At 35.7% G+C, this 72,089-nt stretch overlaps 5 protein-coding genes and 1 pseudogene across 6 annotated transcripts; 3 read left to right on the forward strand and 3 right to left on the reverse strand.

Annotated features, from left to right (window-relative positions):
• Window positions 1-7,361: 7,361 nt before the first annotated feature.
• On the reverse strand, window positions 7,362-9,073 carry LOC116126592 (annotated as a pseudogene).
• Window positions 9,074-16,035: 6,962 nt separating this feature from the next.
• Window positions 16,036-19,585, reverse strand: LOC116126598 (ultraviolet-B receptor UVR8-like). Of its 2 annotated transcripts, none has more exons than XM_031412278.1 (7): window positions 19,381-19,585; window positions 19,055-19,097; window positions 18,639-18,919; window positions 18,190-18,539; window positions 17,685-18,086; window positions 16,816-17,203; window positions 16,036-16,666 (listed from the first exon to the last, which is right to left on the reverse strand). In XM_031412278.1, the coding sequence occupies exons 3-7, from the start codon at window positions 18,861-18,863 to the stop codon at window positions 16,424-16,426; spliced, it is 1,608 nt and encodes a 535-aa protein (XP_031268138.1). In that variant the 5' UTR covers window positions 18,864-18,919; window positions 19,055-19,097; window positions 19,381-19,585; the 3' UTR covers window positions 16,036-16,423. The 2 variants fall into 2 exon arrangements, with proteins under 2 accessions (XP_031268138.1, XP_031268137.1); XM_031412277.1 differs by lacking the exon at window positions 19,381-19,585 and adding an exon at window positions 19,300-19,318.
• A 3,855-nt stretch (window positions 19,586-23,440) lies between these two features.
• Window positions 23,441-25,939, forward strand: LOC116126601 (DNA-directed RNA polymerase V subunit 7-like). The gene is made up of 2 exons (XM_031412279.1): window positions 23,441-23,775; window positions 25,151-25,939. Exons 1-2 carry the CDS (start codon window positions 23,668-23,670, stop codon window positions 25,730-25,732), a joined length of 690 nt encoding a protein of 229 aa, XP_031268139.1. The 5' UTR covers window positions 23,441-23,667; the 3' UTR covers window positions 25,733-25,939.
• A 2,932-nt stretch (window positions 25,940-28,871) lies between these two features.
• LOC116126504 (PRA1 family protein D-like) lies at window positions 28,872-29,618 on the forward strand. Its single transcript, XM_031412175.1, has one exon. The coding sequence runs from the start codon at window positions 28,883-28,885 to the stop codon at window positions 29,435-29,437; it is 555 nt and encodes a 184-aa protein (XP_031268035.1). The 5' UTR covers window positions 28,872-28,882; the 3' UTR covers window positions 29,438-29,618.
• Window positions 29,619-33,440: 3,822 nt separating this feature from the next.
• Window positions 33,441-34,491, forward strand: LOC116126531 (NADPH-dependent aldo-keto reductase, chloroplastic-like). Its single transcript, XM_031412216.1, has 2 exons — window positions 33,441-33,458; window positions 34,084-34,491. The coding sequence occupies exons 1-2, from the start codon at window positions 33,441-33,443 to the stop codon at window positions 34,489-34,491; spliced, it is 426 nt and encodes a 141-aa protein (XP_031268076.1).
• A 2,332-nt stretch (window positions 34,492-36,823) lies between these two features.
• LOC116126597 lies at window positions 36,824-45,736 on the reverse strand. The gene is made up of 16 exons (XM_031412276.1): window positions 45,468-45,736; window positions 45,285-45,368; window positions 45,049-45,122; window positions 44,924-44,957; window positions 44,657-44,715; window positions 43,940-44,054; window positions 43,781-43,818; window positions 43,195-43,292; window positions 43,007-43,062; window positions 41,738-42,035; window positions 41,476-41,591; window positions 40,637-40,693; window positions 39,666-39,731; window positions 38,535-38,609; window positions 37,520-37,614; window positions 36,824-37,271 (listed from the first exon to the last, which is right to left on the reverse strand). Exons 1-15 carry the CDS (start codon window positions 45,636-45,638, stop codon window positions 37,552-37,554), a joined length of 1,404 nt encoding a protein of 467 aa, XP_031268136.1. The 5' UTR covers window positions 45,639-45,736; the 3' UTR covers window positions 36,824-37,271; window positions 37,520-37,551.
• Window positions 45,737-72,089: the final 26,353 nt, after the last annotated feature.

Here is a 72,089-nt window from a genome sequence, read left to right on the forward strand (position 1 = left end):
ACATATCCAAAATTCAACTTCAAACAAAAACCCAAAACATACAGACAATTTTCGGAGTTCCAGATGGTCAGATTTCTGTACAGTAAACCCTTACATCAAAAATCATATATTTAACCTATTTTTGTTTAGAAACAACCTCTATGTTCTACCCACACCAAATTATTAAAATCAATCTCCCTATTTTAGTTTTGTTTTCATGAATTTATACCAAATCATAGACAAAACAATCCAAAGAGAGTTCTGAATCATAAATCACCAAAAAGAGGAAGTATCAAGCTTTACTCACCTCCCATTTGCTCAATCTCCCTTTGCTCTTTCCGATCACCGGAATTTGCTTGCCAGCGGCCACTTTTCCATCCACTTCCGTCGTTCTCTTCTCTCCCCTCTCTCTCTATTGCCACTTCTGTCGTTCTCTTCTCTCCTCTCTCTCTCTATTATTGGTTCCATCTTCCTCTCCCTTCTTTCTTTTCTTCTTCCTTTCCTTCTTTTTTTCTTCTTTCTCTCTTTTCTTTCTCTCCTTTTCCTTCTATCTCTTCCTCTCTTTTTCTTTTCTTCTTCTTCTTCCCTGTTTTTCATTTCATTGAATGGTCACTGTTCATCAAAATATTTGAAAAATTTTAATTTAGTCCTCACTTATTTCGGCTATTGCATTGTACTCCCTAAAACTTTCAAATTATTACACTTTACCCCTAGAGTCACAAAATAAAATTTAATAAAACTCCATAAAAAAAAAAATACGGGGTATTACATTCTTCCCCCTTAAAAAATTTCGTCCTTGAAATTTACTAACATGAAGAATATGTGGGTACCGACTCTTCTAATAAGTCTTGCATCTTCATCACTCCTTTAATCATATGCCTATTCCATGATAATCTCACCCATGTCACACAACTGCCCCTTTAAAATCATTCGATTTAAAATACTCCTGCACATTTTCACATAGTCACTATTTTGCCTTTGTTTCCTTGAGATCATATTCCTTTCTCTTTATATCGTCTTGCTCTTAATACCTTGTTCTCTAACACATCTAACCAATCTTTATATAAATAAATATATTGCCTTACTGGAAGAAGGATACTTAAAGTTTCTCATCCACTTCATTCAAGTATCATGTCACTTTATAATACTCTCACAACTTCTTTCGCCATATAAGATTTTCACAAATTAACGCTTCCTTCTATTAACTCAATTAATACGATTTCATCTTATAATTCCACTCACCATAAGTATCTCTCATAGGTCACTCATTAGCTTAGAAAACTTTAATACAATTCTTCCCCCTCTACACTTGACATGAGGCTTATGGATTCTGCAATCATTTAAATCAGAAATTTTCATGATCACTTTTATTTCATTCTCATCTCGTGCTTATGTACGGAACCTTTGTGACACCATTTATAAAAGATTCAACCTAACATTAACTCTAGCATACCCAATTCTATGATCTTTATTCTAATACACGCTCTTAGGAGCAATGAACCTTAAGTGGTGGGGAATCCTTTATTTTACACTCCAAGGGTCCTAGTGGAATTAGAGGCCTTTGCCTCACCACAAATTACTCTTACAGGGCTTTGTTCATACTTGCTAGTTAGCAAGACAGGGTTCCTTTGGTCAAACCCTTTGATCTTTTTATCATTTCCCTCAATCGGTCTCATTTCTTCCTTGACCCTTATAAATCATTACATTTAGATTATCCAAGTATCACAATAACTCCAAGATACTACAATACTTGTAGCAGGGACCTTTCTTTTATGCTTGACATAATCAATACCACCCTGAATTAGGCAATGAAACCAATAATATTAAGCTCTATTCTATAATGAAACTCATCACCACTTCAACTCCAAGAACAGACCCAATGATTTTATTGCCGTCATTCATAAGGAAAACTTTCTCATTCCAAATAACTAATGAAACCATAGTTGTACCTGCCTGTCCAACTGATGATAACTTCTTACTGAGTGGCCCTCTAGAGCTCTCTGCTTCATTCTTTCTCTTGGAAGCAGATTCATGAACTGACATCATCTCATACTTCTTACTTTGCTTCTACCAGTAGCAATAGCGTTTTCACTAATAATAATAACACAAGGACAAGTGAAAGTACTCTTTTTCCGATCTCAAATAACAATTTTTGAGAATGTCATAAGACCGTGCACCATAACCCACTTCGATGCAACCAGTGAATAATCAAGGTCTTCCTTTGTGAATAAATAACCCACATCCAAATAATTCTAAACAATTCCCACCAAATTGTTTATCCTCTATATGAACCATAATATCTTTCACCGAATTTCCTCCAAAACCCTAACATCTCTGTCATTAAATTTTGAATCAGTCTTATGGTCAAACCCATATTTTTCAGTCCCTTGAGCATGGGGAATGTTATTCCAACACCTTTCTTTGCAACCTTCATATGCTCTTAGACGAAGTTCCAAACTCATCATTTTTCTTTATTCCCACAGTTGCATATTCTTTAAGATCGAGGAGATCTTGATCCCAGATGATTCTAGAAATATCACCATCCAACTTACTGTTGTATGCATATCCATGATAACCATCCTCCTCCATTAGTTTCACATTAGTCTTCGCACTCTCAGGACATTTCCGTTGTGACAAAATTCTCTTCCTCTAATTTAAATGATCTTTTAATTAAATACAATACACTTCCAATCTTCAAATCAAGCAAATCAATCCCACCAATTGGCTAGATGTTTTCTATTGCACCAACCAAGTTCATTACACATTACACATTACACATTACCCATGATATCCTTTCACCCCACAAGCAATCTAGATATTCATTCAAACTAATCCAACACAATGTTCATACCGTGTACCAACATTACACTTCCAAGTTCATGTTTGCCCAATCTCCTATTAGAAAGCGTTCATATTCATATCAATCAAAACATAGCAAATCATATGTTCCACATTCAACCACATGGATAGTCACATTACTAATCACCCTCAATTATCAGTCTCTAAAACATAATGCTTATACTAATTTCTATAAAACTTATCGATTAAGGCACAAAATTTCACAAACTCAACATTACCAATGTTCAACCAAGTTTGGAAAAAGGAGTTGATTTAATTCCACATAACACACTGTAACGTCTCAACTTAACATCACACTAAGATACTTCAAACTCAATAACATACCAACATGTATCATACATTAGTCGCACCTTCTACAACAAGGTTGAACTATATAATACTAGAAAGGTTGTACCACAAGCAAAAGTAACTCAAAAGGCTTCAAGAACATACACTTCCTCACAAGTGAAATACATCATACATGCTATTAAAATCTCCATCACACTTCAAATCAAAATTTTGGCTAACCCCTTACTATTCCTTCTGCCTAAGTTATCAAGACAACACACCTATACCAATCGAACCCATACCTTACATTTATAATTTCTCCTGTGGCACATAATAAATTTCAACTATTCTTGCCCACTTGAAAATTTTCTAAGACCATTTGATGGTCCCATCCAAACCTTTCCCTATTAACTATTACGACAAATGCCTAAAATCACAATTCTGAGTGATACTACAGATCTCTCTACCATTTCATCACTAGGCTTATTTCCCCTTCCTCATGTTTGGGGAACTATTAATTTTACCACAGGTATCGTGCGAGGTTGGCCACATCGACTCATGCTCATCCAATTAAACTTTATTTCTTAAAGATAAAAACTTAATGTATGCATTATAAAAACATTCGAAGAATCTAAAACCTTTGCTTTGATACCAAGTTGACATGACCCATCCCGACCCTCCCGATCTCATAAGCTCTGGACGCACCCATAAGACTCGGGTGACCGAGACATGCCATGTGGTAAAACGATGAAAACCTGTTTATGAATTAAAACATCATAAAACTTTTCCAGCTAAAACATTTGTAAACACTTCTTTTTGTTTCTCATAATTAAATATAACATTATTTGCAAATAAACAAATGCAATTGAATTTTCTTTTACAAAATGAACATATGGTATCAGATTTTTCCATATCTTTTACAACCCAAAACATGAAATAAATACATGATGAAGAAACATAAACTTTGCAGCGGAAAATGACACACAACCATAGAATATATGATGAAATGAAGTCGTGTGACCCAACCTTGAGTGGAATTCACTCCTCAAGAAGTCTACAACAACATATCTAAAATTCAACTTTAAACAAAAACCCAAAACATACGGACAATTTTCGGAGTTCCAGATGGTCAAATTTCTGTACAGTAAACCTTTACATCAAAAATCATATGTTCAACCCATTTTTGTTTAGAAACAACCTCTATGTTCTACCCACACCAAATTATTAAAATCAATCTCCCTATTTTAGTTTTGTTTTCATGAATTTATACCAAATCATAGACAAAACAATCCAAAGAGAGTTCTTAATCATAAATCACCAAAAAGAAGAAGTATCAAGATTTACTCACCTCCCATTTGCTCAATCTCCCTTTGCTCTTTCCGATCACCAGAATTTGCTTGCCAGCGGCCACTTTTCCAGCCACTTCCGTCGTTCTCTTCTCTCCCCTCTCTCTCTATTATTGGTTCCATCTTCCTCTCCCTTCTTTCTTTTCTTCTTCCTTTCCTTCTCTTCTTCTTCTTTCTCTCTTTTCTCTCTTTTCTTTCTCTCATTTTCCTTCTATCTTTTCCTCTCTTTTTCTTTTCTTCTTCTTCTTCCTTGTTTTTCATTTCATTGAATGGTCACTGTTCATCAAAATATCTGAAAAAATTTCAATTTATACCTCACTTATTTCGGCTATTGCATTGTACTCTCTAAAACTTTCAAATTATTACACTTTACCCCCAGAGTCACAAAATAAAATTTAATAAAACTCCATAAAAAAAAGCACGGGGTATTACAAACATACTCCTTCACATTCTCAGATTCTTGCATCCTCAACATCTCAAACTCCCTTCTTCGATTCAGCACCTGCATATTCCTTGTAGTGTCACTTCCCATGAATTCCTCTCGCAACTTGTCCCAAGCCTCTTTTGCAGTTTCACATGTCATTATCCTTGTGAAAACAAGGTCTGTTATAGCAGCATGGATGTGGGGCAAAGCTTTCGGAGCCTTAGCAGCTTCTTCATAAATTCGGATCTGATTCAAAGTTGGATTTGGTCTTCGTTGTGTTGGTTGCCTATTCTCTTCTACATACTGCCACAACCCTTGGCCCCGGAGGAAAGCCTTCATTTTGATAGCCCACATGTGGTATTGTTTACTATTAAAGACTGGATGTTTACTATTAAAGACTGGAGGTGACATCAAGGCTGATTGAGCAGCCATCGGTTTAGGTAAGAAGTTTGAAGCAGAAGATGTATAAAGTCTGGAACAGAGGAGTTCTTGAGATGAGATGAAGGATTGAACGTGGGAGGGAGAGATTTCATGTTTTCTAGTATGGCTCTGATACCATTTGTAGTTGTTTTGGCTGGAGAATTCTAAGGAAAAGAAAGAAAAACATGTTCTGAGAGAAAGTTCTGCAATTTCATTCATTTCACTATAGATTTATACAACAAAACATCAGTCCAAAATATCCACTGTTACACCAACTTTGCAGGGATATTTACAAATTTGAAATTTAAACTAAAGTTTACAACTAAGACCATCTCCAACCACAAACACCGAATTGGTGCAAGTTTCACACTAAATTGGTGTGATTTTTAGTGTATTTCACTATTGTATCTCCAACCCATTGCACCAAATATTACACCAAAAAGAATATTCCTTAGAATATTCTCTTTCTTTTTCTTTCTATTAATAATCAACAATTAATCTATTTCACTAATTATTTTTGTATGTATTAATTAAATATTGGGAATGATATTTTTATTAAATAATAATAACTTTGAAAATTATACTAATTTAATAAAATTAAGCATTTATTTAATCACATAAACATTACATTTAATATTTAAAAAAATTACATCTAATATAAAATACCACCCAAAAAATAAGACAACAACAACACAAAAGTAAAATTTCATATTGATAGTAATTTTATTTTCTGAATTAGTATATTCTTCCCACAAATAATCAATTAATGCATTTTGAAGAGCATGGTGAGCCTCTGTATCCTTGATATGTCTATGTCGAGCAAGAAAATTTTGAAATCGGATTTCAATTCCATAACCGATCCAAGCTTGCGTGAGTTTTTTCAAAATGAGCAATCAAGAATTATGCAAAAAAGAGCTCAACAACAAGGTCAAAGATTTCAAAATAGCTTTAGTTCTTACCAATATTTTGATGAACTTAGAGGATCCGGAACTAATCTATCGGAATACTAAATTGTCATTTTAGTTTATGTTGCATTTTCTTTTAATTTTAGTGTTTTTAAATTAGTGTTAATTTTTATTTTGAGTTATTGTTGTTTAATAGTTGCATTGAATAAAGTTTTGTTTTTAATTTTTCATCATTTTTTGAATTATATAATTATTATGAATTTATTATTATAAATAATAATCAAATTAACATAAATAAGAAAATAAATATATTTTATAATAGATGAATAGTATCACACCAAATTGGTGTGGATGAATAATGTTACCCCAAATTTGACGTGGATGAATAATGTTACACAAAATTTGGTGTGATACTGTTCACTTACACCAATTTGGTGTAATTAATGACGTTGAGTTGAAGATGCCCTAACATAAGCCTTAATCATAGCTGAGGACACCTAAACACATCAACTGCAGCAGCTCACACAGGACAGAATGCAAGTAAAAAACAAAGAATTCTTTGGCGCCAAAAAGTTTTTCAAAACCAAACTGAATTTCAGTTGCATTTTCAGCAAAATATCACTGTTTCAACAATTTATAAGGGATATGTAATATTAGTTTGGTCCAATAAGAAAAGCTGACTTACACATGGCATGCTGAAAACTTGTGCAGTGAAACTATAATTGGGATCAAATAATTGAAAAAAAAAAATGGAAAAAGAGAACGGAAAAAGAAGGAAAACTGCGGCCCATTAATAGATGAGATGGTGGTAGCTTTAAGATGATGAGACTGGTGGTGCCATTTATGGGAGCTGGAGTTGTCAGGGCCACGAGCTTTTTATAGTTGAAGAATTGGTTGTTTATGAATTATGATATTGATGAATAGTAGGCGGAGAATTAACCCTTACAACATCTTGTGTAAACGCTCAAATAACATTGTCAAATAAACACACATGTAGTTATGATTAGACCAGAAAAGAAAATGCTTCATAAATAGCTACCAAAAGCCACTTTATTTCAACTTCAGTTCAATTTTGTACTCTGGAATTACGTAGAATGCTTCATTTCATTGAACACTCACTTCATACACCAACATTTCTGCTCTTGTTTCTTGTAACCCCCATCAGAATTTGTGATAGAATCACAAAATAATGGTGGTGGTGGGTTTTATAGAAACAGGCTAATCTTGTATATACACTTCAATATAAAGAAAAAAAGGACAAAGACCAATACTTTACAAGAATATATGACGAATCCTACTTCCTTGTAGTATACAATTGGCCTTCTTCTTCTTCTCCTTCCATTTCCCAAATATCTAACTTCTGACTTTTATTACAAGTCCAGGTTTGGGTTTCCAACTAGCACCGCTTGCCCTTCCTGCAATTAAGTGAACCAGCTCCGGATGTGAGTGAACTTACTAGATTAGATGGTCTGGCTCCTAAACTTGATGCCTTGGCGTAACTGGAAGACGTTGCGCCCCCAGACGGTGTGAAGAAAGCTCCATTTAACATCAAGTCTCCTTCTGACCTCCAATTCAAGTTCTTCCAGTCACTCTGTGGCGCATCCTCATGCTTAGTGATCTGAAAGAATGTTATGTATACTTGTTTTAGTGTTTCAATTGTCCACAGTTAATAAAAAATAATAGATCATTTTGTAGACTGATCTACCTCTTGCTGTCTATGTTATCAGGAGCAGAAATCTATTGCCTTGGCTGTTAATTGTAGGAAGAAGCACTGCCCCAAGCGCATACATTTCCAATGGGTGTAGTCATTGTTCACTAATGAAAAACCATGTCGACATCTGCAATTAAATATCGTTGAAAAAGTTAAGATCCAAAGCCCATCAAATTAAAAATGATTAGGCCTCAAATTTATAATTGAAAAAGATTTTACCTTGGCATTCTTTGAACAAGCCCCTCTCCAAAATGATTAAATGCAATGGTGACTGCATGTTCTTGTCCTTGAGTATAGGTATCACTGTGGCCCAAGAGCATGACCTTGTTATGGTGGGTCATGTAATTGTTAGAGATTGTAATAGCCGTGGCATGAATAGCATCAATCAAGCCGTCATTACAATTAGACAGAGAGCAATGACCACCCAAACATGGCTTCCTCCAAAATTGACACCCCATCACCGTCCGATATAGTCCTCCACCCATAATGGCTTGGAGAATCCGCCACATTCGCATTTCACCTTGCTTACATCGTGTATATTCAGCCATGAATTAATATAGTCACATACTGTATAGTATGATGCGACCCCCTGCAATGTGCACGCTAGCACCTCGACCGTCGATGGTCTTGAAGGAATTCATGATCAACTTTCTTCAATCTGATCACCATGTCACTTGCAAAAATGATCCATAAAGGCTCTTTTGAAAACAGCATGCCTAAGAGGTACCTGGTTCGGGTTCACAGGGTCATAGTCACCTGCGTCTGTGAACAACATATATTTACCATCCCTGCCGCCAATGGCATGTTGCCAAACCCAATGCGCAATCGGCTAGCGCTGGCGGTTCTTTTCCAGTTGGGGTCACACGCAGCAGTCGTCGATCGGATTGCCAGTTCCGCAAGAGAGAAAGCCAACTTCTCCTAGAGGCATTGAGTGCTCCTGCAACAGATACATGCACACGATTAATCAAAAACAATGAATACATGTGACACATTGCTAGCTAGCATTAATTATAGCCAAATACATATAGTTTCACTGATGTATAATATTTTCATACTTGTGTACTTTTCTACCACAAGTTCAGGATCTGAACCGGAGAAGAGAAATGAAGGTTGGAACAATCAGGAGGCACAAAAGCAATGAAAGAGAGAGTGGAATTGTCATCGTTCTATCTTTTTTTCGTTCGTAAAGAGAAGTAAGTAGAGAAGAAAAAAAGGAAAGAATTTGTGAGAATGGGTGAGAGTAGGGGGGGTTTATAAAGGAATAAAGTATGTAATTGATGTTGATCTAATTAATATAAAAATTGGCCATTCGGGGCCACCTGCTACTTCATTCTTGTTTTAAATGTCCAGAGTGAGTAGTTCATTCGGGTCGTTAGCTCCTCCTCAGTCGTCCCTCTCAGAACAGTAAATTAATACCCGTATACCATTGATACACGCCAAGGATTAAGAGTGTGCATAAATATTAGCCGGTGCATGTCATTAGCTAAAGATTATTAGCAACAACAAAATATCATTATAGATGGGAGTGCTGGTGTTGAATAGTGAGAAAAATGTCTGTGAGCATTTAAATACACCGACACTTTCCATAAAGAGATGAGAATGACATATATGTCGGGTTATGTGAAGTAGAAAACAAAAATGAAAAACCCTTTTTTCTTTCTCCATCAAAACTCCTTTACATGCAATTTCGTCTTTGAAAATGTAAAATGTTTTAAATACTTGAAAATGGCTTTGGTTTTTCATTCAAGATTACTTGATCCTGATGTGGTTTGCCATTTCTACTAATGATCATTGAAGCACCGAAATCTGCAATCCCACTAGTGCCCAAAGCAGAGAGTCTCAGTTGGAAACCCACTTCAGACGACAATTCTGATCCAAGGGATTTAGTTTTTTTTGTTTTATCTCAATCAGGAAGTCCTAATTCTTTTAGATTTGGATTCGAACCATTTCTCAATCTATTACATTTTAGAAGCTGATGAATAAGGATGGCCATCTGCCAGAAATAATGATTTTAGACCATGTATATCATGTTCTACTGATCTATCTCACCATTAAAACTTATTCAAACTCTTCTTTTTCTTACGAACCATTAAAAGAATCAATATTTATTCACTGTGCTCACTTCACTTTTCAAGTACCTAATTGTGTTACTCTAACAGTTAGATTCATAAAAGGTATATACTTATACTATATAATATATATATATATATATATTATATATATACTGTATATGAAACAGACGTAGCAGATCTCGCTCGCGGAACTTGAACCCAGAGAAAAACAGAATGCAGGACGTGGAGCTATGCCGATTTCTCAATTCTATTGTTATTACACCTATTAACATAATTTTTTCTTTTGAAAATCTGGAACTTGTAGAAGCTTTAGATTGAATGCCACATGGGAAGTCGGTTCCGTGCGCTAGATTGATGACGTGGAGATTTTTATCTTGGAATGCACTTCTCCCATGTGAGTTTGTTCCCTTAGAGTCTTGCCTAAATAGGACCTACAAAATTGCCCTCAATGCCTCATCTGAGGATTCTAAGCCCGTGATCTTGGAATTCATCAAATTCAATAGAAACCAGTCGACCATGGAGTTTCATTCTCAGCAATAGTTTGATATGATAGACCTTAATTTGCAGAAGCAGAAGCTACATGGTCATGCCTGCAAAATCATAACATAACATGCACCACGCCAATGCGTTGCAGCATTTATTGTCTACTAACTGGTGGATAAGACGATCCTCTCTATTCATCATATACATATAATTCTTTCTTGCCCTTTGCTTACCCAGGAATTTTGGCATGCTTTGGAAGAATTGGACGTTTCTAAAATTATAGTACACCTTACTAATACTTCTTATAAGGGCCATAGTCAAATTAAAATTAATGATCGATAAGCAACAACTATCACGACATTCTCTGCAACACCATATCAGTATCATTTAATTGATTCTGAGGTCACTCGTACAGTGTGAATATATGATAACGTTGTGGATTTCAGAGGCGCGGCCGCAGAAAGGGAAATGGGGGAAAATTTGTAAATATACGAGTGATGTAATTTGAGGGAGGGCAAATGTCGTGATCAGGTATATCCCAATTAATTTCAAAACCTAATGCTTTTATCGTTGAGCTTTATCCCGCTATATCTTACCATATCAGAAACATGTTTATAGAGTTCTAACCCCTAAGCCATGTCTTAGTGTACCCCACCCAATCAGCCCCCCTTTCCCAGAACACCTCTCCTCAACCAACATTTAAATTTCAGTTGGGTGGGGCAGACATTTTTATAAAAATTGTAATGATCCAAATCTCAGTATTGAACCAATATGAATGATGAAACTGGTACTGGTAATTGATTCATTCCACCTTTCGGAATCATTGAACAAAGTTGAGTGCGGGAAATGGTGATGTCGTTACGGTTCAGATAATTAGCTTATCTCAATAGAGCGGAAAGGTTTTTTTTTTTTTTTTTTTTTTTTTTTTTTTTTTTTTTTTTTTTTTTTTTTTTTTTTATTTTCATTTTTTTTTTTTTTTTTTTTTTTTTTTTTTTTTTTTTTTTTCCCTCTTTTTTTAGAGAAGGAGGGGAAAACATGCTAGTTAGTTCAAATTGAAGTTAATACCATAAATATAAATTTGTGAAACAATTAATATTTGTCTAGTACGATACCACAAATACAGGCAGGCAAATTAATAAGCAAGGAAGTCTGATAATTTAGAGACAAGGGGAGGTAAAAAAAACATCACATATGGGGGCTGAGAAAGCCATGTGGTTTGCTAAAATTTGATGCTGACTGATCCTCCATCTCATTTTCTGCGTATTCATTCATTCTCATCCATCAACAAATCAACTTCCCCTTTACTGCCATGATCAGCGGGCGCCATTGAAATGAGAAACTTTGTAAGGGCGCCAGCGCCATGTTCTTTTCTGAGTTAAAGTGGGCTCCTCCTCCCAACTTTTTAATCTTCTTTTCTGATCCGATCATGCTACCAACGTCGTTTGTTTTTACTTGATTATGAAAGAGAGAATCCAGGTCTGATATGGCGAATGATGATGAAAAATTTCACTTAATGATCCATCCAATGAAGACAGTTCACAACAAAAATCCAAGAAAAATGATAACGGCATCATTTATTTATCCACGACAAAAAGAAGAGAGTTGAAACTTGAAACAGACTGTGAAGTATGCGATGACCGCTCATCACAAAATCTTCATACATAGGTTTGATATTCAGCTTTTCTTTACTTCATTGGTAGCATGCAGCAGCAGGAATCCACTAAGAATTTGTAACACATCATTTTAATCATGAAGAGATATAAAGAGAAATCGACTCATTCAATGATTGGATCATGTGCTAGGTTTCCTCTGTTCTTCTCTTTCATTATTATTTGGTAAAGTAATGGAATTTTATATATAATTAAAATCCTCAAACTCGCATTATGATATTGTGGATGTGGACTCATTTATGATTACCCTCTTAATGTTGCCTCATAATTCAATCTGGATTTCTCACTTGGAAGATAATATAATCTAAAATAGTAATCTCACTTTCTCATTATATTGTTTTTTATTGGTAATTTTTGACATTTTATTCAAAGATAAAACTCAGTAATCTAAAGTAAACGAGATGTAAGGTTGAACAATACTATCTAAGACGGAAATGATTTTGATTAGACTAAAGAAACGATCGTTCTCTTTTAAGGAATGATGGTAGAAGAAGAAGAAGAAGAAGACGTGACAGTGTTAATCTGTTGACACGTTAGGGTTATAAAAGAGGTTTGTGAAAATGAGTTGTTGACCTAATATTACTCTATTAGGTTTATACGAAAAGCATTTGCTTATATAAATTTAATGCCTACAAAATTTTTTTTTTAATAAGCAAAGGTGTTTAGGCTAGCTTATGCGTATCTCAAGTCCTCAACTAATATCCCGGGATTTTAAAACCCTAGTTAGTAAATAAGGGTACGACAAAAAAAGGGTACAAGAATTTTACGGGTATGATACGGTAAATGGTAAAAAATACTTTTGTAAAAATTTAGTCATAAAATTCAGATACGAAAAAAATATGGTATGGATATATATGGATTTAATATGCTATATTATCAATAATACGTTTTAAAAAATATAACAATATTAATCCTGATTTTATAATTTTTATGATCACTGAATTAATCCTTCTTTGTTTTTGATTATAGGTGTATAATTTATATCTTTTTTAATTATAATATTTTAGTTTATAAAAAAAATATTATTTGATTCGTAATTAATTACTATAAATATTGTAAAAATAGACTAATTATTAAATAAATCAAATAATTTTATTTGTCGTTAAGTTAGAAGAAGAAGAGACGAAGAGTGATTCTTGTGGAAGAATAGTTGAAAAAGAAGAGGTATAGGCGCCAAAAAAGAGAAGGAGAGTGGAAGAGGGTGCAGAAAAGAGAAGAAAAGAGGAAGAGGCCGCCTAAATGAGACTGACGTAGAGACTAAGCCTAAAACTATACCGTTTTGACCAAATTTCACTTAAAACATCATTTTGTGTCGGTAAATAACATAATTTTATTTTAAATATAATTCACGTATAATTTGATTGTATTTATAAAATATAAAAATTTATATTTTATATATAAATTATATGATTGAATATATAATTTATGTATAAAATATAAATTTATTAACTAAACTTAAAGCTATCAGTTAGATAAAAACTTTGATAATTATTTCTATTAACATTTAAAGAGAGGTTAAAACTAAACACTCCGAGTAAAGTGTCCATCGTTCTCTAATCGGAATGTAATTAAGTTTAGAGTCGTAATCGGCATTAATGGGTCAAAAAGTGCCGACATAGTAAAGCTAAACTTGGCCAAGGGTTAAACGGCTTTTAAAAATGAAAGCAGGCCCAGTATCATGTCTTTGAGTATTTCAACATATGACGTGCAAAACAAAACTTACCCAATACGATGAAAACGTGTATGAGAAGGTAAGGTAAGGTAACGATGAAGACGAAATGAAGAGAGTTTGGTATTGGTAATTATTTATTCTTTTATTTTGTACACTTCACATCAGCTAATTAAAGACAAAGGCATGCACATGCATTAATGTCCATATGTCTTAAACCAGTTTAATTCATTAATTGATTTTTGGTTATGCTCTTTCCCCACTCCAAAGGAATGAAATAGCTTTTCTTATATCTATAGCAAGCTACCCTGAATAATTTTTCATACTTTTATTTAACTTCACTGAATCAGGGAAGAGAATGCAAACTGAAAGACGAGGTGGAAATGCCTGTGCTCATGTCATGTAGGGCCGAGTACGTATCATCTCAGCTATCTTTTCATTTTCAACACTTAATAACTTAAAGCTTTTTGTTTATCAAGATAATTTAAATAAATTTATATCAGATGCAGAAATATGGGCCATTATGTTATATGACGTACCCGCTTCCGCTCTTTTTTCTTTCTTTCTTTCGAGTGATGGTAAAATTTCATCCTTGACATCATTGATCATAATTTCTGTCAATTTTCTTGTTTACCAGTTGAAGAGTTCCTCGTTGGAAAATGTTTGTATATACGTAAATCTTTCCTAATCTGACAAAAGTTTTTCCTAACTTTGGCTTGCATAGTAATTGAAAGCTAAATTTCAAATGTTCTTATAATTATTTAATATTTTTAACTTCTTTTATTTAAATAATTTATGCGTTAGATTTAAGCATGAATTCAGTGTTCATACTACAACACAAGGAAAAAGTTTGGTCATTTGTGCCTTAATTTCAAAGCAGTTTCATCCAGTGTAAGTAAGGCTTATTTCTTGCATGTTGATAAAAGAGTACACGTACTAGTTTGTGATATTCTTCCTTTTCTTTCGAGGTTTAATCTGAGTGGTTAATATTCTTGAATGGTGATGTAATTTAAATTAATTTGAATGCAGTTTGATAACTTATATATGGACGACGGTACTCCCTCCCTGATAGGATAATGAGGGAAACGGCAGTTGTTTGTGGTTAAGAAGATGTGGTCAAGGGCTGTACCACTGCTCTCAAACGTTTCGTGCAGGTGCTTTAGTTGGAGATTGATCCCATTTTTGCTCTCCAGGCCTTATATGTAATAGGGCATTCCTGTCTTAACATTTGACGATGCTGTCACCGAAGGAGACATAACCATTGACTCCTCATGGAAAAGATGAAGAACAATGCCATTGGTAGTAACATTAGCCATTTTGAAAATGAAATTATCATACAAGGTCTTGACAAGTACCCAGGCATTGAGAGGATCAATATTAAGCCCAGGACGAACAAATGGATCTTCCCAGAAGTAAACACTGGCCTCATTGTTCTTGCTGAGGGCCGCCCAGCTTATTAACTTGGGTTGTGTCACAGGCCACCACCCTAGATTTGCCATGTCAATGTCCTTGTGAATGTTTTCATGGAGCAGTGGAAGGAGAAGTACAGAGACAAGTATGAGAAGAAGGTTTATATTCATAAAATTAAGCTTGGCATATTCTAGGCTCTATGTATGCCTATATATGAAGTCAGCTTTTTTTCAGATATTATTAAGAGAATTCTATTTGTGGTTTGCTAGTTTTGGATTATGCTAGATTATTTTGCAATTTCTATTGACGTCATGACGTGATAGGATTTATCATTTATATAATGTTGTTTTCATGGTGTACAACTCTTTCCTAATGAAACCGTGACTAGAACTTTAAAATACTAGGCAATGAGAGTGTCCTGTCAGTGTATGTTAACGTATTTTTTCTATTGTTTTGCTGTTTTGATTTCAGAGAGTGCTGAGAAAGGGTAAGGGCACTTGGAATTTGGCCGGGACCTAAATTGTATGATTCAATGCTCATCCATCAACATCTAATGTACGTATTTAGATTCAGTGTTGCTTCTATTACAGAAAAGAGAAGAAAGAGGTAAGAAAAACATTACATTTCTGCATGTTTCTAAATCAATCTTACTAATTGGTACGGACAACTCAGAGGAGGTAATTCCAACATTGCTGAAGGGAGAGGCAAGACTCAGGAGGCAAACGCAGAGGCAACTTAGAGACAACAATGTCATGAACGGTTTAAGTTTTTGAGCATCTATTAACGGGAACTACCAAAGCCTCCAAGGTAAAATACTGGCTGAAACATGAAAGGTATTAAACCTGAAAACATCAGGTCCACATATATTCCAATGGTAGGCCAAATAATTGGCCTCACGTGGATAATGGTCCACACCAATGGAACAAATAAGACCACTTAATCCATGAATGAAATTTAACATAAATAAGTTATCAATGCAACTTAACAAATGTTTCAACTATTAACAGCTTGAGGCCTATTTGCTAACCATATATAATTAGTATCAACCATGTAGCATTTGCTTGGGCCCCTGCTACCTAAACTTAAATCTTACCTTTGTTTTTATGTACAAAATAGACAAAGAAATCTAAACACCAAATGCAATGTGTGTAATCATAAATTAGCGGATGGCATGGTGTAAAATACGGTAGGGGACACCCATTGGATTGCTAACTGAGATCAATTTCAACCTGCTCTGGGTTCACCCTTTCGGTTTGATTGTTAACTAGTTCTGCGCCTAGCTGCCCCTTGTCTCCTGCACCAAATGCGTATAGCTTCCCTGATTCTGTGAGTGCAAAGGTGTGGGCATTCCAGTATATAGAATTGGTAAGGCTAATCTGTACTACCCGCTCATTCATTTGCTTCAATGACGTTACTAACTCTGGGGTCAATACATTTGCATGTCTATTTCCCTGCACAAAGAAAAGATAGCCATAACAACAATTAGTAACTTCACCAACTAACTCCCTTTCACACACCAGCACAAACGACAGTTACAATATCAGTTCTGGAAAGCATAAATAGTAAATACAGATATAAAGAGGAAGAGGAGGAAACAGACCTGTCCTTCTGCTGCTAAAGCATTGTGTCCAAGACTTGCGGATTCACCACAACCAAATGAATGTACATCGCCATCATCAGAGACCACAAAGGTTGTGTAGTCCCCTGTGGCAACATGAACTGCTTTGACCTGATTCAATGCTTCCACCACCTTAGGAACTGATTCGCATTCTTCATTTCCATGACCCAAGCATCCATAACGTCCCCAACCCCATGTGCAAACACGTCCATCCCGACCTACCACAGCGGCGTGCCAGGCACCAGCTGCAACCACCATTGGTTGCAAATTCAAATGCTGAAACTGTTCTATAATTCGAGGATGCTTCTCATCAGTTCTTGAACCATGTCCAAGCTTCCCACCCAAGCCACACCCAACAGAGTACACTGACCTGTCATATTTCCAGAAGAAGAGGATAGATGAATAGTTATTTTAATACCAGAGTCCATTCATAATAAGAATAATAATAATAATAATAATTCGGTGTCAGTATTCAGGAATAACTAATGGAAAAAAACCAGAATTCAGCAATTTTGGAGATGTTTCAAAGCAACGGCAAAAAAAAAAAAAAGGTTTTACAAAAGTAATTTCCATTAAAATTCTTAAATTGAATTGAATGAGATAGAAGAAAGACATTCCAGAAAAAAAAAATTAAACAGAAGCAGCATGTTGTTAAAGCAAAAATGTTTCATCCTTATTGAGCAAATATCAGATTAAAAGCAACATCATCACAGTCTACATATTGTTTAGATATCATGATATCACAATATGAACTATATTTAGCATGCAAAATTTCAAAATCACTACAAAATTGACTGACTTTTCTTTAGTTACATAAATATTTCTCAATAAAAAGAAATGAAGGAACTCACATGCCACTTGGTTGACAAGCCAGAGCAAGAAGGTAGCAGTACCCAGCTGCAATTTGAATGACTGGTATGTTCTCGAGTGCTCCCAACAAAGGATGAGGCTCCAAATCGGTTGGCTCAGTCTGGTGACCGAGTCTTGCATCATTTCCCCAAGAGAATGTATAAACCCTTCCTTCTCTTGACAATACAGCTGTGAAGAAGTTTCCAATTGCAGCTTGAACCACAAATATATTTTTTAATGACTCGACCAACTGTGGAGTCGCAACCATTTTGGTTCCTTGGGTCCCGTACTCAGCTTCACCAAAGGAGTCCTTTCCAAAAGCATAAACTTGCCCAGCATCACTAATCAGCATTGTCCGGCCAGCCCCAGCAGCCGCTTGGATAATTCGAATGCCTTGCAGAGATCTGTAACACAACGTAGTTCCATTAACTTCTCTACCCAACAAATTCTCTTTCCATTTCTTGCATTTACAATACCAGTTCAATGGATTGATGAAAAGTGCGCAACCTGATTGGCCGAGGCCGGCATTCTTCCTCGGTGGAGCCATGGCCTAGCTGTCCAGAGCTATTAGAGCCAAATGTGTAAACTACTCCCTTGGATGTTACAGCAATACTGTGACCAGGCCCTGCTATTGCCTGCGACTTCTCCCTCCTGCAACATGCTTCTCCAGCCAGCAAAAACCTCAGCACCAGTTTCCATGAGCCCCCGCATCTTTGCTTCAACTCTTGACGTTCTTCTTCATTCATTGGCTTGAATATAGCTCTCTTTTGGCACATGTCCAGAGCAGCAAGCTCCGATATGGACAATTCATAGTCAGGGGCAAAGTTTGCTGGCTGCCTAAAGAATGAGCCTGTTGCCTGCAACACACACATTTGAAAATCAAGTCAGCAGCATTATCAATTCTATTATATACAAAGAGCTTCATTATAAAAAAGATAAAGGAAATTGCAACTTGCCTCTAGTGTTGCAAGGTCTTGAGGATCTAAATTACAGGCCGTCAGGACATGAAGCACAATGGAGGGATTGGCAGCCAAGGGAAATTCTCCGGGAGTGGAGTCCCCAAAGCAATGCCGTTGATTTCTTTGAAATGTTGGTACAGGAGCAACCACAATAGCAGTAATCGGCTGATCAGGAATGTTATGGTATTGAATACTTGGAGTGCCACTCGTTGTAGCGTCCATGGGCACTGCCAGCTTTTGCAGTGCCCAAGATTTGCAGAAAGGGAAGATTTAAATAGCTGGAACATAAAATGTTTACATAAAAGTCAATTTTATTACTTTTCACCATTGATCCAAAATAGCACTTATAATATGAACTTTAATTTGATACCAAACTTGTTTTGCCGACTGAGAATCTTAAACAAAATATCTACCTTAGGTAGGTTTTGTATGATCAGCAGACTTCAAGCCTCAAACCTACAAGTAAAACACATCCCGCATACTCAGTGATCAGAAAAAAAAATAACTTGATCATGTCATGAAATGATAAACTGAATTACAACATGAAGAAAAGGGAAGCTTTTTGATCCGATCATCAAAACTAGTTTTAGCCGAAGAGAAGACAGTCAAACTAGATCAGCTCAAAAACAGAGGAACAGAAATGGACAAACAAAAAAACCTGAAACCTGAAGACATTCAGAGAACTGGCAGATACATCAAAACAAGAATCAAATACAGATATTTAAAACATAAGGCACACCAGAAAAATGAAACTTTGAAGAGAAGAATACTATTCTTCTGTTGAAGGATATTCCACTCCCAAAAGAAAACCAAGAAAGAAAAGAATTCTCATATCAAAAGAGACACACCTATTCACGTAAACTCATTATAACACACATAAATAAAGATAAAAGAAAGTCAAATAGACCCGATCAATTTGAACCAAACAAGCAAAATCAACCTCCACCGTTTAAGACCAAAACAGGGATGTAATAATTAACACTCTTTGTCCAGAATTACCCAATAGAAANTTACCATTGATCCTGATGTGGTTTGCCCATTCTTTGCTTAATAATGAATCATTGAAAGCACCCGAATCTGCCAATTCCCACTAGTGCCCAAAATGCAGAGAGTCTCAGTTGAAACCACTTCATGGAGCAGACAATTCTGATCCAAGATTTGTTTATATTCAATTCAGGAAAGTCCTTAAAATTCTTTTAGATTTGGATTCGAACCACTTTCTCAACTTATTAAATTTTACAGCTGATGAATAAGGATGGCCAATCTGCCAGAAATAATTGATTGTAGACATGTATATCATGTTCTACTGATCTATCTCACCATTAAAACCTTATTCAAAACTCTTCTTTTCTTACGAACCATTAAAAGAATCAACATTTATTCACTGTGCCTCACTTCACTTTTCAAGTAACTAATTGTGTTACTCTAACAGTAAGATTCATTAAAAGGCTTATATATATATATATATATATATATATATATATATACACTGTATATGAAAAGCACGTATGCAGATCTCGCGGGAACTTGAACCCAGAAAAACAGAATGCAGGACGTGGAGCTATGCCGATTTCTCAATTCTCATGGTTACACCTATTAACATTAATTTTTTCTTTTGAAAATCTGAGAACTTGTAGAAGCTTTAAGATTGAATGCCCACATGGGAAGTCGGTACTGTGCGCTAGATTGATGACGTGGAGATTTTTATCTTGGAATGGCACGTTCTCCCATGTGAGTTTTGTTCCCTTAGAGTCTTGCCTAATAGGCCCTACAAAATTGACCCTCAATGCCCTCATCTGAGAATTCTGAGCCGGTGATCTCTGGAATTCATCAAATTCAATTAAACCCAGTCGACCATGGTGAGTTCATTTTCAGCCAATAGTTTGATAATGTATATGAGCCATTAATTTGACAGAAGCTACATGGTCATGCCTGCAAATCATAACATAACATGCACCACGCCAAATGCTGTTGCAGCATTATTATTTGTCTAACTTGGTGGATAAGACGATCATCATCATCATCATCATATACAATTAAGTTCTTTCTTGACCTTTGCTTACCCAGAATTTCTTGCATGTTTTGTGGAAATTGGGCCGTTTCTAAATTAAGTACACCTCTACCAACTGTTCATAAGGGACATTAGTCAAATTAAAACTTAATGATCGATCAAGCAACAACTCTCACCGACACTTCTCTGCAACCAAGTAGTATATATTAATTAGACTTCTGAGTTCATCAGTACAGTGTGACATTTATGATAAAGCATGTGATTCAGAGGGGCGCAGAAAGGGCAATGGGGAAAATTTGTAAACGATAGTGATTGTAATTTAAGAGGGCAATGTGTGATCAGGTGCATATTCACCAATAATTAATCAAAACCCTAAATAGGGTATATAGTTGAGCTTATCCAGCATACATATCAGTAAACATTATGGATAGTGATTGTGTAGCCACCAGACCAGTATCTAGTGAATACCCCAAAATAAGACATCAGAACTTCTCCTCCAACCAACATAAATTATCAGTTGGTTGGGCAGACAGTTTTATAAAATTGTTAAGTGATCAACTCATTGAAACAATAATTGAATGAAACTGTTAGTGGTTAATTGTTCATTCCACTTTCGGAATCATTGAACAAAGTTGAGGGAAATGTGATTGTGTTAGGTTCCAGATTAAGCTTATCCTCAATAGAGAAAACATTGCTTAATGTTTTTTAAATTTGAAGTTAATACCATAAATATAAATTTGTGAAACAATTAATATTTGTCTAGTACGATACCACAAATACAGGCAGGCAAATTAATAAGCAAGGAAGTCTGATAATTTAGAGACAAGGGGAGGTAAAAAAAACATCACATATGGGGGCTGAGAAAGCCATGTGGTTTGCTAAAATTTGATGCTGACTGATCCTCCATCTCATTTTCTGCGTATTCATTCATTCTCATCCATCAACAAATCAACTTCCCCTTTACTGCCATGATCAGCGGGCGCCATTGAAATGAGAAACTTTGTAAGGGCGCCAGCGCCATGTTCTTTTCTGAGTTAAAGTGGGCTCCTCCTCCCAACTTTTTAATCTTCTTTTCTGATCCGATCATGCTACCAACGTCGTTTGTTTTTACTTGATTATGAAAGAGAGAATCCAGGTCTGATATGGCGAATGATGATGAAAAATTTCACTTAATGATCCATCCAATGAAGACAGTTCACAACAAAAATCCAAGAAAAATGATAACGGCATCATTTATTTATCCACGACAAAAAGAAGAGAGTTGAAACTTGAAACAGACTGTGAAGTATGCGATGACCGCTCATCACAAAATCTTCATACATAGGTTTGATATTCAGCTTTTCTTTACTTCATTGGTAGCATGCAGCAGCAGGAATCCACTAAGAATTTGTAACACATCATTTTAATCATGAAGAGATATAAAGAGAAATCGACTCATTCAATGATTGGATCATGTGCTAGGTTTCCTCTGTTCTTCTCTTTCATTATTATTTGGTAAAGTAATGGAATTTTATATATAATTAAAATCCTCAAACTCGCATTATGATATTGTGGATGTGGACTCATTTATGATTACCCTCTTAATGTTGCCTCATAATTCAATCTGGATTTCTCACTTGGAAGATAATATAATCTAAAATAGTAATCTCACTTTCTCATTATATTGTTTTTTATTGGTAATTTTTGACATTTTATTCAAAGATAAAACTCAGTAATCTAAAGTAAACGAGATGTAAGGTTGAACAATACTATCTAAGACGGAAATGATTTTGATTAGACTAAAGAAACGATCGTTCTCTTTTAAGGAATGATGGTAGAAGAAGAAGAAGAAGAAGACGTGACAGTGTTAATCTGTTGACACGTTAGGGTTATAAAAGAGGTTTGTGAAAATGAGTTGTTGACCTAATATTACTCTATTAGGTTTATACGAAAAGCATTTGCTTATATAAATTTAATGCCTACAAAATTTTTTTTTTAATAAGCAAAGGTGTTTAGGCTAGCTTATGCGTATCTCAAGTCCTCAACTAATATCCCGGGATTTTAAAACCCTAGTTAGTAAATAAGGGTACGACAAAAAAAGGGTACAAGAATTTTACGGGTATGATACGGTAAATGGTAAAAAATACTTTTGTAAAAATTTAGTCATAAAATTCAGATACGAAAAAAATATGGTATGGATATATATGGATTTAATATGCTATATTATCAATAATACGTTTTAAAAAATATAACAATATTAATCCTGATTTTATAATTTTTATGATCACTGAATTAATCCTTCTTTGTTTTTGATTATAGGTGTATAATTTATATCTTTTTTAATTATAATATTTTAGTTTATAAAAAAAAATATTATTTGATTCGTAATTAATTACTATAAATATTGTAAAAATAGACTAATTATTAAATAAATCAAATAATTTTATTTGTCGTTAAGTTAAATTAAAAGAGGAATGTGAAAGATTTGTATTGAATACATTAATTGAATGCATGTGAATAATCTCTATTATAGCAAGCCAAATAAACAGCAAACACATGGACCAATTAACGATATCCTATATGATGATCATATATCAATCCTACGTGACGTCACAAGAAGCAGTATGCTTCAATATTATATAAATATTAAAAAAAGAATGTGAAAGATCTCAAATTAAAAGAAGAATATTAAAAATTTGTATTGAATAAATTAATTGAATGCATGTGAATAATTTCTATTATAACAAGCATAATAAATAGCAAACACATGGATCAATTAACGATATCCTACCTGATGATTATATACCAATCTTACGTGACATCAGAAAAAGCAATATGCTTCATCATTATATAAATATCTAGATTAGGAATTATTTTATAGTTTATTTATTTATTTTATTCAAAAAAGCCCTTAAACCCTGCTGACTTATAAACTTTAAAAAACCGTCGAAAGATATCATATGAAGACAAAACTCTACATGCAAGATTGCCATTTTTGTTAATGTGATTCAGACACGTAGAGAAAATGGAGTGAAGATGTCAGTAACGCTTCCTTTTATTCTTTCGGATCCACTGCAGATCTCTCTCATCAAAACCCCCACTCTACTCACCCTTCTTCTCTGCGGTGCTGCTTCAAGTTTTCAGGTTCAATTCTTATGCCTTTTTATGATTCTACTCTTTTCTATTATTGATCTGATTACAGGTTTTACACTGTAAGCTGTAATGGATTTATGAATTTGCTCTGATGACATCTGTTGTTCAGAAGTTGAGTTTTTAGTTGTTCAGTTCGTATTTTTTATTTTTTTATTTAGTTGTTGAAAGTTTGGATTTGCTGTGTTATTTGGTTTCACTCATCCAATTAGATTTGTAACTAAAGAATTTCAAGCCAACGCTTTTTTGTTTCTGGGTGTATACTGTTGTGCTAGATGCTGCATGAAAAGGGCATTTGAAATAAATCTGTTTAATGACCATAGTCATAAAAGTTATGTTGATAGAATTAATCATTCCTTTCAAAATCATTTGATATGCAGGCTTGGTTAATGTTCCAATGTTTTCGAGAGTGACTCATACACATGCCTTTTCTCCCTTGTCTTTCTGTAAACTTTGTGGAATTTGGATTTGATAAGTAAGAATATCTTGACTACTGTTTGGTTGGCATGAAAATACTTTCCTTGCTACTTATAAGAAAATTACTTCAACCGGTAAGAAAAGAACTTTCGAAATGCTAATTGATCTCGCCTTAGATATATGTTAAATTACCGGCTAAATCAGATGAATTTTGTCAAACAAAACTCTTTTTCGATTCCGTATCCTTATTCGATGCGTAACAGATAGCAAATTTCCCCAAAAAAAACCTTTAGATCATATTTCTGTCATACCCTTTCCTAAAGAATGTTCAATATACAATAATAGTTCCGATGTTTTGTGATTCAAAACAATTTTTTTTTTCTCGATAAGGTCATTTACAGTAATTACAAGCAATATTGTGGTCGTAGCCTTCACAGGATTTAGTTTATTATCTATTTGATTGGAAGATTTAGTTTATTACCTGGAGTAGTTTTCTTATAGCCAGGTTCTGTTATTATTACTATTTAATTATTTTAATTTATATATAGAATTGCTCTAAGTATCATGCTTTAAGCCAAGTTCTTTTTCCCAGTTAATTCTGTATCTTGTGTAGCATATTTGTATTGACTTTTTAAGCCTGTCATTAGTGAATCACATATGTGATGCGTATACGAATCTTGCTTTAGTGGAAGAAAGAAGTAGCGGCAGGGTTGGTCAGGCTAGCAAAGTTGTCATAGTTTAATCCAGATTAGTCTTAGGTTCTTCCTTTATGTTTTAAGTTTTTTTAAGCACGATTATAAAACAAGACTTCAAATATTTTATAATTTAAATTATTTAAGAAGAGTTATAATAATTAGATGCCATGAGCCGCATACAATCTAAGAGAATTGTGATTGATTAATTTCGCAAACTCTTCTTTTTAATCCTATTTATTCTGGCAAGTTTGATGTAGATCACAGATATGATTTCTGAAGTTGAATTGCAAAGGAATGTGATTGCATGTCCTGCAAATTCAGATGGAGAACTATTGGTTTGTCCGAGGTATCTTATAACACAACTGATGGAGGACTTGTTGAATGAAAAGGCCAGCAAGGAGCATGGATACTTTCTTGCAGTAACTAGCTTGAAGAACATTGACAAAGGACAAGTATTGGACGAGTCAGGGTATGCATCCTTCCCTGTAACATTTAAATGTCGCACCTTTAAGCCTGTCATCGGAGATTTCCTACAGGGAGTCGTTCACTACACATCTCGAGAAGGGGTCTTCTTACGAATTGGGCCTCTGAAATATGCTTTTCTTCCAGTTTTGAAGATGCCAGGTTACTCCTATGTTTCTGAAGAAAATCCATATTTCTTAAATGGCAACACACATGCAAAGATAAATAATGGTATAGTGGTCTACTTCGTGGTGCTTGGAGTGAGTTGGATTGAGAAAACGGGGACTGTCGAGAGGGAATTTGCACTCATTGCTAGCATAGAAGGTGAAATCCTTGGACCAGTTTCACTTCCTGGGACTTATGAACTCGACTTGTGAATGGTGAATGGTTTTATACATGCCAGCGTCAATAAAATTACTGACATGCTTGCTGTGAACATGGATCTTATGCATTTGGAACCTCAAGAACACCTTTTGCTGTTTTGCTTTATATTTGCTTTGCTCATGCTGCCTGTAAAAACCTGAATGATGAGACAATGCTTATCCTTTCCAATATAAACATACATAAGTTTCTTCTCCAATTGACAAGGAATTGAAGGTAAAGTCATTCAAAATCTTGGTTTAAATATTATATTTTTGAATTTTGCAATCACATTTACATGTATTAAACTGGTCATCATCATAAAGGTGGTATTCATTAAGTCAACTTTAGTCAAACGTCGAATCCGACGGGTGACCGTTCGAATCTCCCTATTCACTCTGCCTCCCAAGTTCCACACCATGCTAGAGAGTTAAAGCACGAAAAATCGAGTCACAGGCTCAATGAGTCAGAAAGGGTTATCATCCTGAGATGAATTCTAGAAATTCTTATTGAGAGATAAGATCGGATCCTGGTACATTGCCACTGTCAATCAAAAGCTCTTCCTTCCCATTATCTTAAAGAGTGTGATCAGAGCCATGGAGGCCAGAAGCATTGTTGATCTTCCAGACGTTATCAATCACCAGATCCTCTCCTATCAGGACATGAAATACACTGTTCAATTTAGTACTTTTCACGAAATTGCAGAGACTTATGTGCATCGTTTTTTGACGTGTACATTAATTCTGAGGTATTGGCCCTGCTGGGAGATGATTTCAGGAAAAGGCATAAGTTGGCCAAATAAGATAGGCGTGCCAAACTTTTTTCTTTCTTGGGTTCCGAATCAAGACAATCGAGTATACTTTACCGAAAATAACTGTATTAAGGGATGGGTAATTAAAGCAATATGGTCCAAGTTCTAATCACAAATGGAGTGATGGCTGAAATTTCTTAAAAACAGAACCATCTTTAGCAGAAATCTATCTGTCGAAGTTCCATTTTTAGTCGTTTTTATATGTTGATCAATATGTGTACTCAGTTCTAACCAATGTTCATTGTGTTTTCTGGTTTTCCAGTTTCTGTTCAGAAAGAATTTTCGGTCTGTCTTAATGTAAACGACTTATATCTACATGTTAGCAGTTTAAAGGACTGCCAACTTCAGATAGTCTCCTCTTTCCTGAGGAAATTTACCAGTCTGAATTTTTTATTTAATGCAAGATATTTCAAATGCGATGTTGGATTTGATGATGTATGTTCATTATACGTTTTTTATTCAGTTTCAGTCTTTTCAAATTCATTATTACTAAGTCATTCATGTTTGTTATTAATTTTTTTCCAGTTTTCAGCATTTGGAAGACTTTGATCACAAAGTTGAATACTGGGAAGCTCAAAACTTGTTATTAAGAGTTCGATTCATCAAATGAAAGAAGTGTAGATGGAGATTCATAGAGGAAATAATGAATTATAGCTTGTCAAATATTTGGTAAAGCATGCAAGAGCACTTGAGAAACTGACCATCTATTATTCACCAGAGAAAATTCAACAGCCATGAATATTATACATTTCTCGAGAAAATTAGGCCATCTGCTGAAAAGCTGAAGACATATATCCGATCAAGGTTTCAATAGGACGAGAGCAGTAAGGAGTTGTGGAAGTGAAGGTTTGATTGCAGCATATCACAACTCTGCTAACGGAAATTCTTTCCTGTTGTATTTCATTACTTAAATCTGATTGTTTAAGTCCTTTCCGTGTAGTTGGAAGTTTCTAATTATTGTTGTTGATGCGTGATTTTGATACCAATGAATCGCATGTGCAAAATGTTAAGCTGTTCTTAGAAATTACACGTGAATGATTATGATCAGATGCAAAGACTGAATAATAAATGAGATATATGATTTTTAAAGTGATTCGGATGCCTAAAACGAATCATATGTCCACTGTTTCCTTTATATATGAGAGATTACAAGAGGTCACGTATAACGAACAACGAGCAGAGATACAACAACTGAGTGGGTAGGTGCCGTACAAGTCTTTTTTTACCTCTCATTGGTTGATAACTTAAGAAATATCCTCAAATTACCTGAGGCTTGAATGTGTGTGGCCCTTAATTACTCATAGACAAACCCTGAATCTGTCAAGTTGATGACAACCATATTCCTTTTGTCATGGAGTGACGTGACAACTCCTGGGCAACGCAAAGCCTTCTTAAACTCTGATTGGTGCTCGCTGACATAGGCTAACGTCAACCCTGATTTTTTAGGCATAACAATTGTTTTTTCTTTCGTAATGTTGTCGAGGTCATTTGATAAATTACTAGCATTGGAGGTAAGCCTGCATATTTGGTCTTGCTACATGATAAATGTTGAGGTATTATGGAAGAAACCATTAGATGTGAATTATTTTGAAATTTCTTAATCTCTCTAATATGCTTATGTTTTGTGCATAACACGAGCATATCTTTCATTGTATCTTAAAGAGATTCGTAGGTTTTATTTATACTTATAAAAAGGCGAAATTTTCTTTGGAAAAGTGAAATTGTTACACCTTGAAGTTGGTAGTATGTTTCCTAGATCTAACATAAGTTGTTTTGTCTTTTAAGAGGTTTTTAGTTTTTAGTTTTTACATTGTCATGAACTTAGAAACTATGGTTTAGGGATATAATATGATTTTTCACCTGTTTGTAGTTAAGTTTAACAGACTTTCACCGTTAAGTGTCTCTAAGTTGATCAATTTGAAACTTCTGTCATTTATCAAATATTTTGAGAAAAATATTGGACTTAAATGATAGATTGTATATTATTGACTTGTAAATATAATTTGATTTTGAATTTTTTACTATTAATTAATAATGACTAAAATTTTTGTATTGCATATTCTACATTTTGGAGGAGGTGGTAGAATTTAGATAAATTTTATTGTAGGAATTCAATAGTGTATAATTTAGGGATTTTTGGTTATTTTTACCAATAATAATTTTTTTATCCATTAATTTATTCTCGTGATTGGATTATTTATCCAAAGCCCGCCCAATTTGGCCCACGTCAGCCCACACCCTCAAAACTTCACAATCCACGAAGCATTCTCATTGAGAAACGAGACCGGTTGAAGAAATAGCTGTTGACTCGATTCTCTCATAAGTCAGATCGGCCTCCCACTGTACCCTTACCAAAATGTCTGCCCCAACCACCGACGGCGACTTCCTCTCTCGAGTCAAGAAAACCACCCATTCACTCACCGCTAGGCGTCGCCCTTGGGCTGACTTCCTTGACCTCTCCGCATTCAGTCTCCCTCTTTCACTCTCTGACGCCACCACGCGCATTACCCAAAACCTCACTCATTTTCGCGTTAATTACACTATAATCCTCTTATTGATCCTCTTCTTAAGCCTAATCTACCACCCCATCTCACTAATCGTCTTTCTACTGTTGCTTGTCGCGTGGTTCTTCTTCTACTTCGCGCGCAACGACGCGCTGACGGTCTTCGGGTTCGTTGTCGACGATCGTGTCGTGGTGGGTGCGCTTTTTGCGGTGACGGTAACGGGTTTAGTTTTGACGCACGTGTGGGTGAATGTGCTGGTTTCCATGTTGATTGGCGTTGCTTTGGTAATTTTACATGCGGGATTCAGGAATACGGACGATCTTGTTATGGATGACCAAGAGTCGCCTTATGGGGTTTTGCTTGATGATCTTGATGATAGCCCACATGGGGCTTACACTGGTTTTTGATTTTTCTAAATATTGTCTAGTGAACACTGAACACGTTGCTATTCATAAAAGAATTAATTTTACATTGTTTCCTGCTTAATTGATTCCGTGTATGTTATACTAGGCTTGAATTTGTAGTTCTTTAGATTATCAGTTTGTATGCAGAAATCTTTAATGTCATCCTGGCTTCTTTAGTTGGTAATTGAAGTTTGTACATAGAAGTGGGTTCATTGTTAGCTTGCGCAAATGCATTTTCTTTGTTATATAGCCAATTATTGGATTCATGCTTCTCTGTTGAGGGATGAGAATAGGCTTGATGAAGAATGAAGATTTTGGTCTTTCCCATTGAAGGGTAGTAGTAAGATTTGGCATTTGTGATAAATGGCATTAACTTATGGAAGTTCATGTTACTATCATATCATATGTTTGCATCTATTAGAAGTTGGTTGATCTAATTTATGACCAACTTTTGGCTTGCATTCAAGGGTTTAGAGTCTATTATTGATTGTGATTGTTATCCAGAGTTGTATCTTTAGCTACCATGTTTCAGTTTTCTTTTGCCTTGTCATAGTGGTTCAAGAATATGCTTAATCTGGTACCGTGTCTTGTTTTGGTAGTTGGGAGGTTATGATACTGAGTGATCAGTTGTTCTTGAGAATCAGCATCATTGTGATAGATATTATCACAGTATCCACTACCCTTTGGGGTGGTTTTAACAAATATTGGTGTAGTTTATGTTTTATAAGATTTGGGATTAGAGAGTCAAAAAGCAATGATGGGTTTAATTTGTGGGGAGTGTTACTTGGGATGATCCCTTCATCCCGAATTTTTGGTAAATTATCAACTTTTCGATGTGCAACTCATTATTGTGGAAGTAAAGCAAATCAAATATCAGAATCTTCTTATGTTTCCACCAAAGTTGAGCGCATCTTGAATCTTGAGACTTGAGTATAAAATTTCAAGTACAGTTGCATCTTGCATGTGAAGACTCGGTCACTTTACATAGGGCTGTATCATTATCTGAGCGTCCTCTTGTATGTCTTTTTGTTGCTGTGCACAATGGATGCTGATGTCTTTACTCTACCACGATACGATTCACCACACCAAACTTGACCTCACATAAGCAATGACTGTATTATTTTTTCATATGTTGTATGTTAACTATTAACCTGCTTGGAATCCTAGATGACTGTTCAACTGTATCATCATGATAGGTGGGTGTCCAGTTTTCACCGCAATGCATGAATTATGACATTGTTAATGCTAGAAATCAAGAACCTGAAGCAAGGTTGAGAAAGTGTATATTTTTTTCTGTGAGTTCGGTATGTATTTATCATAATCTAGCACCTTTCCCCTTAAATATTTTGCTACGTTACAAGCAAGTTGAACATAACAAGGAAATCCGAGATGGTAAAAACTGAGGTCAAATCATATATGCTTCAAAATGAAAAGGCATGCTTGGAAAAATGTTGCTCCTCAGACCTCCAAACCCCTATTACTGCTGTAAACATTTTTGTAACATGTTTATGGGGGTTGAGCTTTCCGGCCATAAGACAGAACCATCACAAAATCTTTGGCTGAGCTGCCTACCGATGTCTGTATTCTTTCTGATGTTGAGGCTGTCTGCACCCACCAGTTCACTAAGTTGTTCAGCTGCAGTGTAGAAAGCACTGGCTGACCCCGCAATGAGATCTCCACCTGTATAATTATCAGCAGCAGGTCAGTTCAGTGTTGATGCAGCTTCTTGTGAAAACTGNAACCCCCATCTATTGGAACCACCCCCAAGTCTAAACCAGTCTTTGCAGTTGCTCTTGAATCAATTAAACCAGTTGACTTTCTTTGTAATATTTTAAAGGGAATGAGAGAAGAAGGGTGTAGTATACGTACACAAGTAATTATACGGAAAAGTGTCAAGATTATAAGAACATGCAATAATCAAAACCCCCATCTATTGGAACCACCCCCAAGTCTAAACCAGTCTTTGCAGTTGCTCTTGAATCAATTAAACTAGTTGACTTTCTTTGTAATATTTTAAAGGGAATGAGAGAAGAAGGGTGTAGTATACGTACACAAGTAATTATACGGAAAAGTGTCAAGATTATAAGAACATGCAATAATCAAAGGCTTCACATGGCTTTTGATTTCATTTTTCAGATCTCGACATCATCTACTGTGGCGGTGCACTATTTGACAAGACATCTATTCTGGCGTTTGTTTCCCAAATCCACCCATGTTTTTTCTTTTCTTTGTTTTTTATTTTTATTATTATCTACTGGGATTCGATTCCTTTGGGACTAACAAAATTAGAATGTGTATTTTGATTATAACATTATACCTTTGATTTTCATAATCCAAATGAAATCTCTTTGCTTGGATTTGCTTTGAAATTACATACGTTAGATTCAATCTAAAATCTTTTAAAGTAATTTGATTTAACAGTTCATACTTAAACAAGAAGAAGACTGATTTAGATACAGTTTTTAATTTTATAAAGTAAAACTTCAAACTTCCTAAGATTTTGTTTGCTTATAAAATCAAAATATTATTAGTTGTACAAAAAATTGATTCCAAGATATATTCCAAATTTTACATTCAAAATGTTGTTTTATGATATATTACTATCATATTATATGTTAATGTCACATATGATAATACTTCTTTTTTTTTTTGATAACTAGGATTGTCCAGGCAAGCTTACACGCACCTCAGCTAATCTTTCAGGATCCTAAAACTACCGACCGGATAAGAGTTCCAGTGGTTACCCCTAGTAGCAACCAAGGAGTGACTCGAACTCAATACTTTCTGAGTAATATATCCAAGAGTACCTATTGAATCACTCTACCATCTAGAGGTAGTTAATAATACATCGTTTGCAATATGCAAATATGGATAAATATTGATAAGAATAATATCTATTATCATAAAAAATGGAGAGTAGTAATGTATCAATACCATATTTATTAAAATAATCATTCCTTATGATTTCAGTCTTTATTAAGTTGAGATGTAAAGCTATGACCCTAAGTTTGTATGTGTGGTGCTATTTAGATATCATACATATTATTGATGTGTGATTTTGGCACCAATGACCCGCACGTGTAAAGTGTTAAGTAGGTCTTAGAAATTACATGTGAATGATTGTGAGAGAGCTAATCAATATAATCGAATGCAAAGACTGAATAATAAATGAGAGAGATAATTTTTAAAGTGATTCAGATGTTTAAAGCGAATCCTATGTTCACTGTTTCTTTTATATATGAGAGATTACAAGAGGTCATGTATAGCGAACAACGAGCAGAGATACAATAACTAGGTATTCAGAGAGAATATCGGGCCAGCCTTTTTCTCGTAGGTTATCTTTGCTCTGAAAATCAAGATTACTGTTGGAATAAGAGTTCAAGATCAGAATCCCTAAAATGAGAGGGAGAGTCCTCTATTTATAGCAAAGGAATTCAAGGTAATAATCACAAATCTGCAAGTGAGTAAGTGTCCTGTAAGTCCTTCCTTGCCTCCCATTGACTGATAATTTAGGAAATATCTTTAAATTATCTGGAGCTTGGACAAGTGTACAGTTCTTAATCACTCATAGACAAAACCTGAATTTGATAAGTTGATGACATCCATATTCTTTCTGTCTTAGGTCGATGTGGTAACATCTGGACGACGTCAAGCCTTCCTAAACTCTGATTGGTGCTTGCTGATGTAAGTTTACGTCAACCCTAGTTTTTTTAAGTATAACATACATAAATTTAAAATCAAACATGTTACAATCATGTCTAAAAACATGTAGATGACTATCATCAAATATAAAACGTATAAAAGTAATTTGAGATGTTAAATAATTGTTGGGTTATTTGTATCTTCCCATTTGTTTCTAACTTTTTATTAGCTAATAAGTTGACAATGACAAGAGCACGAAGAGCAAGTAAGTTCATGACAAGGAAATGGGTGTCCATTTTGACAATTCATTAATGAACAAAAGAAATAAAAGTCAACATAAGTCGGCAAAGTAAAACAATAATAAATGGGAATTTATATTAAGGTATAAGTTGACCAAATTAAATAAAACCGCTCAACTATAAATACATTTAAAACTCAATCCCTTCAACCTCAAACCGAACGGCCGCCCCATACAAGAAATAGGAAGGTAGCAACAGTTGGAATCACATTAAATAATTATTTTGAAAAGCCAATTAGTGTTTTGACCATTAAATATTTTTCTTTCAAATATATAGAAGCATTTATCATTTTTTTTTTCTATAGAAAATCCTTCTTATTAGGAGTGATTTTTGAGAAATTTTTTTATTTAGTACAAGAAAATTAAATCTCTAACAAATTCTCAAAATTCCAATTTTTTTTTTTTTTTTGGAGAACAAGTTCTGTAAAGAAGACATTAAAATAGAGTTGACTTAATGATCCATGATTTCATTTGATAATTAACCATCGGATATGATAGTAAAAGAGCAAAATGCTCTAACATGGGTTCTTGAGTTTGAGTCCTCTCAAACATTAATAAGAGTGGCCACTCGATCGTTCATTTCAGGGTCTCGAGGGATTAAAGGTGGCCACTAAGGGGGTTTACCTGGTTGTTCATTTCAGAGTTTTGAGAGATTAGTTGAGGTGCGAGCAAACTGGTACAGACATCTCCATTCATAAAAAANATACAGGTGGAAATGCATCCTATGTGGAGACAAAGCAAGCTTCGTGAGGTATGTGGAGAGCACAAAATCCACGTCAGTGCTTATTCACCACTGGGTGGGCCAGGAAATTCATGGGGATCAACGGCTGTGGTTGAACATCCGATCATCCAAGCCATTGCTCTGAAACACAAGGCTACTCCGGCTCAGGTTGCTCTAAAATGGGGATTGTCGAAGGGAGCCAGTGTGATTGTGAAGAGCTTCAATCAAGAGAGAATAAGGGAGAACATGGCTTCTTTCAATCTTAAATTGGACGATGAAGATCTCATTCAGATTGACAATTTGGAAGAGTGGAAGATTATGAGAGGAGATTTTCTTATCAACCAAACAACTAGCCCATACAGGACCCTTGAAGATTTATGGGATTATGAAATCTGATAATCTTGCTATAATTATCAATGTATTAATGCCAAAAATTCACTACTTTTTTTTGTTAAACCTTGTAATGTCCACAATACTACTACAATGGTGAAGTTGCAGTAGACCCAGCCAAACTTCACTTAAAAAATATAAATGTACAAATAAATACTTTTCGTTATTTACTACTGTACATTACATTACCACTAAATATCTGATTTTCGATTTCTTAAACAATGGATATTAAACTTATAGTTGATTTTTTCTCTTCAACATGTAGAAAGCCACAATTTCCCATGAAACTGAGACCAGAAAAATGTCCTGAGTCTCTGTTTACAGCAAGAATGAACCCAACTTAATAAACTTAAAAAACTGTGACCTGACTTCGGGTGGCTCAAATGGTAAGACGAATGTTGAAACGTGTGGTTAAAGTATACCGTCCGAAGTTCAAATGACCCAGGCTTCCAAGAAGAATCTCTTGAGCCTATGTTCACACCTAGCTTAATAAAACTTAAAAAACTATGCATTGAACCTAGGCCTACACAATTGATTCAAAATGATATCATTGATGGTATCTGTGCCCTTTTCAAGAAAAAAGTCTAGATATACAATAGAAAGACCCGAGACTAGAAAAATCTCTCAAGTCTTTATTCACACCAAGAATGAACTAAAACTAATAAAACTTTAAAAGCTATGAGTTTAAACTTGGCTCTGCGGTGCCCTTTTTAAGACCAAAAATTTAGATGTACAAAAGAAAATCTGAGAGGTGAAAAATCCTCCCAGTCTCTATTCACACCAGGAATGAACCTAACTTAATAAAACTCAAAAAATTGTGCATTGAACTTAGGCCTAGGGACAATATAATTGATGATATCATTGAGTTAAAAATTGGCTTCGTAGTACCATTTTTAAGACCAAAAATCTAGACGTACAAAAGAAAAACCGAGACTGGAAAAATCTTCCAAGTCTCTACCTAACTTAATAAAACTTGAAAAACTATGGATTGAAGCTAGGCCTAGGACACAAATTGATTCAAAATGATATCACTGAGACTTGAAAATCGGCTCTACAGCACCCTTTTTAAGACCAATGTACAAAAGAAAAACCGAGACCAGAAAAATCTTCCAAACCTGTATTCACACCAGGAATGAACCAAACTTAATAAAACTATGCATTGAACTTAGGCCTATGTACACATTGATTCAAAAAGATATTATTGATAATATCATTGAGTTGAAATTTGGCTTCTCGCTAACCTTTTTAAGACCAAAAATCTAAATGTACAAAAGAAAAACTAAGACCAGAAAAATCTTCCAAGCCTTTATTCACACAAGGAATGAACCTAACTTAATAAAACTTAAAAAACTATGGATTCTGATAGGAACCCACTCCGATAACTCAATAATTTGGACTAGGCCATAAGTCTTTCATGGGCTTGGATAGAACTCTCTTTGGAAAACCGGCTTGTGAAGGGAGGGTGTCCAAGCCTTTATAACCCACATACCCACCCTTTTCCCTTTCAATGTGGGATCCTAACATTCCACCATGCTTCCGCAACCTACGTCCACGTCGACCTCTTTACCCCTTGGGTGACTACGCGGATCTCCTTTTCCTCGGGCCTCCATGCTCTTTCTCGGGGTAGCAGCCCGGGCCCAAGGTTAGCCTGCCACAGGTCAACCTGCCACGCGTGCGTTGCCACATAGGCGTAAAATCATGCTTTGATACCAATTGATAGGAACCCACTCCAATAACTCAACAATTTGGGCTCAGTCATGGGTCTTTCATGGGCTTTGATAGAACTCTCCTTGAAAAACCGACTTGCCAAGGAAGGGTGCCCAAACCTATATAACCCACATGCCTAGCATTTTCTCTTTCAATGTGAGATCTTAACCGATTGAATCTAGGCCTAGGACACAAATTGATCCAAAATGATATCATTGAGAGTTAAAAATTGGCTCATAGGTACCCTTTTTAAGGCCAAAATCTTCGAAGTTTGTGTTCACACCAAGAATGAACCTTAACTTAAAATGTGGATTGAACCTAGGCCTAGGACACAAATTGATGCAAAATGATATCATTGAGTTAAAAATTAGCTCCTCAGTACTCTTTTTAAGACCGAAAATCTAGATGTACAAAAGAAAAACCAAGACCAGAAAAATCTTTCAAGTCTCTACTCACACCTGGGATGAACCTAACTTAATAAAACTTAAAAAATAATGAGCATTAAACCTAGACCTAGAAATACAAATTGATTCAAAAATGATATCATTGAGCGAAAATTTGGCTCAGGTAACTCTTTTTAAGACCAAAAATCTAGATGTACAAAAGAAAGAGAAAAATCATATATATACTCTCATATTGTAATTGTGATTATTCATTGCTGTATAAATCTTGTTTACACATGGCAATCACATGCCACATGCTCTACATATAAATAAGAAGAATAAATGAAGTATATCTGCTCATCATATATTATCTCTCTGTGTTCATTATCTGTGGATTCATTAGGAGATTAAGTGTCATAAAGAGAAAAATAATTTATCAACTCATTTTTAAGGGTCACCTTCTTCCTCCAAAGTCCACAATTTGGTTGGGGCAGATGAATTATAGGGAACTGAAAGAAAGTTCTCCTTGCAAGAAGCTTGGAATTGATTTGTGTTCAGATAGAACTGCATGAAGTCTTATGTACGTGGCTGCAGCAAGGTCCTTCAAGAACTTGTTTTCCGTTTGCTTTCTGACACTCGAATCCTTTGAAATTCAGCTGCTTTACCACACATACAAGTTCATTCCTCCTTCAAGGCCTGTAAGAAATATCAGAAGGGAAACTTACACAAGGAAAGAGGAAAAGACAGGTCATTTAAGCGAAAGGTTGGCCAGGGTTAGTTTCAAGTGACCCCTCATGCCAATCCATTAAAATTCAGAGAGGTTCAGGGATTAGATTATCTTATCATCACAGTTCTATTATCAACCTGTCCGTTCAGAAAACACTGCATCTTCTTCTTTTATTTATTTATTTTAATTTCTATTCTAATATCAACTGTCTTCATACCTGTCACAGCTCAAGCTAAGATCTGCATGTTTCTAATTTTCTGCCGGCTGTTTACCGTTTGCATTGGACACTGATGAAATGCCTTGCTCTATACACTGCATAATGAAAACAATTACCAATGAGAGATTAAGAACATCAGTATAAGTTGATTGAGAAACAAAGAAAAATCAATTTATCATATGCCACAGTAACATTTTAAAAATACTAAAGGAAAATATTCTAAGGTGTGAGAAAAGCAACTAATTACTATGACCAACATCTTAGCAGGAAAAGAAGGACAGGAATCAAATACTGCAGAGAGAAGAGATGAATGCAACTCGATTGGAAATTTTTTATCTAGAAGTCCCTCCTTTAATAAAAGGTGAAATTCCAAAATATATCAAACAAGTAATCAGAATTCCTATCTAGCAAGCAATAACATAAATATAAAATTCCAGAGACGCTTTTTTGTAACATGAATTTTGACATCCAAGTTCAGCTATCACAAGTTTACAACACCGCAATTAAACCATTGCACTTCTTAGACGCTTTTAGCATAGACAATAAAGCTAAAGTTCTGAAGAAATGTGATGTTTTGGCAACTTTTTAGGTAATTTGGATAGAGAAAAATAGAGGAATTTTTTAAGCCAACGAATAGGAAGACATCCATTCATTGTGGGATAGTGTTCGAATTTTAGCTTCCCCATGGACATTGGTGACAAAAGAACTTCAAATTTTTCTTTCCACTTCATTTATATGAAGTGCGAGGAATTTTGGGCCATGTTTAATTTTGATTGTTGGGAGCTTATGGCTGGTCTTTTGGTCATTTTTTGATGATTAACATTTTTGGGCACTTTTGTATAGCTCTTATTATTACTGCCTCTTTCATAGTCTCTTATCAAAAATTAAGAATACCATGGCAGCATGCTTTCTTAGTATAAACGAGAAAAATTGCCAAAATCAGTTGCCCATCTTTTTACAAGCTGCAGGAAAAGGAAGCAATCAGAATATTTACTATAAAAGAAAACAGGTAAACCTGAAGAAGATATCCATGCAGCCAATCCAAGGTTTGTGGAAATGTTGTTGCTGATATATTGACTACTGTCAGACCCTGTTCCAAGAAAAGTAAGAATTAAGATGAACAAACAGAAAATAGAAATGTTGTAACTTTATAATTCCAACAAACTAAGCCAGCTACAGACATTTGGGAAGGTATCACTATGTTCGCAATAATTATACATACTCTAAAAATTATAAAAGGTAGAAGTATAACGTCCTAACTGTGGGCATTTCCCAACCAATAATGGAACAAATCAGCAATTTAATTGATACAGGCGGATGCTATATGACTCCAAAATGAAGGTTTCTTTATATATTCCATAAGATTTCTGTTTCCTCCAAGACTAGAGGACTACAATTATTCCCTTATATTTCTAAACACCATGAAATTAGGACCAAAATATCAGGTCAATTGAACCAGAGGAGCTAACTTTACGAGTCAATATTAGTAATCCAAGCCTATAATTGCAATGTTTCTATAGGCTTAGCATTAAAAAAAAAAAAAAAAAATCAATATCATTAAGAATGATTTACAAATAGGCATTAATGAAATTTTGTAATTAGTCTTCCTGAGGTCTCTGAAACCTGAAATTGAGAGTCAGTTTTTTGAGATCCAACTTGAGTATCCTAGTTATCTTTTGCTATTTACTCCTGCATTAATTTTGAAAGGTCCGTTATCCTCTTACAATAATCAACAAGTAAATGAGATCTCCTTTCACGTGTCATTTATGTGGCTTCATACACAAAGACATCCAATGGGCCAAGACATAAAAAACCAAAATTAGAAATTCAGCTACTCTTTCAAGATGCAGTTTTCTGCAGGAACAAAATTCTGAACAAAAAATGCTTTAGTAATTTATAGAGCAAAACTCTTCAAGAACACATGTTTAATATAAGTGTTCAGCACAGACTACTTTCCATATCAATAATACCTCTCGAAATATTAATATAAATCTTTGGAAAATATGAAAACATTTTTATTCTGATTATTTATTTTTCTGATAGGATAGAGAATATGACAAAAAAATCTCTATGGCTTTTCTCACTTATTTTCAATCAACCAAAACCTGTTACAGAGAAGCTGCTTAATAGACATGGACAAGCATACCTGTGACTTGAAGGAGCAGAGATAATCCTGAATGGTTGCTAAATTTCTTATTAGCCCATGTTTATCCTGTAAAAAGATATCGGCAAGAAATTAGGCTTATTATTGATTAAATAAATTGAGGTAGGGTAACACAATAAATCACTCTAATGTTTAGTTACATAAACACATAACCAAGACATTTGTGCCAGAAGGAAATAACATCGACTCATTCAAATCATCAACATGTCTCAGTTTTTACCAGAGACAACTGGCATAACTGGTGCAAACATGCAAATGTTTGGTATTCACCATTTATCCCTAGAGTATCACCTTAATTCAGCCGTGTATTCTTAACTTATTAGTTGAAGACCATATTTGTTTCAAAGGAAAACAGAGGAATAAATGTTCAAAAACCACTAAGGCAACTTATTGTTGTGATTGTGATTTTAGTATGTTACATTTTGAAACTTCTATGAAACATGAGAAGGCAAGGGCTCAGCCACAAGTATCTTCAGAAATATCAAGCACAACATTTTAAATCTTTTTCCATTCTAGTTTCTAGGATCCACTCTCTCATGAACAACAAAGGGAGCTAGTTTTACCGATGTTTCCTAAACAATAATGTAATATGTTACTAGAAGATTAATTTGCTGACAAATTAATAATAATTCCAGTGTGACAATACACAACTGTTATAGTAATCAACTATTCCAATTTATGTTTCTTCATTTTACTACACGTTGCCTTCCCCCTACTCAACCATTTTCTAAAATGCACAATTCCTTTTGTCTCAATCCTTACAACAAACTGTTGGTGTCATAAAGCATTTACTTCAACCATGTTTTTCCCTACTCAATGGCAAAGAAAATTTGTTTAATAATTTAACTATTTATTGAATTATGCTCTCAATACTTAACCATGTTAACCAGTGAGACATATTAAAGTAAAAGAACAGGATGACATAAGAGAAAGAAATTAGCAGTTGCTGATACCTGAACCAAAGACTTATCATTAAATGTACGAGTCGAGATCCACTCCTCTAGCAAAGCCTACATAGGACCAGAGAATACTTCTAAGATACACTGTTAGGTTGAGAAATGAAACACATAATGAAGTAATAAAAACAATATCTTCTCGAAGGAAGCTACTTCAACACAGCTGCATATGTGCTAGTATTCGTCAAGAAAATTCAAACTCACAAGTATTACCTTCATGACATCTATGGTTGATAAGCTCCAATAGTTCATGAAATTATTTCGAAGTATTTATTATTTCTAAGCAAACTGTTTAGGAAATAATATTGTGAGAACATAATTTCCCACCTTATCGTGAATGAAACAATTTATAAGTGTAGAGAACATAAAACCACTTGAGCTGGTTCAGGTTTCCATCAATGAAAAGATGAGAAGTTAAAAGTTTCTTTCATAAAAATCATAGAACTGAAATACTTGATGGGGGATTCATACACAAGATTGATAGAAGTTTTCAAATCGATACATTTTTGACATGGTAATTCTTTACCATCAGTCTCCCTGTTTTAGCTCATTGCTTAGCCCACTAGACACTTGATTCATAACTGAAGCCATTAATCATTTTATATGAATAAATTAATTAACACTAAATAGACCAGTCATATTATAGAAATATATAACCAGTAACAATAAAACCTTGTTTCACTGAATAGCCTTTTTCTTGACAGAATACCATCATTACTTGTTGAAGAGAAACTTGAAGCCAAGAAAGGTAATTTATTTCCCATAATTTACTGTTCTGTATTATGTGTTAAGTATAGATAAAGCAAGCTCTAAAAGTGAAAAGAAAGTGACCACACCTTATGATCAAAATCAGCCATCTTCAGAACTATAGGCACAATTATTGGATCAGCACCGGATTTTTCTTTCTTAACAGATGTTTTTCTATCCACCTCAGGATCTTTTATTGTTTCACCTGCATTACCAATTTCAAACAGCACTCTTCACTTGTTACGTAAAACTGATAAATGCACAGCCATAGATAACAGCATGACATTCTTTTGAGGAATGGAGCTAAAACAAAATAGAAAACAAGTCCGCAAATTCTTGGTCAGAGTTAACCTCTATTCTCACAAACACTTCCTTCTTTTTTGGGAGGATCAGAAGCACTTCCAGCCAGGGCAACAGATTCTAGAGAATCTGCGATCTTGTTCACCTGTTCAGTAGATACCTTTTCTCCTGAGCTCACATCCGCTAGAGTGGTATTGCTACTTCCACAAACACTTGCAGAACTATTTTCAACTTGTTTCACTGGATTATCATCAGCTGCCACAGATACAGAGTTTTCCTTTTCTGTTGAGGTAACTGGTGCTTTGTTCTCTTCCTCCATTAAATAAATGCTGGGATCCAAATGTATACCCTGCCATTATCATAAGAAATTACATAAAGAAGAAAAACTAAAATGAAAACTTTAAAAGCACACAAGATTTTGTATTCTAATGTTAATCTCATTCTTAAAAGCTAAAAAACAACTTAGAATACAACTTCTATGTTGAAAATAAATTTCTGTTTCACTTCCACCGGGAAACACAGATATGAAGACACAATTTATAGTTTCAAAGGAAACATTAATTTTGTTCATCTAAGTGATTTGCAGGGTATAATATCAATTTACTTCTTCAGCCTCAATTTGTGGCTAAGTCATCTTCTCATAATTTTTATGAAAAATTGGTAGAAAAAAAAAAAATACCAGATCAACAGAACAGAACTAAATCAGACTCCACAAAGGTCCAGATCTTAATAACATCAAACCTCAGCAAAAAACGATGCGCTAAAAAAAAAATGCTTTTGCTTTGACCCAAAATGGATCATAATAAGAGAGAAGCATTACTCCAGCTCTTTCCATGCAGAAGAATCACAATTATGAAATCATTTCTAAACTACTTTAGCTAGTTTTTGACAAGAAGAAATCGCATAGTTTACTACAGTCTTACCTAAATTTTTTATGCAGATTTAAATTTTCCTATGCATTTCCCATTTATGTCGAACACCACACATACATCCAATTTATAAGTCTATACTTCCAGAAATTTTATAACACATCATAAAATAATATAATTAGGAGTTAATTTCAATAAAATATCTAAGCAAAGTAATAAATCATTTGGCTAGTAAAAGATTTTGTAATAAAAAATGTATGAGTTGCAAGGAAATATAGGCAAGCATAAAAAAAAATAAAAAAAAAATAACAATAACAAACAAGCATAATTAATTTTCCTTTTACAGAAAAGAATTTCCAGCAGCATCAGGTAGAATAAATGAAAAAAGAGGATTATTATCAGCTGGAGTAATGTAGTTTACAACCCACATGATCATAAAGGCTCAAGATACCTCAATTATAATTGGCTTTCCATCTTTCATTGCTTTCTTCAAATCACCAGCCAAACCTACAAAAACAAATTGACTAAGGTTAATACTAAGAAGGTAGAAAATCAATGACATGCCCCATATTAGTTCATCATCCAGGTTACAAAATGGTAGTTCAGGGAAAAGAAGGAAATTGGAAATTTAGATACCACCTTTGCGAACAATTCTGCATTCTCTACAAAATTCAGTTATTAACTCCTCAGAGGAGCTGAAATTTCGGGCCCATACAGGAGCCGATGTCAATGGAGCACTGAAACAGACAAAATAAGCAAATAAGCATTCTGTTGTGACCCACTGAAACCCCACAATGATTACAAATGTTGACCATACAAAACCCTATTAAAAATAAGATGCTATCTGTACACAGGCCACAGATTTATTCTAATAAACTGAATTACAATTACCGAAAGCATGAACTTCTTCTCAATGATATCAGCAATAAAAGTTATACAATAAATTTTTTAGCTTAAGATGCTATTTGTAGAAGGAAGGGAATATACTTAACCAGATATTTTCTTACAAATTTCCACAAAATTTCCACTTTTTACTGTGGGCGGAAAAATGGTTACAGGTGCTTAACCAACATACTTGCCAATTGTACCAAGGGATTTCCTGACTAATAACTTAACCAGATTTGATGTTTAAAGATCTAGTTTTCTCTAAGCAACAAATGATAATACTGGAAATAAAATGTGCAAGATATGAAACAGGAAATCAAGAAGTATGCCCATGACATACTCTGTTGCTGTGCGTAGCAATTCATATACCATATCCGTCTGCAACAATTAGAAACACATGTCAGAAGCATCAGTATGCATCCAAAAATAGTTAATACAAAAAAGTGAATGACAGAATGAACGAAGTAGAACAGCCTCATAGACATAAATAAGACTAAACCTGTAAGACATTTGGCAAATTTAGCCTTTGTGCCAGTTGGGTTGCTATAGTAGACTTTCCAACACAGGCAGTTCCACAAACAAGAATTACCAATGGCACTCTTTGATGGTGAAATCTAACAGGGACAAGCAAAATCATATTACTAAAATGAAGAACCTTCCACATTCCTGTTTCAATATTTTTCTTTCATCTATTTCAGTTGGTAAGATATACAGTCTAGTGCTCCACAAATTATCAAATCCAAAACAATATTAGAATTCCTATCCTCCACAAATGATCAAATCCAAAACAATATTAGAATTCCTATCCAAGAATTTTATGGTTACAACCAATGGATGGCATATTTACAGAAAGTCTAAGCCACTATAGTCTACAAGAAACACATCCTACGAGCATAATTTTTTTTTCTCCCTTCTTTTGGTGATTTAAAAATTGCCACTGTAGTTCAGACCATAAAGAATTCCACAAAAAAATTAGAAATGTCATAATGTCCATATAAAAAATTTCCAAGACACCATCACAAGGAAGCTTAACAATAAGAATGCATTGTTGTAAAACAATCTTACACCGACTCAATGAAAAAGAACCTTTTCACAGACTAATCAATACTGCAAGCACAACAAACATGAATTATCAATTAAATTCAAAGGGGAAAAGAGCAGCTATTAATCCAGAAAAATAAAACATGAGAACTATTGAAGTAGAAATTTTACTGACCTAGTCATCATCTTGTAACGATTTATATAGTCTTCTCCATAACATCTGCGTTCCATAAGCTGTAGATATAGTCCTATGAGAAGATTTCATATAATTTAACAACGCCTCAGAACCTAAACTTCTAAGCTAACTTATTCATTAGCTCATTGACCAACACTCTATTTTTCCAACCAACAGTCAATGTTTAATGGGCTGAAATAATCTAAGTTGGAACCATACGTGAGAGTATAAATTGGAAGCCATATTTTATCCACAGTATTGACATACCTTAAATAGATTAGCTTCCAAATCAGATTGAGAGCTGAAAGAAAAAGAACCATTCACCATTATGAATAACAACATAAAACCATGAAAACCAAGCCTTTCTTTTCCAGGAGAGAGAGATGGCATACACATCAAGAAGGCTGTTGTCTACAAGTAGCTTCTTCAGTTCAAGAGCAATTTTAATAGCCACATGATTTGGTATCTGAAATCATAAAATTTAAATTTAAATTTAAAAAAAAAAAAAATTGCATCTCATGTCTTGTTGATGATTATAATTTAAAAAAGAAATCAACTAATTATCCATCATTTTATAAGTAAAATTAAATTAAAATAAATAAAAAAATGAAAAGTATAAAGTGAGAACCTTAGTGACAGTTAACATTCTGCTGAGCAGGAATCTGGAGAAGACATAGTAGTGATCAGCATTATCACCAAGCCACACCTTCACCTGTAAGCCACATGATCAAAACAATCAATCAAGCAATCATGATTTGATCAATAATAAAGAAATCAGAACTAAATAATTAAAAAAAAAAAAAAAATCAACCTTAACAAAATCGTATTTCGAGAAAGCGTTTCGATAATTGAACTTGATGTTAGACAAAGAGAAGACTTTGTCTTTGTCCTCGCTGTCTTCGCCACTTGCACTGTTACTCCTGTTAGGGCTTGATGGCGCCACTGCCACTCCCTTGTTCTTCTTCATCTTCTCGTTATCCATTTCAATTGTTCTTTCTTCAATTTGATGGAATTCTTTTGATGCTGGCTGCTGTGCTGTTAGTTACATGCCTATAGCTTTGCCACCTCGCGGCTTTCGGGGACCTTCACACGTGTTTAATGGCAAACGATTGATTATTTGATTGTTTTTGTTTGGTATGTGAATAGCAAAATTCAGTTATTTACTTTACATGTTTTGATTGACAAAACACCCCAATAACCCATATTTATCAGATTCCGACCATCACTATCGAAAGCTGGCCTGAATCTGATATAATAATGCATTACAGGCTGGATTTGATCGGTAGTATGCCGATCTAGTCTTTTTCGACTAAATCCACCGTGGATCTGGTTAGAAAATGCTAGATCTACGGCCAAAGATCTGGTCATTGACGACCAAATCTTTAGTCATAGCTAGTCGTCAACAACGGCCATATCTTTGGCCGTCATTGACGACTAAATGCAGCCAAATTTGGCTATCAATGGCTAGATCTAGCAATAGATTTGGCCTTTTCGGGCTAGATCCACCGTGGATCTGGCCGGAAAAGGCCATATCGGAGCACGACTGGCCAGATCCAGTCAATCGTGCACTGATACGGTAACTCTGACCACCTTTCTAGAGGTGGTAGCCGGCTATCGGTATTTAATGGGTGGGTGGGGGTGTTTTTGTTAATTTTTAAAATTTTATTATAGGGGTGTTTAGTAAATAAACAAACCTAAGGGGTATTTTTGTTAGTTTTTAAATCTTACATCGTAATAACCACCCAATTTTACCTTTTTCAAAATATTATTCTAAAAAGTATCAGAATAATGAACCAAGTACACCTTAAAATATACATTTATTTCCCTATTCTGAATATTTTATTCAGTTATTGTAAACTCCCTAAGTTTGTTAATTTAACTAAACACTACCCAAAAAAGTTTAGAAATTGACAAAAACACCCCCACCCACCCACATTTTCCAAATTCCAGCCACCACCACTGAAAGGTGGTTGAAATCTGGTATAGTAGCACACTATCAGCTTGATCTGGCCGGTAGTGCGCCGATCCGGCCCTTTCCAGCCAGATTCGCAATGGATTTGGTTGGAAAAGGTCATATTAGTGCACAATTGGCTAGATCCCGCCAGTCTTGCACCGATATGGCGACTCTGGCCACTCTCCGGTGGTGGTGGCTGGCTGTCGGTATTTAATGGATGGATGGGTGTGTTTTTGTTAATTTTCAATGTTTTATTACAGGGGTGTTTAGAAATTAACAAACCTAAGGGGGTGTTTCTATTAATTTTTAAATCCTACCTCGTAATAACCACTCAACTCTTACTTTTTCAAAAATACTATCCAAAATACTAAAACAAACGCACTCAAGACAAATACATTTTTGGGTTTTTAGGATAGGATAAGGTAAAAATAGTGAACCAAAGGGGTCTGATATGTTCCACCCAAGGTTTTGTGAAATAGTAATTTCCCCATTTGGTTTATAAATTCTAGGCTTCATTTGGTTCACTATTTTGGGAGTTTTTAGAATAGTCTTTTAGAAAAATTTGAGTTTAGTGGTATTCTGAGAAGTTTTTTATACATTTGTTAATAGCATTTTCTGAAAATATTTAGATTATTTTTACCCACTAGGTTTGTTAATTTAACTAAATACTCCAAAAATAAAAGTTTATAAAATGACAAAAATACCCCCACCGACCCACATTTACTAGATTCTAGACACCAACACTGGAAGGTGCTTGGAATCTGCTATAATGGCACACTACTGGCTGGATATGGCTGGTAGTGTGCCGATCTGGCATTTTTCGACTAGATCCATCATGGATATAGTCGGAAAAGGTTAGATCAACGCACTATCAATTATATCCAGTCAGTAGTACGCCTTTATGGAAAATTTTGGCCACCTTCTAGCGGTGGTGGTCGAAATCTGGCAAATGTGGGTGAGTGGGGGTATTTTTGTCAATTTATAAACTTTTATTATTAGGAGTATTTAGTTAAATTAATAAACCTAAGGGTTAAAAATAATTTAAATATTTTAAGTTGAATAGAATAGTATTATATTTTAAAGAGAATTTTAAATATTGAAACAAATATATATATGGATAGGATTGGATAAGATATTGAAATATGATAGGGTAAAAATAGTGAAATAAAGCCCCAAATTTTTATCCTTAAATTAACAAAAAATTATTTAACATAACGATTAAAGGGGAAAATGGTCATTTTTACAAAAATAAATCTAAACTGAAAATAAAATAACCCGTCACATCTCAAATTTCTCTCATAAGCACCCTTCTCTAAAACCTTCTTCTTTTCTGCAGCTTCTCTCTCCCTCCTTCAGCCACAACCTCCCATTTCTCTCCCTAGCCAGTAGCCACGCTTTTCTCTCCTAGCTTAACTCACATATGCCAACCGTCTCACAATCGTCAGCCACCAATCTTGTGATGGGTGTAGGCAGTAGCTGGTGGCTTTTTGCCACTATTTCGGTGCCCCATCACGACCCTTTCCTTCCCATTTGCACTGTTTGCCCTCAAGCTGTAGTTTCCAACCTGTTTGTTTGCGAAATCCCACATCTCCTTCGCCACACGAGACCTCTTGCCGCTGCTTGCGTTTTCATCCGCTACTACCTCTAGTCACACTGATCTGCTCTAGCGCGCGATTGCACAGTTGCACATTTTCGTCTGCTATTGCTTTTAGTCCTACAATCTGCACTAACGTGCCACTTGAATGCAATCAGCTCACGGCCTATGGGCCCAACTATTGCTCTTCACCAACTCTTGACACGCATCTACTGGTCGTATGCTCCCCTTCTCGTGAGATTATAGTCTCTCCTGCCTTCGAGTGGTGCACCCAGGTTAGTTCTTGTGATTGACTTTCTTGTTGTGTTGAGTGATATTTGGTTGAATGTCGCCTTACTTGGTGGTGTTTGTTGCGGATTGCGGTGGATCATGTTTATGTTGTGGTAGATTGTTGGGATTGTTGGTGATGTGTTGTTTGGATTGTTGGTGATGAAGTTTGTTTGGATTGAAAGAAATTTTAGAGGGTTGGGTGAGTTTGGATTGAAAAGGGTGTTGGTCAATGAATTTGAGATGTATATGATTTTCCTAAAATATTATTAATTTGGCTAGATGGTGATAGTGGCTGGGTGGCGGTGGTGGTACTGGCTAGGGGCGATGGCAGTGGTTGGGTGGTTAGAGATGGGGAAGCTGTGAAAGTTGAAGAAGAGGGTGTTATTGAAATAATTTTGAAAGTAAGATGGTTATTTTTCTAATTCTACTAATTTAGGGGTTAAAAGTAATTTATTAATTTATTTGTCAGGAGCAGTATAGTAATAACACCTTCTGCATATGTGCCAGAAGCTAATAATTGCTGATGGTGTTATTTTAAGGGTGGATCTTAGAATTTATGAAACTAAGGGTGAAAACTTGCCATTTCATGAAACCTTGGGTGGAACATGTCCTTTTCTGGTTAAAATGATTATGCACTTGCATTGTCTATCTTTTGGCTTACTAAACTTTCTAAAAGCAAACATGCTAATAGCTTAAAAGCAAATATATTCATGGTGGATCTGGTCGGAAATGACCAAATTCAGTCGATCGTGCGTTGTTTCGACATCGACGACTAATGGTGGTGGTTGCCGGGCGATTGTGCTTGGGTGAGTGTAAGTGTGAGTGTTTTGTTAATTATACATTTTTATTGAGAAAGGTAATTGTTAAATGTTTGTGGTGAATAAAATAGGATTAGATTTTGAATTGAATAGTCAATATTAAAACAAACATTTTTACTTTTTAATTATGATAGTAGAATATAATAGAGTTTGAAAATTTAAACAAACTGGGGTAAATCTCTCTCTCTCCTTTGGCCGGGGGGGGGGGGGGGGGGGGGGGGCGGGGGGGGGGGGGGGGGGGCTGAGGTGAACTGACAATTCTCAGATTTCTAGTGCCTTTCAAGTTATTTTATTCTTTTTTTTTTTATGTTGAATTTCTATGTTTGTCAATCTCAATTTACTGTTGTTTTTTTGCTTTTTTTGTGATGGAACGTTGGTTTGGTTTGAAATTATGCATTATTTGAATTTAATTAAGAAAATTAAGATTTGGTTAACAGGTGACCCATGGTCCACACTGTACCTATAGGATCGGGTATGGGTAATGTATTTTTTACCCGTTCACATTTTTGACCCGCGAGACCGCAACACAATTGACCGTACCTGCTGACCCGCCCGTTTACCAGGTCTACTGTCATGTTATATGGTTAGTTTGATGGGCCTTTCTTATTCATGGATCTACATCGAAAGGGAAATGAGGGGTCTTGGGTTTATAAGAGGGGAGTCCTTCCACCTAATAGGTTAACCTTTTGGGTGTAAAACTCTTAGCCCGTGACGAAAGTGGTATTAGAGCTGACCTTAATCCATCTTTTGATGCCTCGCCTAGCGCCCACGTAGAGAGGCGTCCATGTGTGATTGTGGGTCCACTCAAGGGTAACGTGGACAGATAGACAAGAGGCCCCACCTGTGACAAAGGCGTCAAAGGATTAGGTGAGGGACAATGTTATGGATCCCACATTGGAAGGGAAATGGGGGGTCTTGGGTTTGTAAGGGGAATTTCTCCACCTAATAGGTTAATCTTTTGGGTGTGACACTCTAGTTGGTGACACTTGGTATGCCAAATTTAGCCCATTAGCCCATGAAGTTTTTCTCACAATTGAATAGAAATTTGATACTAGAGTCAATTAATAAAACAATATCAAAATGTTGTATATAATAAGATGATATTTTTTTATAATAATGTTTATGATTTATATTTAGTTTATAATATACAAACATGTCTAGTAAACCCTTGTGGTATCAGAGCCAAACCACTTTCGATTCCAATTTTTGCGTGTGCGGAGGATTACCTCCCCTCGTATTGGCTCTTTAAGTTACTTATTGGTTCCAATTCTGCGTGTGCGGAGGATTACCTCCCCTCGGATATTGGCTCCTTTAAGTTTTGGTTATGTTTTCTTTCTCTGTTTCATATTTTATGTTTGTTTAATATTCGGGTCTTGCGCTCTCTTACCATTTGAGGTGATTATACACATCCAAGAGGTTGAACTTACGACCATGGAATCCTCTTCAGCTTTATCTACGTTTACTGCTCCCGTAAATACTAGCTTATCTAGATCTTCTTCTAAAGTAGACAGTCTGTATGAAATATCTTATATCCCAGAAAATCAAAAAATCCAAGACACTATCCCTCCCATTGTAAATCCTTACACAGCCTTTCCAAGTCTACGTCTCTTTGTCTAAAACCTTTAAAACTCTTGTCCGTCCTTCCAGAAAGCCAGTCAAAGAGTATGTCTAGACTAGTACATTTGACAAGTGTCAAATTCCTGCCACATCCCAAGAACAATATGTACTTTAGAAATCCCTCAAGACTCCATTACTCAATGGATCCGTGAAGGATACTCCATGTGCACTTTGGCGCTATCCGGCTCGCTCTCTCTTATCATGGCAGAAAAGGACTTCCAGTCTCAGTTCGAATTGCTTTATTGGACACCAGATTTGTCCAATATAACATGCTTGTATCGGGACAGCACAGACAACTTTGAATGCTAGGACGTCATCATGACGCTGTTTCAATTTCAACATGTCTCTCTTGATGTTCACTGCTCTAAGGCTCTTAAAGTTCAATTACAGATCGTTGGTGCAGATTTAAATCCGGGAGTATTGCAGCTACTTTGCATTATCAAATGGTTTGGCGAATCCAAGACCATGCTCTTGATCTCGTATCCCTACGACTACTGATGCACTGCCTTACTGTGACTCTCAGAATACTCCTCATTGCATCAATATTCCCAGGCAAATTTCTAGAGATGATTTGATTAAATGTTACCCGACTCTTGGGTGACAAGTTACGAGTCTCTTAATAAAAAGAAACTCGGTGGTTTCTACAGAATCTACCATGCATGACAACCGTGACGGAACAACAACTATCAGATTTAAGTCTCCAGCAACTCCCAATGCTCCACCTTGATTTTTCGACAAACTCAATTCATGATTACTCCGGTCATACCCACTACCACAGTACGGGAACCGGACTTTCCATTCATTCTTTTCAACAATCTGGTGCTCCTGCTACCATCAAATGATCCAGTAACTGGTCACACTCCATTTGATCTGACTGCCAATGTTCGGAATGCCGTGTGATGATCTATTGGGAAATCGATGAGCATTATCTTTCAAGACGAAACTATTTCAACCAGAAAAGAAGAAAAGCTCGCTGCAGTCAGACATATCTTCATTCCCGCTTTGAAGAAACGATCCTGAAATTGGCTTCTTGGTCAACCATCTGGTAAATTTGACTTATATGTCAAATATTCTCCACCAGCCAGAAAGATTCACCCCAGTAGTCCCTCATGGGACATTCCTCGAAACCTCAACCCAAATCACCTTTAAAACTATACAAACCTGCAAAATCACCTTACTTCAGAAACACTTTACCATGTTATCAACAGTCTCTGCGGTGGATTGCAAAAGAACATAAACCAACCATTCACCCCTTGCTTGTACTCCCCCTGTTCAGTCCGTTATGATGATCCAATCCCCTGAGCTCTCAAAGACAGGACAACATTTCAATTATGATACAGATTTTCCTTCTCTTCAGGAAACTGCCACGCAACAACCGAGAGTTGTTCCTTCCAAAGCTATACAGCCTGATGGATCCACACCTAAACTCTCCCAAGCTGAAGCCGTTCTCAATTGGCAAAATGAAATGCTTAGCCCAAACAAAAACCATGACCAGACTTGAACAAAAACTGGATTTAGTAGCTCATGGTGGACTCTCAGTCTCAGAACCAAACTATGTGATTCTCGGCTACAAAAACAAATTGATCATCTCCAACACCGGATGATCAGCTCCATCAAGAATTAATGCATATGTCAGTAGCTCTCATGGCTATTCAGCTCAGTTTCTCCAGAAGGAAGCAGAAATGAAGTCACTAAAAACCCAAATGGCATCGCTTCAGCAGGAATATCTTAAGCAAAAAACTCGGACAACCACAGACTTTCCCTGAAATGTCATTAGTACCAAACCCGTTTGATTCCACAACAGCATGGCCACAACCTCTTTTTCCCCTTCCCAAAAATTAGCCAACCATTGGTCTCTATATACCTTCTGGTGCTGTTCAAGCTTTTGGTAACACCGAACAATTATATGCCAAGCTCTGTAAAGAACGTGATGAAAGATCAAGCTGGAACGAGAACAAAGAAGAGAGAAAAGTATCTGACAACCGCGGACCCCATCGCTGATATTCCTGACTCTTCTCTCCAGTCACTCAAATCCTCCATCTCCTAAGCCTCATCGTCCTTATCTAGGATAAGGCTCCAATGCACATAATGATGATGGAAGACCGAACCTTCTGCTAATCCTGACTCTTCCGAAAATTCTCTCCTCCAATTTTATGAGCTCTTTTTGGCGAGACATGGCAGAAAGGCAACGTCTTGCGCTTCGGGTCTTCTCAGGATTCTCTATCAACTTCCAAACAGAATCAGAAGCCATTATACCTTCAACTGATGAATCATTTGAAAGTGAATTTGACTCTGACAGTGATACTTCTGATCAACATCCTCAGTTTATCCCCAACTGAACCCATCAACCTGAATCGTCCAGACCACCTGTTGTTTCGAGATCGATGATGAGATGCCTGAAGGTGATGACTCCATTCCAGACTCTCCGTCTATGTATCGACAATCTCGTCATACTCCGGCTGAACGTGACTCTTATACAGCTTCAGCAAAGCTCCACACTTTTACCGTCGATGATCTTCTCCACACAAATGGAGAACTCGAAGTATGAATTTCAGGCCTGGTTACAAGCTGAGATGCTGAAACCTAATGCCCAAGTCTCTACTGTACTTACGCAGTTTACAGCTAGATTTGGAGGCATTCTCCGTGATTGGTGGATAAGTCTTCAGGAGTATAGACAAAATTTGTTCATCAAATGCCAGTATCAACCAAGCCCTGTATTCATGTATGATGAATTGTGGATTACCTATCTTTATGAGAACCAAGTCAGAGAAGAATATTTAAGATGCGATGCTGTTCTCTCAAAAAGAAAGATCTTGACAGGCATTTAAAGAGATGGAAAAGGTATCATAACTTAGGGGTATGGATGATCCTAATATAAAGCAAGCCTTTTTGGCATCAATTCCGAATCCCTAAGTCATGAAGCAACCAAGCTTATGCAGTCCAGAATAAACAACTTGGCTCCACTTCTCTTGATAAAATTTACCAGTTTGTTATTCTGCTGGAAAAGCTCGTTCTCAAAAACAATTTTTTGATGATTATGAAGCGTTCTAAACAGCTGACAAAGGTTTGTCAATGACCAGACTTGTAGATCAAGTGCAAATCAAACGCTCATGTTCTTGTCCTACCAAGAAGAAGTTTCATTCTAGACGCATCAAGTTTTCTCCGCCTAATGCTCCGGCTCGACGCAAATTTCGACGTTTCAAGAACGCAAGTTTCTTCGCAAAAGGAAACGCAAAGGCAAACGGTCTAATCGATGTTATTTATGCAACCGCCAGGTCATTTTGCCAAAAATTGTCCAAACAAGCCTAAGCAGTCAATCAAAATGATGCAACAACTTTCTCAGCTCACAGACATCGATTTTTCTGATGATGATGTGAAAGTGGTTTTCAATGGATGATGAACCCACTCAGACACCATTTTCCAATTTGCAGCCACTGATACTAAGTACTGATTCAGATGATTGTCACTATTTCTACCATATCCAACAAGCACCACATCCCTTCATCGTTAGCCTTCTCATGTCACATACCTACAGCAAAAGTTCAGATCTTCCCTACTAAATACTCAAATCCTGTTTCAGTAATTGCATCTTTGATATTGGTGCTATTCGTACTATTATCAACCTAAGATCCTTCCACTCTCAGTGGAAATTCATCAGGAAATATTCTACACTGCTATAGTGAGACTTTCACTACTCATCTGATCAGCAAACCCATTAAAATCCAAATTTTCCCAGGCTGTTTTACTTTTCATAAAGTTCTTGGTTTCGATCTACCTGGCAAAGACATGGTTCTAGGTTTTGATGTTTATTCTAAACTCAGTAAACTTAGAATCCTCCTGATGGGTGTTCGTTACCAAATGTTTTTCCAATCCTGGACCACACATCCTAATTATTCCAGATTGAAGGCAATCCTATGAGCAGATCAAGAACCAGCATTTCTCGTTCATGCGCAGATTCTCATGTTGATTTTCTCACTAAATGTGCTCATCCATTATGGAAGAATTCAAAATTCTTTATCCGTCTTCCATTCATCAAGAGCGAAGATATCAATCCCACTAAAGCTAGTCATTCCGGCATGTCACCGGAACATCTCAGTCTCGCCCACAAGATATTCTCAGCTTTTATCTCAAGGATTGATGAACCCACAGACTCTTAATAGGCATGTGAAGCTTTTATATCAATAAACGGGCAGAACAGGCCAGAGGAAAACTCGACTTGTCATCAATTATCAGCCCTTGAATTTCTTTCTCCATGATGATAAATTTCCTTTGCCTTCCAGACAAGTTCTTTTTGCAAATCTCCTAATGCAAAAATGTTTTCAAAATTTGACCTCAAAGCTGGCTTTTGGCAACTTGGAATTCATCCTGATGATCGTCATAAGACTGCTTTCTGTATACCCAATCACCACAACCATGGACAGTCATGCCTTTGGACTAAAAGTGCTCCTTCCCTATTTCAGAAAGCCATGACGAAGATTTTTTCTCCCTTCTGCATACATGTCTCATTTATATCGATGATATACTTCTCTTTTAAAAGACGACGAATCTCATATATGTCTTCTTCGTGACTTTGCTGATATCATCCACACTATGGTATGCTATATGCATGAGAAAATGCAATTGGGGCAAACAAAGATTGATTTTCTCGGTATGGTGATTGCTGATGGCAAGTATGATCTTCAACCTCATATTGCTAATGAATTGCAAAAAATCCCAGATGTCTCACAAATAAGAAAGAAATACAACAATTCTTGGGAATTGCCATTAACTGCGTGTGTTTCATCCCCAACATTTCTCGTTTCACTACTCACTTTCCCAGATGCTTAAGAAGAATCCTCCAGAATGGTCTGAAAAGCAGACAAATGCAGTCAAGAGTCTCAAACGCTCATCCTTCAATACACAGCCATTGAAGATTCCTTTACTGGGAAACGCATTCTTCAGACGGATGCTAGTGACACTCATTGGGGTGTAGTGCTTTTGGAACAAAAGATGCGACAAGGTACGACATCTGTGCGGATACCAGAGTGGACAATTCAAACCACACCAGCAGCATTATCATTCTACTTTCAAGGAAGTATTAGCAGTAAAAAATATCATTGAAAGGTTTGAATTCCACCTTGTTGGACATCATTTCTTGTTAAAACTGATATGAAGTTTTTGATCAAATGCTTCGTTTCCACAAGAAAAAGGTTCCACCTCAGCACTTACTTCGTTAGGCAGAATAGTTCAGTAAATATTCCTTCACCGTCCAGCATACAAAGGTCACACCAACACCATGCAGATATTTATCCAAACCTAAAACAAACAAGTTGGTTTCATGAACCCTAGATCCAAACCTCTTCCATGTTTTATGTTCCAACCATTAACCCAGTCCAGTTCCTGTTCATCATCCTCTTCACCAAACCATATTCCAGATGTACCTCCTGAATTCGACAACCTTGTTCAAACACGTACCATTGATGAAATGCTACCACCCTCATTGTTTCTACCAACTTCAATGCATTGAAAAATGTGGTCAATCCATGTATGATAGTTAGGAGTCCATCCAGATTACCTTTTTCAAAAATCTTTTGTTACCCAGGTCTTGATATCATATTTCCAGAAGAATATATGGTTCTTTTGGTATATGTTACATCAATACCACATTGCTATTCAATTCCCGATCCATCATATGTTGAAAATATTTCCCAATACCAATCAACCTCACCCCTGAATACGCTCTTTGATGACTTTTCTGATGGTTCAAAACCCTCGACAAATGGAAATATGTGTTTGCTTACCAACTTGCCCGATACAAAGGTCCTATGTCTACCAAATGGCATGGTCTATAATGTTTTTTCCAGACATCACTCTATCCGACTGATGGCCTATATTTTTCTACCATCAAGTCACCTTTCATCGGTCTATCCATACGATCTTGTCCATAATATGTTTGATCATCCTGTTGAGACTAGATCAATTCAAAAAATCCTATTTGAAAAAAATCAGATCTTTCCAGATGCAATTGGTCATCATTTCACGATGATGCCGTGGGAACTCTTTCCTCCAGACTACACTGAGAAAATACTCCACGCCAAACGACATGCATACGTTCCATCAATGCTCCATCCGATGACAATTCATTTTATCCAGAATGGTGGTACCCGGACTCACAGCCAGATACTGTGCAGGAAGAAGAGCTTCAGCAGTCTGTGATTACTATCTCCATAAATCCAGGCGACAACAATACTTGCATGCACCAAGTACATCTGCCACGCAACATCTCAGATTCCAAACATTTCTTCAGAACTATCCAGATACATCTCCCGACAAATCCCTACTGACTGGATTCAATCAATGGTTGTCTCCACTTCCAGGATGAAGAATCGTGGCACGTTACCAACTTGTCAGACGATTAAAGATCTGCGTGTCTTAAATTAAATGGTGGTGTCCTTATGTAAAATAGGAGTGGACTAAATGGCAATTTGCCTTCATTGTAATATCTCTCGTAGCCATTGTAAAAAAGTCAAGGATTGTAAGCTTTTGTTTGTCAACAATTATAGGGTACTTAATTAAAAAAAAAAAAAAAAGTTAGCCTTGTAATTATTGCCTCATTTATGATGTGTTTGTCTTGTATCTATAATAAAGGTTTTCCCTTCTCGGGAGCAGGAGGAACTTGATTGTAAACTTTGCAAACACTTTGTTTACTTCTCTCACTCTTCATTTCATATTTCTCTACACTTTCATACTTTCTATACATCTTAATACTTTTCCATGTTTCTTTTATATTCTAAGTTTTTCTTCAACCTCAAGGGTGATGTAATAATCTGAAAATGTTTAGATAGCAAAGATCCCATATATGTTTTAATTTATGTTCTTTAACATGTTAAATTTATGTTTTCCTTTATGTCTATTCTTCATTTTGTACATGTTCTTCATTTATATTATGCTCTCCATTTATGTTGTTGTTTAATTTTCACTAGCCCTTTTAGATGATGTTAGAAGCTGTGTGAGTGTACGTGTGTGTTGGGATAAAAGGAGGGCCTTGACCATTTTTAGACGATCGTTGTGTTGATTGGTTCCGCTTAGTGGCTATCATAGTTTCCCACATGCATAAACTCCATGATTTTCTAACGCATCTCTAAGGTCTAGTAACCCTTGTGGTATCAGAGCCAACCACTTACGATTCTAATTTTGCGTGTGCGGAGGTTACCTCCCTCGGATATTGGCTTCTTTAAGTTACTTATTGGTTCCAATTTCTGCGTGTGCGGAGGATTACCTCCCCTCGGATATTGGCTCCTTTAAGTTTTGGTTATGTTTTCTTTCTCTGTTTCATATTTATGTTTTGTTTAATATTCGGGCTTGCGCTATCTTTACATTTGAGGTGATATTACACATCCAAGAGGTTGAACTAAGACCATGGAATCCTCTAAGCTTTATCTACGTTTATGCTCCCGTAATACTAGCTTATCTAGATCTTCTTCTAAAAGTAGACAGTCTGTATGAATATCTTATATCCAAAAAATAAAAAAATCACGACACTATCCCCCCATGTAAATCCTTACAACAGCCTTCCAAGTCTACGTCTTCTTTGTCTAAAACCTTTAAAACTCTTGTCCGTCCTTCCAGAAAGCCAGTCAAAGAGTATGTCCAGACTAGTACATTTGACAAGTGTCAAATTCCTGTCACATCCCAGGAACAATATGTTACTTTAGAAATCCCTCAAGACTCCATTACTCAATGGATCCGTGAAGGATACTCTCATGTGCACTTTGGCGCTATCCGGCTCGCTCTCTCTTATCATGGCAGAAAAGGACTTCCAGTCTCAGTTCGAATTGCTTTATTGGACACCAGATTTGTCCAATATCAACATGCTTGTATCGGGCCAATATACTAACGAGTGATATTATCTATCACGTATAATTTAAAGATTGAATCATCGTCCATTTAAACGACAAATCGTCTCTGCATTTGATGACAAAGAATTAATGATTTTGACCATAAGAGAATTTCTCTAGACAAAGACTCCAAAAATTTGATGTTCTGAGCACTATTATTGTAATATAAACGCTTGAAATTGCAATAGATTAATTAAGAAATAGTCTTCTAAAAATCAATTACGTAATCAGATTGATATTGTGATAAATACATTTGTGTCTTACTGTTTTGTATAAATACTAATGAGATTAAATTTTCGTATGCATTAAAAATTGAATCTGTGTAACCTGTGACAATACGACTTTATGCAATGCAAATTTATCAAATTAAAGTTGAGGAAAAATATAATCAAATAATTAATATTTTGCACCACAATATCTCTTTTTACATAATGTCTATATTTATATAATTTCTGTGTGCCATCTTATATAATTTCTAAGTGACATTTGTTGAACAGTTTATTGGAGTTGACCGTTGTTGACTATGGTTGACTGGTTGTTGACTACCATTGACCAACATTGACCTAGCGTTGGTAGTATAAACCACCCACCACTAAACATGATTAATATTTTATAAAATAAAGACTTTATATAAATAAATAATCGTAATAAGGACACAAGCTGTCTAATGTCAAATTTTATCACTTCAATTATTTGCTTAATTTTGTGATATTGAAAGTCTTTGTGTGGTAATTTATTTATCATAAGGACTAATTTTTCTTGTATTGAAAAGAGCAAGCAAACAGTAAAATTGATTTATTAATCAATAACATTATACTTACAAAAAAATCTTATAAAGATTTTCATACAAAGTAAGATGATAAAAAATGAATGGAAGAATGAAACAAAATGTCAAACTCATTATATTTTTCATTCATTTTCTATCATATCACTTTATATATAGATTTTTATAAGGTTTTTTTTGTAAGTGTAGCATTACTCTTAACTTCTATTCAAATTTATGTCGTTTGTGAAAGCAACTTGCATACACATAACAATTCTGGAGGTGATAATTACTATTATGAAGGCTGTTTTCCTGCTATTAAAAAAAAAAAATTCAGCTTACTAATTTTTCCTGTCAAGGGTTTTCAGCTTATTATTCTGGTAACTCTTTCCACTCTTAGTCTTTACTAAATACCTTCAGTCTTGCTACTTGAACATCAGAGTATCTACGGCAGACACTATATTGGTATTTATCTAGCTTTCATATTCTCTACTCTTTTTTGTGCAAATCCATCAGATTATTAGTGGTTTAACTTTCACAGGATCCGTCCCTCCCAAATCAACCGTAGATTTTATTGTCTACAATACCCTTTTCCATTTCTTTTTCTGTTTCAATACAATTCCAAAAAGGGAAAAGGTTTAAAAGTTTGATGTCTTAGTGAAAAATTATTCACCCATTTAAATGAATGGTGCAATTAATTGCCTCTCAGGAAAAAAAAGAATGACATAAATTATTAGCTGCTCTAAAATCCGATGAAAATGTCCATAAACAAGTGAGGAATTTTATATTAATTGTTTGGGAATTAAGAAATTAATTAACAAACTCCGGTATTTCTAAAAAGCTTATAAAAATTATAAATTAAACGAACTCTGATTTAAAAATTAAGATTTATAAAAATTAAGCTTATTCCAATATTTTACGAAGTTGCATCTATCCTTTGTAAGGAATTCATGTCTTACAGAGGTAATGAGCTTGTTTTGCCATTATTTTTAAAAATTAAAAAACAAGAAAAACATTTTCTGACAACAAAAAGTAGGCAAGCTTAATTAAATTTTACATACATATAAACCATTTCATAGAAACAAAGGAAACCATACCAAATAAGATAATACTGATAACATGCTTATACCTTACATAAAATTGGAAAAAAAAAAAAAAATCAATAGACAAATAAGCAAAAGAACATGCTAAAAAATTAAAAGAAAATATCCGAGGAGTCAGCAGCTGACCTCAAAAGCATGCATGAGAAGGACTGAGCAAATCATCAGTGAGATCGAAGATGAAGCCAAAGAAGATTGATATGGAGGAACATATAGCTCAAATAACCTAATTCTAATGAGAACGAAGTCAAAATCATTTGGGGATCTTATACAAAAATAAGCTAGAAATAATCTAATCCTGCTGAAAATTGATGAAAGATAATCCTAAAACTATACAAGCAACTTTGCCCTCCGATTTGATCTTCGTCATTTAGCTAAAGCAATCAAGTTGATGCAAAAATAATTCCAAATGATAGATATATTTTTTGGTAATGAAGCACTTAATGACATAAAAAGGTCCTGCAGCTGCCAATTTTAAAAGAGGAAGCTGTTGAGAATCTTGAAGAGTGGAGCCACAAAAAAAGAGAGTAAATTAGTAAACAAAACATAAAGATTAATCTTTCAGGTTATGGCAACAACCCCAACTAAATCTTAAAAATGTATAAAATGAACCTTTTGCTGCATTCTTCTCTATTGGAAACCAACTACACGTAAACTAAAGAGTTTTCTAATCTCGAAAATAGTAGTGGTTAGCACACGGTGAACTTTGTTTAATTAAACAATTGAATTAACAATAGCATCAAGGCATATATAGTCGAGTCTTCGGAAGCTACCTTCTGCCCTTGTCATTGCACTCTTCTCGCTATATTTTGGTTGTTGGAGAGCAAGTTTGAAAGAAGCTCATATGTCGCTTCTTGTTCACCCCTTCGATCACGAGGCCAAGCTTCTGCTTCATCTTCTCAATTATCTGCTCATTCTCGTGCCTTTGAGGTCAGTACCTGCTGAATTATAATCTCCCAATAATATCTCAAACTTCAATATTTTCCTTTAGTAGCTGCTGAAACTGTGGTGCCTTTTTGAGTTATGGCATTAGCGAGATAATATTTTAGTGTATATATATACATACAGGATTTAGAACTTCAAACTTGTTTCTTTCCATGTTTTGAGTTTTCTAACAAAGTAATTTGGTTGATTTAATTTCTTTCTTTCCTTCTTAAGTACGTTCTTTCTCAAAACCAACCTCGTGGATTAAGTTCGTTAAGAAAATGATTAAAAGAATGATAGAATTAGGGGAAGAAGATGGTAAGTTTTAAGCTATCGAAGATTGGACTCGTCGTTTCCAACATCAATCTGTCTTATTGAAGTTATCATTAGAGGATGTTATTGGCCCCATGTGAACACTGCTTTTCCTTCCTACAGCCCAAAAGATTATTCCAATAACATAAAAAATTCCTTTAAAGTTGGGGTCATTAGGTATTGCTTTGCAAAATTATTTTAAACCAGAGAATGGCTCAGGTTCAACTCAAAGTTAGTAAACTCGATGTTGGAAATAGTTAATTAGTTCTATTGATCTTAATCAGAAAGACCCTCTTTATCATTTCCAGAACTTTCTCTGCTAAACCCTTTGGTGATAATTTTTTGTGAACTTGCACAAACCTTTTGCCTAGCTGATGACATCTAGCTAGCTAGTTTTATATATGCTTTCTATCTCTCAACTGATACAGTGAGACTAGAAATGCTTTTTTTTTTTTTTTTTTTTGTAAAAACAGAAAAATTCAGTAAACTTATGGTCCATTAACATATATAAACGATTAATCGATATCATTCATGGAAATGAGTCAATATACAAGATGCAAGGATGACTTCAGACATCTCCTTGCACGGTTAGTCCTGTCTACCACAGTTTACTTCATTTAGTGTGAAAGGAATAATCGTGTGTTTAGCCATGAGAGCAAGACCTCGCGTGTGATCACCGATGAAATCATTTCCATAGTTCGAGATCGTGCCTCTGACCTAGCCTCCAAGTATGCCATCCATCCTCAGTTTAGACCCATCTAGAGCCTACCTGACTAATTGGTATTATTTGTTCTGCGCATGTGCACTCTGATTGGGTGTTTGTGCCCATTTCTCTTTTTTGTTTGGTTTAACCTTTTATGCTCCGTTAAAGTGTCGAGCCCATCTCCCTCTGTTTGGAGCCTACGTGCTCCCTTTTGGGCGATTGTTCCCATCATTTTGTCCAAAAAGATGGGCATATATGTTATGGTCTTCTTTTGACCTTCTCTGGGGGTATGTCTCTAGTTTTTTGTATAGTTTTTCTTCTTTTATGAAATTTATCTTTTCCAAAAAAAAAAAAAAAAAGGGTAGATGACCTGAAATTCTGAAACTTCAATCTTATCCTTTCCATCTTGACAACTTGTTGAGAAGAATGGAAGAATATGGAAGAGGCGTTTAGTTTGTAAAAGGAGTAGTAGTTAAATTTGTCAATCTTGTATATTGTCCAAGTCATCAAAGTAAGCAGAGCCAGTTGTAAGTTTTAGCAAGTGGTGCCATTTCTTAAGCTGCATAAGCACTCCTCCAACGCTTGTATATAAACAACAAACATTCGATCATGAATTCACTTAGAAAAACTCTCAACTTGTTTCAATCAATTCTCTTTGTTTACACAACTCTATAAGATGATCAGGACTTAATTTGGCAAATCATCCATGAGAAGGACTGAGCAAATCATCAGTGAGATCGACGATGAAGCCAAAGAAGAGTGATATGGAGGTGGAATTGAAATAAACAAATGAAATGCCATTATGCCGAGTTCTATTGGGAGGAGACGAAGACTTATAAGTCAATGAAGTCAACTGGAGGACAAACTAATCACATAAAAATTAACGAGAACGAAGTCAAAGTCATTTGGGTAGAAATAATATAAATCTAATCGTACTGAAAATTAATATGATCAATATAAAAAGATAATCCTAAAACTATACAAGGAACTTTGCCCTCCAATTTGATCTTCGTCATTTAGCTAAAGCAATCAAGTTGATGCTAAAATAATTAATACAAATAAATAAATAAAATCAAAATGATAGATATGAATAAATATTTTTTGGTAATTAAGCACTTAATGACGTAAAAAGGTCCTGAAGCTGCCAATTTTATAAGAGGAAGCAGTTGAGAATCTTGAAGAGTGGAGCCACAAAGAAAGAGAGTAAATTAGTAAACAAAACATAAAGATTAATCTTTCAGGTTATGGCAACAACCCCAACTAAATCAAAAAAATGTATAAAATGAACCCTTTGCTGCATTCTTCTCTATTGGAAACGAATTACACGTAAACTAAAGAGTTTTCTAATCTCGAAAATAGTAGTGGTTAGCACACAGTGAACTTTGTTTAATTAAACAATTGAATTAACAATAGCATCAAGGCATATATATATAGTCGAGTCTTCGGTAGCTACCTTCTGCCCTTGTCATTGCACTCTTCTCGCTGTATTTTGGTTGTTGGAGAGCAAGTTTGAAGAAGCTCATATGTCGCTTCTTGTTCACCTCTTCGATAACGAGGCCAAGCTTCTGCTTCATCTTCTCAATTATCTGCTCATTCTCGTGCCTTTGAGGTCAGTACCTGCTGAATTATAATCTCCCAATAATATCTCAAACTTCAATATTTTCCTTTAGTAGCTGCTGAAACTGTGGTGCCTTTTTTGAGTTATGGCATTAGGAAGATAATATTTTAGTGTATATATATATATATGTATACAGGATTTAGAACTTCAAACTTGTTTCTTTCGATGTTTTGAGTTTTCTAACAAAGTAATTTGGTTGATTTAATTTCTTTAACTTTCTCAAAAACAACCTCGTGGATTTAGTTCGTTAAGAAAATGATTGAAAGAATGACTAGAATTAGGGGAAGAAGATGGTAAGTTTTAAGCTATCGAAGACTGGAGTCGTCGTTTCCAACATCAATCTGTCTTATTGAAGTTATCATTAGAGGATGTTATTGACTCCATGTGAACACTGCTTTTCCTTCCCACAGCCCAAAAGATTATTCCAATAACATAAAAAATTCCTTTAAAGTTGGGGTCATTAGGTATTGCTTGGCCAGATTATTTTAAATCAGAGAATGGCTCAGGTTCAACTCAAAGTTAGTAAACTCGATGTTGGAAATAGTTAATTAGTTCTGTTGATCTTAATCAGAACGGCCCTCTAAATCATTTCCAGAACTTTCTCTGCTAAAGCCTTTCGTGATAATTTTTTGTGAACTTGCACAAACCTTTTGCCTAGCTAATGACATCTAGCTAGCTAGTTTTATATATGCTTTATATCTGTCAACTGATACGGTGAGACCAGAATTGCTTATTTGTAAAAATAGAAAAATTTAGTAAACTTATGGCCCATTAACATATATAAACAATTAAACGATATCATTCATGGAAATGAGTCAATATATAGTGGCATTGGGCTGGATAAACTCAGGCTCCAAGGTTCGAGATCAGCAGCTACATTGTTTGGAAGGGACACCTTTTGGCAAATTCTCTGTTGACTTAGCTTGGAATCTGTTCTGAGACAGGTGAGAGTTGAGCTCTTTACACCATCTCTTGTGGTTTCCAGGCCTGTTGGAGATCTTATATCGACTAAGCACGCTTAAGCTAATAGTTTATAAAGGTCTTTTGGGTGAAGAGTTAGACCCAACTCCAACAAGTGATATCAGAGCTAACCCCATTTGAGTTAAGTGATTGACCAACGGTGGGCTGCTAAACTATCTCTATTTATAGGCAAGTAGACCATATGGGCTTAACCGTGAGGGGAGTGTTGGAGATCCCATACTGACTAGGCACGCTCAACCTAATGAGTTTATAAAGGCCTTTTAGATGAGGAGTTAGGCCCAACTCCAACGGGGAATATCCCCAAGCATTCCTTTATCCTTTGGTTGGCCACTTAGGGTAGACTTCATACCATGGATCGCCTTCAGTCTCATGACCTCATTGGTTCTACTAACTATGTCCTCTGTAGCTCTACGATCGAGACTCATGAGAATTTATTCTCCAGCTGTTCTTTCTCAACATCAGTTTGGGAAGAGGTTTCTTCAAAAACCTCTTAGCCTGGCCTCCTTTCTCCTAGAAAAATTTACTCTAGTGGACAGCTCTGCATCATAGATGCAAGGACGACTTCAAATATCTCCTTGCATAGTTAGTCCTCTCTGCCCCAGTTTACTTTATTTTGTGTGAACAGAATAATCGTGTGTTTAGCCATGAGAACAATACCTCACGTGTGATCACTAATGAGATCCTTTCCATTATTCGAGATCGAGCCTCTGACCTAGCCTCCAAGTATTACATCCATCTGGAGCCTACCTGACTAATTGGTCTTGTTTGTTTTGAGCCTATGCACTCTGATTGGGTGCCTGTGCCCATTTCTCTTTTCTGTTTGGTTTGCGTCTGTGAGCTCTGTTAGGGCACCTGAGCTCATCTCCCTCTGTTTGGAGCCTGTGTGCTCCCTTTTGGGTGGTTGTTCCCATCCTTTTGTCCAAAAAGAGGGGTATATATGTTCTGGTCTTCTTTTGACCTCTTCTGGGGGTATGCTCCTAGTTTTCTGTATAGTTTCTCTTCTTTTATGAAATTTTCATTTTCCAAAAAACAAAAAAAAAAGGGTAGATGACCTGAAATTCTGAAACTTCAATCTCATCCCTTCCATCTTGACAACTCGTTGAGAAGAATGGAAGAATATGTAAGAGGCGTTTAGTTTGTAAAAGGAGTATAGCTAAGTTTGTCAGTCTTGTATATTGTCCAAGTCATCAAAGTTGGCAGACTCAGTTGTAAGTTTTAGCAAGTGGTGCCATTTCTTAAGCTGCATGCGCACTCCTCCAACGCTTGTATATAAACACCAAACATTCTATCATGAATTCCGTTAGAAAAACTCTCAACTTGTTTCAATCAATTCTCTTTGTTTACACAACGCTGTAAGATCTCCGAACTTAATTAGGTCTTATGTGTTCCAGAAAATTAGTTAAAATCATGCAAAATTGAGAACTGGGTTACAATTAAAGTTCTGACCTAAGTATATCTCGACATAGATAATGAATACAGCAGGCAGATCATAGCAAGCATTTTCTTTCTTAGCTAAGTCAAAAGTATTTGACAACTGATATATGTACAATTTGCTTGTTTAGTTAGGGAGAATGAACTTCAGATCGATGAGGTTAGAATAAATTAGGGTTTATGTGATACTGTCCATCCATCATGTAGTTCTTGTTTTGATCAGACTATTCAACTGTAATTGGATTAATATTGCTGAGGAGTGTTAATTTACAATATTTTGAGCAATCATTAGTATAAGATTCAACTAAGGACTCGATCATCCACCGAGCTTAGGATAGTATTTGATAAGAGTTTGATTTATATGATCATACTGAAACCACGTTAAAATAATTGGAGCACACATTTAGTCTTTAAACAAAGGAAAAAATGCACCTGGATGGACTGGGATAATCAAGGGTAAGGAACACTTGATCACTTAATTGAAAATTTAACCAAACACAAATATTATTGAGTACATAACAGCTTGTTTTCACTTGATCTGTTAGTTCACTTATCCTGTATTTTACTCTTCTAAAACTGCATTTCAAATTCCTTGCCTCTTAAAATTAAATTTAAGCCAATCAGTAGAAATTACCCTATACATTGCGCTGGAGAAAGATATGAGACGACTCTAGCTTGCTTCTTATCGAGAATCTGTTATATACATCTATCAAAATTATATTTCAGAGATAATAGTCAATCAGAGAAAACACGAGAAGAAGAAGAAGAAGAGGAGAAACTAATAAAGAAAATGAACCCATGCTTAAACCTAAAGGCTAAAGCGGAGAGATTTTTATTTTTCATCATTTATTTAGTGAAGCTGACAGGACCTGTGCCGACCCTCCTTATTCCTAGAGGGAAGGTCGGGACGGGTAATCAGAAGAACTCTTTTGGAGTTGAAAGTCTCACACACATACATACTTACGTCTATATAAAAACTTCATTTAATTTTAACAAGCAAAGTGGTAGGGTGCATATCCAAGAAACTTGCTAAATAGTGAAACAGGTTTCTTCAGTTTGATTTTGTACTTAACTTCTCCTGAAGCTTCATCTTCTTCCCTGAAAAGCTGCACTTTGAAGCCAATCTCAAGCTGCTTACTCTCAATAAATCGGAGCCAATTAGCAGCCGAAAGAACAGGCTTTCTATACCTTCCCCGACGGATGATCAAGCGAAAACGCCACTCCTTTCCTTCCTCATCCTCAACCCTAAGAACCTGAGCATGCTGACCACCTTCAAAAGCAGGGAAAAATGCCAGACTTTTGGATTTGATACAAAGTCTGTTCTCAACATCCGTTTTAGTTAATTTCTTCGAGAAAATTTTCATCTTTTATTAGTTCAAGAATGGAAGCATGTATACAGAGAAGAAGTGAGACTTGAAGAAGGATTGACGAAGACTACCATGAATTATTATTCTCATCGACTTCTTATTTATAAAAAAAGGTCTTAACAGGGCCGGCTTAAGGGGTAGCTTAAGGAGTAGGCAGGTGATAGGGTCGCCAAAAAAGGGGGTCCAAATTTTTGATTATTATTTTTTTTTTTTTAATATCTTTCAAAATGAAAATGGTTCATAATTTCTTATCAAGCCAAGGGGCCCCAAAAAAAAAAAGCCAAAAAAACTTCAAATTTATTATAAACTTTTTACATATATTCCCACCCAAAGTTTGATAAAATAGCAAGTTTGTATCTCTAGTTTTATATATTCCAGTTTATACCCATACATTAACACATTGAATCTCTTTTAACAATGAAAGACTAAAATAGTCATTTACATATCTCAAATTACTCATCCCCAATTCAATCTCAAAATTTGACATTCACATAAATCATCTTTAGCCCTCTCCTGCCGCCAGTGATTTGGAGTTGATTTCGGTCGATTTTCTCACCAAAATCGATCAAAATCATCATTTTATCATTTCCCAACCTTGATAGCCCTCGATTTGGGTAATTTTTGATGAATCTTGCAACCCAACTCCACCACACGACAGCCATTTCCAGCCTTTTCGACATATACCCAACATTATTGGCCTTTCCCGACACCACCATCTTCCTCCCCTCAGCCCTCTCACCAAAACCCCTATCATACCTCATCCGTTTACTTTGCGAATCATCGGCCACCAATACCTTTTGGGCCGTGACTTCTCAAGCATTTTCTTATCAATCTTGGCATTGAAAATCACCCATTTCACCACCCATCACTTCTCCAAAATCTACTCTCCAAAACCCCTACCAACCTAACCTTGTTAGCCTACCGATTGTTGTCCACATCTCTTAGTGATTTTTCATCTCAATAAATAAATAAATAAATAAATAAATATAATTTTTTTAATATATGCTTATATTATTAGAGGGCCCCAAAGTAATTCCTGCCTAGGGTCACAAATATTGTAGAGACAGCCCTGGTCTTAAGGAGAGAAAAATTAATGTAGTAGGTAATAACTGATATAATATTATATATATATACTATATATATCTATATATATATATAACTGGTGATATGAAGGTGTATTTACAGCTCAATTACTCGACCCAAATTTTCTAATGAATATTTTTACTGTTTATCAAATTAAGTAGAAAGAATCTTTAATTATGAATTATTAGAGAACTACATAAGCTTGGACATTATAAGGATCATATGTAACTTATTAAATATTGATGACCACTTTTTTTTATTAATTTTTACTAAATTAAATATTATAACTTCACTACTTATTTTATGTATTGCCTCGGCGTTGATTATGCTAGAGTTCTCGACTACTTCAGTATTTATAGGCCATGCGGATATATTTTGGGGTCTCGTTGCCCAGTTAGTGGATGGAGGCCTACTCCCCAGTGAGCTGGTAGGGGTGTAGGGGGTAGCGCCACCAACCCGTAGGTGGTTTGGGCATTTTTCATGTATAACCGCTGAAGAATTTCTTTAAGTTATTAATTTCTTATTGGGTTTGGGCTTAGGAATATTGATATTTGTAATACTAGGTTTTAGTCTTTTAAACCTAGTATATAATCATCCTTTCCTCTTGTAAATAAGTGATAGCAAACTCTTGGAAAAACTAGATTCATTGTAAACGAGAGAGATGAAATAGTATAACAATAATATTAATTTAGCTGGACATAACCTATTAATTGGGTGAATCAGGGTAAAATAGTGCACATTGTTCTTTCTTATTAACTTTTCTACAGAGAGTTCAATGAAGAAGAATTTCATTCAAGATCTGGAAAAATTACAAATGAATGGAGTAAACTTTACTTGAGTACTAACTCGGCTAAACTAACTATGATTAACCGTAACAAACTATTACACTAGTAAACTAACACAACAACTTTAACCAATTCTACAAATTAGTATGCTGAGCTAGAAGTCAAACTGAAGTGCTGGACTGGAGCTGACTAAGGCTGAAACTGATATATCTTCAATATTTCTCTTTAATGGTTGTGGTTTGTGTTTACTGTTATCTTGTTCATATTATTCTCTATTTCGTTAAAATTCAAATGAGTAAGGGCTTGAATTGCATCACATAGGGTGTATATATATATATATATATATCAATGAATCAATCAATTGAATGCCAATGTTGTCTTAATTATAGTTTGTTGATGCTTAATTTTGATACCAACTATCCGCATGTGAGAAATGCTAACAAGGATTAGAAGTCAAACGTGATATGAGGGTATTGAATTTAATAAAGGGTGAAAGGCAATGTTTAAAGTGGTTCGGATACTCAAAAACGAATCCTACGTCCACTGATATCGTATTAATGAGAGTAATGTCAAGTCATTCAGCGAGCTGAGTTACAACTTAGAGAATACAAGAGATTGAGAGAGAGTGAGAGTGAGCTGTTCTAGAGTAAAATTAGCCAACCCCGCAAAATAGAGAGAAGACCTCTATTTATAGTAGGATGAACCAAGGTATTGATGACTAAATCTGTAAGTGGGTAGGTACCATGCAAATCATTCTCTGCATCCCATTGTTCACCTGCCCGAGTGATTTCCTCGACTTGTGCAGGGATCAGACATGTGGACGTTTCCCAACCATTCACTAACTTGGCATTCACCCACTACACTGACAGGGGCATGCCACTCACTTTATCATGCGACATGGCTGCGTTTAAATGGTCGTGGAACCTTCCTAAGTTCTGACCCCCCCATGCTGACAAGAATTCGAGTTAGCCCTACTTTTTCAGGCATAACAGAAGTCCCCTAGTTTTTAAGGTTTGAGAATCGAGCCTTGAGAACTTCACATTTATACCTTGATTTGATATGTTCTGAATGACGCCTGATCGATCCGACCTAGCTACAAGGAGGTCGCAAGACATTTCCTCATGAGTGACATGATTCAGTGCCGTATTGATACGCCTCTTATCTTAACCAAGTTCCGTGACCTGGCTATACTTAGCATATTTTTGCTCATTTCGCCGAGTCTTAAGCTGATCCAAAGCTCACTGTAGCTCCTAAATCTGAGGCAGCGGAGCTATTTGGGGATCACTTTCCACAACGTGGGTTCGACCCTCACGGTTGCGGTTGAGGAGAGACCGCAAATCGGACTCCTCCTCACCTCTGCCGACAGTTTCGGCCAATCTCGACACACACTGGCTGGAGCCGTGTGATGGCATTGAGTGGTTCGGGGAATCTTCCCAACCTCTACGGTGGTACGAACAGACCGCGGACGATGGGAGTCCCCTGCACGATGACGATCGAGGTCGTCACTTTAGCGATGATGGGAATCTCTCTGCCTTGCACTTTTGTAGGAGTGCTCATGTGATGTGGCGTGGGACAGCTCATGCCGGGACATGTCACCGAGTCACAATGCCACAGGTATTCTACTCGGGGCACGATCGATGTTCGCTAGTCTCTCAAAGCCTTTGGGTCTGCTGTGCGCCATTTGCTTTCCTTTTCTTTGACATGCTGCATTGCGCGCGATATGGGCTTTCGCCCTTTTCCATGCTTTCACGCGACTTGCAGGCGTTTCGGCGGTGGCACCACCCTATTGGATTTAGGTGGCACGACCTGATCCAATCGGTCTAGCATTTGGCTGACCATTTGGAGAGTATTATTGAACCTCTCCAAGTAACTCATGACGGTCAAATCAAGCCATGAGCTTAGAGGGATATCCCCCATGATATTTTGCTGGGCTGACGGCACTTCGAGAGAAGTGTCCTCCTGTACCTGGGGGATCTCTTCATTGCCATAATTGGTTCACTCAGATTCAAAGCTACGAGCCATTTGCTGTGGTGGGACTGATTAGTCAGAGATTTTCCTGATAAAGAACAAGTACTAAATCAGGGCCCTCCTTTTAGCGCCAAACTATTGATGCTTGATTTTGACACCAACTATCCGCACGTGAGAAATGCTAACAAGGATTAGAAGTCACACGTGATATGAGAGTATTGAATTTAATAAAGGGTGAAAGATAATGTTTAAAGTGGTTTGGATGCTC

The sequence above is a fragment of the Pistacia vera genome, unplaced genomic scaffold (genome assembly GCF_008641045.1).
Source record: "Pistacia vera cultivar Batoury unplaced genomic scaffold, PisVer_v2 Contig180, whole genome shotgun sequence".
NCBI lineage: Eukaryota > Viridiplantae > Streptophyta > Magnoliopsida > Sapindales > Anacardiaceae > Pistacia > Pistacia vera.

Coding starts and splice junctions, on each gene's coding strand:
- LOC116126598 (XM_031412278.1), bottom strand. CDS start 18,863: ATGGACGCTACAACGAGTGGCACTCCAAGTATTCAATACCATAACATT. Junction 18,087..18,189: donor TGCCGGCCTCGGCCAATCAG/GTTGCGCACTTT, acceptor GTTGTGTTACAG/ATCTCTGCAAGGCATTCGAA. Junction 17,204..17,684: donor GCTTGTCAACCAAGTGGCAT/GTGAGTTCCTTC, acceptor GAAATATGACAG/GTCAGTGTACTCTGTTGGGT.
- LOC116126601 (XM_031412279.1), top strand. CDS start 23,668: ATGTCAGTAACGCTTCCTTTTATTCTTTCGGATCCACTGCAGATCTCT. Junction 23,776..25,150: donor GTGCTGCTTCAAGTTTTCAG/GTTCAATTCTTA, acceptor AGTTTGATGTAG/ATCACAGATATGATTTCTGA.
- LOC116126504 (XM_031412175.1), top strand. CDS start 28,883: ATGTCTGCCCCAACCACCGACGGCGACTTCCTCTCTCGAGTCAAGAAA.
- LOC116126597 (XM_031412276.1), bottom strand. CDS start 45,638: ATGGATAACGAGAAGATGAAGAAGAACAAGGGAGTGGCAGTGGCGCCA. Junction 43,293..43,780: donor TTGCTACGCACAGCAACAGA/GTATGTCATGGG, acceptor TGTCTGTTTCAG/TGCTCCATTGACATCGGCTC. Junction 42,036..43,006: donor GAAAGCCAATTATAATTGAG/GTATCTTGAGCC, acceptor TGATAATGGCAG/GGTATACATTTGGATCCCAG.